The sequence below is a fragment of the Haliotis cracherodii genome, unplaced genomic scaffold (genome assembly GCF_022045235.1).
Source record: "Haliotis cracherodii isolate W230 unplaced genomic scaffold, xgHalCrac1.p SCAF_8, whole genome shotgun sequence".
Lineage (NCBI taxonomy): Eukaryota > Metazoa > Mollusca > Gastropoda > Lepetellida > Haliotidae > Haliotis > Haliotis cracherodii.
The window spans coordinates 40,198,400-40,257,064 of NW_027266341.1; the positions used below are offsets into that span (position 1 = coordinate 40,198,400).

The 58,665-nt window shown below is 41.9% G+C and overlaps 2 protein-coding genes across 2 annotated transcripts; one reads left to right on the forward strand and one right to left on the reverse strand.

The window, feature by feature from the left end:
- Window positions 1-12,722: 12,722 nt before the first annotated feature.
- LOC139450352 (uncharacterized) lies at window positions 12,723-55,132 on the reverse strand. The gene is made up of 2 exons (XM_071232033.1): window positions 54,916-55,132; window positions 12,723-16,103 (listed from the first exon to the last, which is right to left on the reverse strand). The coding sequence occupies exons 1-2, from the start codon at window positions 55,130-55,132 to the stop codon at window positions 14,377-14,379; spliced, it is 1,944 nt and encodes a 647-aa protein (XP_071088134.1). The 3' UTR covers window positions 12,723-14,376.
- Window positions 39,973-41,057, forward strand: LOC139450575 (uncharacterized). The gene has a single exon (XM_071232331.1). It carries the CDS (start codon window positions 39,973-39,975, stop codon window positions 40,993-40,995), a length of 1,023 nt encoding a protein of 340 aa, XP_071088432.1. The 3' UTR covers window positions 40,996-41,057.
- Window positions 55,133-58,665: the final 3,533 nt, after the last annotated feature.

The window sequence follows — 58,665 nt, forward strand, 5'->3', positions numbered from 1 at the left end:
CAATGGGAGAAAACAGGGCATAATCGGCGACATTTACTTCATCAAATTTGCTAAAATAAAGATGCCAATGGTATTTCCTTTGACGTGGTCGTTTAATTCCATGTATTATATATACGATTTCGTGATAACAGTGAGCTGACACGAAATATAAACGCACATAACACTGTTGAAAATGGAGTGTGTGTCATTGTTTACATTTCACTGATGTGACGACCACTTTCGAGTCTCGAAACAGCTTAAATAATGTTTTCCTTCACTAAAAATAACAACTGACGTTATTTTCGTGACATATACATTTCAAGAGCATTCATGAAAATGCTAAGAACAAATTTTAACCACCCGTTCTAGAGTTTGTCTATAGTAAATACATGGCGTGTCCGCCTAGTGGAGGCGGCCATTGTGCAGTCATTGCCTGGGTCACTGTAGCGCCAGCGCAGCATACCCAGGGAACCAGGCTGGGTTTTACATTTGTAATGAAATTTTCCGGTAGAAAACTTCTCAAAAAGTAGTTTATAAACAAGATATTTCATGTTTCGAGTGACAAGCCAAGTTGGCTTTATCATGCCGAGAAACCTACCCATTAAATGATAAAGCTTAATATTTTTTTGCAGTATTTTGACCTATTCTCTCAAAATGCACATTTGCCTGTGTCAAGTTCTCTACTTCTTTGAAAATGCAAGATTGAAAGTACTTTACTTTGTTAGTTTTCTCCTAATGATGACATCATATTTTCTTCAGTCTGTGTCAAAATAGTGAGAAATCATTTTGCTGACCTTTTTTTCTGATTAAGACAGCTTATACAGCATTTAATTGACTTACATAAGTTGAACTACATTATTTTGGACACATTGATTTTGGAGACCATTAACTGGATCCTATCATATGGAACATATTGCATTTTATCGAAGTAGATTTAACCAGCATGGTCTGCCAGTTTTGAAAAGAATTGTTCCTTCCAAACAAAACTTAATAAGTTAACAGGGCTGAATGGATACATATATTTCTCAGTGGATTGGTTATTAGAAGATAATCACTGCTTTCAAACAAAGGAGCCATGATTGAATAACCTTTATGAAACACTTAGTAACTTTAAAGCATTTCAAACTTGTAAAACCTTCCTCTGTACATCAATAACATCATGTTCAGAAAAAATGGCACCCTTTTCTTGCCTGTTTTGGGTCTTGTGCGTCGAGGGAATTGTGGCCTCACTGGTTTCCCAGCAGGAGGGGTTGGGGCCAGGAAGGCAGGGTCCCTTATAGGTGGCAGTACAGGGTGACTTGGAGGGGTGCTCCTGTAATCTGTTTCCCCATCACCAGGACTTGTGCCAGTCACTTTGTTTAGCTTCCTTGGTTGCAGCTTTGCTCTTCTCATTTTGACTGAAATACAATTGGAAAAATCATGGTGGATAGAACATTCATATTAGTTACTAGTTTTTATGATGATATATAAACCAAATATTACTTGACCTATGGATAGTAGTGTAATAGTTTCCAACACCCATGTACTGCAACCAATGCACTGCACTCCTTGACTCACTGTACACTTCACAATGAGGGACTGCTTGTATTGCCATGATCAACATTAGAAACAGAGAGTTCTTTAGCAGTTATTAACTACCTCTGTCAACCTTTCTGAAGATCATTACTTTTGCTACTTGTTAACTTCAACATGTTATCTCAACATAGAAGGACCTGCTTATAACCATCTTCTTTACTTTGTCTGACAGACTGACACCAAACTGTGCCACTGTGTTCAACTGGTCTGATGATGTGGATCATATGTATATTTGGTATTGTGGTGGGTATTGTAGCATGACTTTCTGTAGCACTCAATTCCAAGCAGTAGGCCTTAGCTCTTCAGTCAGACATAGGGCAGAGTACTGAACGGAGGGTCAGCTGCAGCTGCATGCAGCCATACCCTCAACAGAGCTGTGGAAGACTTGCAAAGTAACCGACACTAGAGCCTAAAGTTCCTACAGTTGAACATGCAACATTCCCACACCATGCCCTGTCTGCATCACCTACTGACTGGTTGAGTGGGGGACAAAATGTCAAGCTACACAACATAGGCCATACCTCTTCCCAAATGCATCAAATCTATTTTTAAAAAAAGCACAAATGTAATGGGCTTGTTTCAGAAGAAAAGTAACAATGTAATATATCACACTGGACAGAAACACTGGTCAACCTGCCATAAAATAACCGTGCACTTCAAGTAGGCTACCATAACCATTTTAACCTGAACAAAGATTATGGAGATAGAAACAAATAGAACTGAGCTGAATTCATGATTGTTTGATAGAATAGTACATACAACACCCCTGAACTAAAGAAAATCAATTTTGATAGTAACATTATTAGGGAATATACTTTATACACCAGACAATTTAATTAGATGTAGTTCTTAATTGAATCTGAAGGGACTCAGATAAACAACCAAAATCTTAGAATGTTGAAAATTCATGACTTCACTTGAAAATAGGGGTCATGAGGATATATATCTTCCTGTCAGTGACAGTGTGGGTAGCCTGGTCAAGACCCGGATTAGAAGTGGTCTTCAGCAACCCATGCTTGTCTTAGAGGCAACTAATGGGATTGGCTGGTCAGGCTTACAGACTTGGTTTATGCATGTCACTGTATCTCAATTGCATAGATTGATCCTCATGATGCCAATCACTGAATTTGTAGTCAGGACTTGATGCAGACCGCTGTCATATAGTTGGAATATTTCTGAGTTAAACAACAAACAAAACGAAAAACTATTCTATGAAAGTTTAGAAATGTTGCTGACATTTAGAATTTGATTTTGTTTTTAGGCTCGCCGCAGCTTTCAACACCAGTAAATCCCCGAAGCGACTGCAGGCAAACCACAAGATATTGTGAATGGACCGCACTGTCATGATCAGTCATGTACTGGTTTTGCACAATCAGGTGTCTGGCATGTCCAAGGGAAGAAACTCTACACAGCGATTTGGGACCACAGACGACTGTGCCACCATGCAGTGACCCCCTATTAATTTTGACCACAATATATAGATAGAACTGTATATCATAAATTGATAAAACACTTTCTTGGCCTAGTTCTCGGTAAATCCTTTTGTACCAAGGGTACATTTGTCTGGTGCCATACATACACGATACAGACATCAAAAGTCACTTGTTATACGTCATTTAATATATATTATAATATAGTATTATTATGTACAGATTGAAATAAAATAAATGCAGCAAAGGGGGTTTGGGTGATCATGGCACAGTCAGTCTGTTTAGGCTCAACATCTACGCAGTCTACGTCACGATATGGCTGAAATATTGCCGATGTGACGTAAAGCATAACCTCACTCACTCACTCTACGCAGTCTAGACAGCCAATGGGAAGCGCTGCCTACTCAAACCTACCCAGAACTGTGTCGTGAATGTGGAGACTCACCAACACCGCAGCCTTCTGCATTGCCTAGATTGTCAGAGGGGCTGTATTCCTGGTAGCAAATCCGGGTACTGTACCAATGTCAGTCAACAGATTGGGAAGTACCAAACCTAAGGCACCCAGAATGACACCGAGGATGCCATTTCGAAAGCAAGGTCGCATATTTGCCATGTTTTTCCTGAATCTTGTCAATCACATTACTGTCAAAGAGACAGAAAATACAATAATATAAATGATTTCATTGGATTTATCAAAAAGGACAAGATAAGGTTTGTTGGCCTGGATGCGTTTGAGGCTGTATACGGGCCTATTCCAAAGAATTTTGGGATTTATCATTTTCCATGACGTAGTAGTAGCAGCAGCAGATAGTAGTAGAAGTTGTAGTTTGTTTGTTTCTTGTTCAACGCCGCACTCAGCAATCTTCCAGTTATATATGACGACGGTCTGTATATAATCGAGTCTGGACCAGACAATCCAGCGATTGACATCATGAGCATCGATCTATGCAATTGGGATATGACATGCATCAACCAAGTCACCGATCCCGTTAGTCGCCTCTTACGACAGGCATAGTCGCCTTTTATGGCAAGCATGGGTTGCTGAAGACCTATTCTACCCCGGATCTTCACGGGTTGGCAGTAGTAGTTGTATGCATAATATATATGTATACGTTGCCGAAGACGCCTACCTTACAGACCTTAGTTAATGACAAAAACACGGGTACATCTTCCAGTTTGTAGGGCTCACGGTGCTTGTGGATGAAAATTGAAAATCCCTTTGTCTAAGATATGTCAGGACTTCCCTTGTACATGCACACGACGTCCGCAATGACATGGAGTGTCTATGACGTCATACGCAATTGTGACGAAGCAAGTTCGCAACAGCGATAGCGAGTTTGGTGCTGTGGTGGAGTTTTCAGTTGTTCATGTTTTCCCATGGGGTAAAAGAAATATACTATAAATTGATAATTATTGATTCAAACCACCGTGGTTCCTTTACTACACAGTGTAGTAAGCTGAGTGACTGCATGCAACAGGAAATAAATGAGGACTGGGACGACTCCAAATTTACTACCCGGGTACCCAACCCCCTATTATCTGACCCTATCCGGCTACCCGCTGTTAGTCTCAAGAGATGGGTACAAAATGTTCGACTGGGATTTGTTTGACCGGTGCCCTGGCAAAAAAGTATTTAGATACACTATAAAACGATACGGCCATACATGCACTGAAGTATACTGATGCTTTACCTTTATTGAAACATATTCAAAGTTGGAAGGAATGCGTGAATAGTCAGAAGGAAACATTTGTGACGTGTAGGGTAACCATGGATTTACACTAGATAGGTTTTGTCATTAAGCATTATGCCACGTGAGTAACCACGACCCACTCGATCCGACTCGCTCGTCCTCGCCCTATAATTAATGTATTAGGTGGTATTGTTTTTTTATTTGGAAATATGTAACTTCTTTTTTATCCGAACATCAAAGATGTACCGAGACGCGACAAGGACTGAGTAACTCAAGCGTGCATTCATAGAATTAAAAGAAGCGCCTGTAAAATCCATGACTCCTATGAATATATAACTAACTTCGTTTACATCATAGCCATAAATTCTGCATTTTGCTCTGCCAGCTATCTAACAGTCTTGGGGTAGATAGTATTATCCAGCCAACATCCTCTGAGCATGCACGAGACGGAAAGACATCAATTCTTAAACTTCGGAAAAACACTGTTGTTTAACTGTATAACGCTAACGTGGATACGCTGCAAACGGGAAAGGCGCAAACGAAGTTGCCGGTCATTGTTATGTTCACCGAACCACACACAATATTATCTCTTGGGGACGTTATCTAGAGCAGGGCAAAACACCTTTCCGGCCCCGACGTCCAGTGATACGCCCAGTTTTGCTTACATGCCCGTCAAGGACGCATAGCTTGAGTCCAGGTTTCATCTGGACAGCTCTGGTGGTCTTGCAATGGTCTACTGGCGTCAAGGAGAACGTTTCAGAGACTCTTGCGTTACCCAACGTCGTCAGTTTGTGGGTGGAACTATAATGGTATGGTTGGTTTGGTTTGCTTGGTTTGTTGTTTAACGCCGCACTCAGCAATATTCCAGCTATATGTCGGCGGTCTTTAAAAAATCGAGTGATTCAGACAATCCAGTGATTGATATCATGAGCATCGATCCACGCAATTGGGATCGATGACATGCATCAACCAAGTCAGCGAGCCTTACCACTCGATCCCGTTAGTCGCTTTTTACGACAAGCATATATAGTCACCTTTTACGGCAAGCATGGGTTGGTGAAGACATACATGTATTCTACCCCTGAATCTCATAATGGTATGGGTTGGCATCGCAACTCATGTGATAACACAACTCATCATTGGTCATGGCAATTTGAAAGGCGTACGCTACCGGGACGACATCGTTCGAGATCATGTTCAACCCTTTGTGCAAATGCAGGGACGTAACATCACCTTGCAGCAGGATAATGGCCGCCCACACATTGCAAGTGTTGTAACTTTTGTGACTTTTGAGGCAACATTACATAGATCTACTGCCATGGCCGGCGTTTTTTTCAGACCTCTCCCCCACAGAACACGTTTGTAGAACATGATTGTTGTAGAACATGTTAGTATATAAGTTTATAGTGTACATAGGTGACAAGGTAGACACACTTTTATGGATACAGAGTGTACACAGGTGCACATAGGTGTTGTGTACCTTGGAGTACCTTGGAGTCCAGATGTGTCGTTGTAATTAGCCCTCTTATATTGACATTCAAGGAATATTGTTTGCCTGGTATACAAACTCACCAGCTTCGTCCGTAAAAGGAATATCCTAGGAAGACAAGATCTAACAGATCTTCAAAGACGGACAAGTCGTCCAAGGATAAGGCGTCGCTTGGGAATGAGAGCGCTCAGTAGCAGTTTCTTATCGCATCCCACCAGTCAAGAAGGGGGTTAATCGTGGCTAAAACGTGAATTGTTCGCCCATCTCTGCATACACGCCCAAGGAGAAGAAAAATGTGGGTGACGCTAGCATTCCGTACGTAGGAAATCACCCGGATTGTAGGATAGGGGTCTTGCTGTCGAAGCCAGCTTCACGAACCTGATTCCACCAGTCCCGTTGAATATGGAGCACTTCATGTATTCTAAGACGCAATTAATGCATCGGCAATCACCGAGTCAGTAAATAACATCTTACGAATGTCTTCTAGTAAGAAGGATAGGAGGGCTGGTCAAAACGTTCTAAGCCTAACAAAGAAAACCAACAATTCTCCCTCCTTTCCAATACACTCCTCATATCGATAGTGAAGCTTTGTACTTCCAGTAAGGAAGAATTTTTCTGAAGCCACCCTCAAATACCCATTCACGTCAGCTTTGAGGTCATCGTTGTCATCATAGCGCTTTCCACGAAGGTGTTCTTTCAGTTTAGGAAACCGGTGGAAATCACTTGGTGCCAGGTCAATCACTTAGAGGGAGAGGAAGTTCTTCGAACCCACATTGTCACACAAAAGCCTTTGCAAGTCGAGAGGGGTTAGAAGATGCATTGTCATGAAGTAGTAGAACTCCAGCAGTCAGCTTTTCTCCCCGCTTTTCTTTGATAGAATCTTTCAAGCTGTGAAGCACATCAGCAAAGGCAACGGTAATCGTCTTTTGAACTAAGTAATGAACAAGGATCACACCCTTTGTATCCCAGAATACAGCGGCCATAACTTTCACAGCCTGGAATTTCTTTGGTGCCGGAGACGTCCAATGGTGCCATTCCATGGATTGACGTTTTGACTCGGGATCATAGTGGTAGACCCATGTTTCATCACACCTTGCCAATTTCTTGTTGAATTTGACGAAATCCTCAATTAGAATTACATTTTCTCTGGCAATGTCAGTTCTTTTATCCTAAAGATCAAAATTTAAAAACTTTGGCATACAACGAGCAGATATCTTATATCGTCTGTAAATGTTCATGAATAATAGTTTCAATAGTTCCATGGATTAGACCTGTGTCTTCCTCAAGTTTAGCAGTGGTAATACGTCTATCTGACAGTATAGGTTTTTCAATCTCCTTGATTGAATCTTCATCGATGGAAGTTGAGGGAAGAGGGAAGAGATAGTCTTCTGCTATTATTTCTCATGTAGACCTACCTATGGGCGGCCCTTCGGTAAAAAAATACAAAGTTGAAATAAAGGACAAAAAGTACGCAATAATAGTCAAATGTTACGAATAAAGAGTGAATGTTACAAATAAAGGTGATTGTTTACATACAAATAATGAATTCAAAATACAAAACCAAACCAATGAACAAATCGCAAACAAAAGACGTCGTATGTAAAGAAAGAACAATGATGTACTGAAGACCGTCGGTGCACATACAGGACACCAAACAGCTGGAGGACAACGTTGACAATAAAGAACGCCAGATAGCGCTGCAATTCGTGAAACTCTTTTTCTAGTTTAATCGGCTTGTGCCGCCGTTTATACGATAAATGCATGCCGCTCCTCGTTCACTCAGCTTGTTATGACATCGTCACCGGAAAAGAGGCTCATTTTGATAAATAGTATACTCTGTGTGATCCAACATCCGTCCAATTACTACATGTATTTAGAACACAACACTCAATGATCACTCATTTAACTCAAATAACCCTTAACAAGGAATGATCTATAGTAAACCAATTAATTGTTCATGCATGGTGCAACAGGAAGGTGTTATGATGCCGAGTTATATTTATCTGAAAAGTGAACATTGTGCAGTACCGCGCAGCACTGGGTTCACCTCAGACTATAATTCTACTCTAAGATGTAAAATTTTAAATTTCCTGTCTGATGGTGTGAATTTAATTGCAAATATTAAATCGATTTAAAAAAAATAATACACTGCTAAGTATTGTCCGAGATTTTGTCAGATATAGCAAATTTCGGTACACCGATAAAGGTACTGTGCGACAATTTGTCCATTTGTCGTTTCATATATCTAAACGACATGAATAATGACCGAGATGGTTGCTCTGAGAAGATGTTGTTGCAGTGGAACTAGTAGCCTACTATGTGACTGCCATGTATATATATCTATTATATCCTTCAGTGTGAAAGATTGAGCTTTCCGAAGCTGAGAAAAGTGATATTTTCATTGCAGTGAAGATAACATTGTCAAACAAGAGTGACCTCCCCTCAAATTGTCTCCCTTTGTCCCATGTGTTTAGCCCGTACACAGACAGTTGACTTCCTTTAAATGTTAGTTCCACATTTACAAGGCAAAACAATGACAGATGGTCTTTTATGGAGTAAATATCGCACCAAGATGTTTGTTGTTCTCTTGAAAATGTTTCGTTATACACTGTAAACTCGACAGTCGAGACTGTTTGTTTCGCAAAACGCTATTTTTGTTACTTGATCAGCGTGTCTTATTTCGTTTCCAACAGCGGTTTGGAAGTTTTTAAGTATATTTTTTGTTAAATTTACAGAATTTTCGTGTCCCGAAATAATTTTTGTTACTTTTGTTCATATATATGTTTTTAAGATTTTGCAAACACGAAACTACTTTTTTAGTCACAAATACAAGGGGTGGTGAAACGTCCCTGTGTGTTAGAGGGAGAATTTGCGTTTCAAGGTTTTACATGAAATAATAAAATTTCCGGTAAACAACGAAACAAACAGTATAATAAATAGGATATTCCATGTGTCGCCACTCATGAAAATATCTCCTTTTGCCCCGTCACTTGATGAGAGAAACGTGATATTTCACGAGACACATCGAATATCCATAGAAATATGACGTCATGGCGGGGCAAGCCGATTAAACAGATAAACTCGGCCACACCGCGGAGAGGTAGGGCCAGCATCCCCACCAGGCCAGCTTCCCCACCTCTTGTGTACAGATAAACTCGGCCAAACCGCGCAGTGGTAGGGCCAGCATCACCACCTCTTGTGTACAGATCAACTTGGCCCTACCGTTGAATCGTAGCGTCAACGTCCCATTTTGTGTACAGATCAACTCAGCCACACCGCGGAGTGGTAGGGCCAGCTTCCCACGTTGTGTACAGATAAACTCGGCTTCACTGTGGAGTGGTAGGGTCAGCGCCCCCACCTCTTGTGTACAGATCAACTTTACCACACCGCGGAGTGACAGGGCCAGTTACCAATGTTGTGTACAGATCAACTCGACCACACCACGGAGTGGTAGGGTCAGCGTCCGATGTTGTGTACAGATCAACTCGACCACACCACGGAGTGGTAGGGTCAGCGTCCCCACCTCTTGTGTACAGATAAACTCGGCCACACCACAGAGTGGTATAGTCAGCTTCCCATGTTGTGTACATGGCTAAACTCGGTCAGCGTCCACACCTTTTGTGTACAGATCAACTCGGCCACACCGTAGAGTGGTAGGGCCAGCATCACCACCTCTTGTGTACTGATCAACTCGACCACACCGCGGAGTGGCAGGGCCAGCATCCCATGTTGTGTACAGATCAACTCGACCACACCACGGAGTGGTAGGGTCAGCGTCCCCATCTCTTGTGTACAGATCAACTCTGCCACACCACAGAGTGGTATAGTCAGCTTCCCATCTCGTGTACCGATCAACTCGGCCACACAGCAGAGTGGCAGGACCAGCTTCCCATGTTGTGTACATGGCTAAACTCGGTCAGCGTCCACACCTTTTGTGTACAGATCAACTCGGCCACACCACGGAGTGGCAGGGCCAGTTCCCTATGTTGTGTACAAATCAAGTTGGCCACTCCGCAGAGTGGTAGGGCCATCATCCCCACCTCTTGTTTACAGATCAAATTGGCCACACAGCGGAGTGACAGGGCCAGTTTCCCATGTTGTGTACAGATCAACTTGGCCACACCGGAGTGGTAGGGTCAGCGTCCCCACCTCTTGTGTACCGATCAATTCGGCCACAACGCGGAGTGGCAGGACCAGCTTCCCATGTTTTGTACAGATCAACTCGGCCACACCACAGAGCGGTAGGGCCATCATCCCCACCTCTTCTTAACAGATCAACTTGGCCACACCGCGGAGTGCTAGGGTCAGCATCCCCAACTCTTGTGTACAGATCAACTTGGCCACACCGCTGAGTGGTAGGGTCATCTTCCCATGTTGTGTACAAGTCAACTCGGCCACACCGCGGAGTGGCAGGACCAGCATCCCCACCTCTTGTGTACCGATCAACTTGGCCCTACCGTGGAATGGTAGCGTCAACGTCCCATGTTGTGTATAGATGAATTCGGTCAGCGTTCGCACCTTTTGTGTACAGATCAACTTGGCCACACCGCTGAGTGGTAGGGTCATCTTCCCATGTTGTGTACAGATCAACTCGGCCACACCGCGGAGTGACAGGACCAGCATCCCCCACCTCTTGTGTACCGATCAACTTGGCCACACCGCTGAGTGGTAGGGTCATCTTCCCATGTTGTGTAGAGATCAACTCGGCTACACCACGGAGTGGTAGGGCCAGCTCTTGTATACCGATCAACTTTGCCACCCCGCAGTGTGGTAGGGTCAGCATCCCAACCTCTTGTGTACAGATCAATTCAGCCACACCACGAAGTGGTTTGGTCAGCATCCGATGTTAATTGTGTACAGATAAACTCGGCTACACCGCGGAGTAGTAGGGAAAGCTTCCTCGTTGTGTACAGATAAACTCGGCTACACCGTGGAGTGGTTGGGGTACCTGAACTACCGCCCCCATCTTTTCTGCAGCTCAACCCGGCAATAACCATCGTGCCGCTTGTGTCAATATTACCTCGGCCCACCGCCTTCATTATAAACCCTCTGGCTGTTTGTGAAACTCGATGGAGTTTTTGAAATTGTGGTAACACCTCGTCTGAGGTATTACAACGATTGTAACACCTCGCAAGAGTGCTTACAATCATTATAACTTCCGTTCAGATTGTAACATGTAATGAAATGTAAAATCAAATGACAAATATTTCTTCATATTCCCGAGGATCGAACTCGCAACCTTCATATCTGCAGTCCATTGAGTGTACCACAAGGCTACAGAGGTGTCGATAAGCTGACTGCTTTTGAGAATGTCCCTTTCAAGATCCGTACGCCAGCAACAGGCTGTACAATGAATGAGCGTCAGTCAAAGCAAAACGTGTAATAGTCTCAGCCTACGAGACGCACGTGCAGATTTCGCACCGTTGCGAAACCCACGTGCTGAGGTCACCAGTTTCATTGAACCGAGTTCACGACTGCAGGCGATATTTCATCTCCGATTCAGGTTATACATTTGAGAGTTTTTATTACAGTTATTTCATTAAAACGTTGTCTATGCGATGAGTCGGTTTATAAGTTGGACAAACCATGTCTCCTCGAGATTACTAGACATGGTTTCTCCTACACATAACAACCGTCCCAGCCCTTGTGAACAGATCGACTCGGCTTATAAAGGGTCGAGCGTTTTTTAACGGAGCATATAATATAAAAAATAATAATATAATAGTAAATTATATGTCAAATGTAAATATAAAAATCAATTACAAGCGAGGATCTACGATCCATAATAAACACAGAAACGTGACTTAGAGACGACGGGGTGGATATGCTGGGAACGCTCAATCTTTCTCGAGAAAAATGTTTATTGCTTTACATCTAAATCACCTATATATAATGCTGTTTAATTCAGGATCCAAGTGACGTCATGGTTAATGTTGTTTGTAATGATACACAGGGTTATAGTCTCCACGCCTACGTCTAACTGACAGCAGAGTGTCTTGAACACATTTATACTGTTTGTCGAAATGAATATAGAGCTACATTCTCAATGTTAAATTGTTTACTTTTCTATTGCGGGTAACCAGATGCGCGGTGGAAACAGGTCGAACCCCTTAAACGATATGAACAAACCTAACGGGGAAAAGCCATGTGCGCAGTTTCTACCGACACATGACTGACTGATTTACTTTTTACAATTTGAGAATTTACACAGATTTAAAGACTTAATATATAGACTTAATGTAATCTGGTTTGCACCCGGATGTGTAACGGCTGACATGTGCAGGCTTTCTGTGTGCGGTGAAAAGGCAAGCTGCATGGCTGCAGTGGTAGAAATCTCTGACAGTACGGGACAAGTTATATTTACGGAGTTTCGAAATGTGCCTGGATTCACGGTAAAACCTGTTGAATTTGTCCTTGTTTAAGTGGCATCATTGAACCGTTATCAGTGTTGCTGTCATTCTTAGCCAGTTGACTTTGCATTGAATTCTTTGAATATGACATTAGCAAGACGATAGATATTCTGCAGCATTTATCAGACATATAAACAGAAGCAATATGTAACCGACATTTCTTTTATTCAAATTGACAGAATCACATATAAAAAATACTGTTATAAAAACAATACACGCTCAATTATACAATTCACAACCATGAAATAGAAACTTGCATCACAATCATAAAACGCGTTTCACGGAGCATCTTCCCGAGGCAAGGGAATTATCTGACTATGAAAGTCTAGTTTACACCCACTTGGCTGGAATTTCCAGGGTCGATGGAAGCGCCACCAGTGGCTATTACGAGTTATGTCCCTTCTCTGTCTCTCCTACCGACCAATCAGATTCCACCTATTATATTACTTGCATTTGCTTCAATCAAAATGGCGGCGTCTAGTCAAGACGATCTAATCGATAATCAAGATCTATATTGTGCTAAAACGGGTCTCACATCGCGAAGTGCATCAAATTACTTCACCACATTGATTAAAAACATGAAACGATTTGGATTTGGTATCAAGTTGGTATCTGACCGATCTAAATATATTATTTAAGTGTAAATACATAACTTTCGTTCTTTGACAGAACAAACTGAAACCGGTTGCAAAATCTGGTTGCGCATGAATATTGATATATACCAAAATATTGGCATTGTTGACACGTTTATGCATACGCAATAACAACATGTGTCTGCAGTTTTGTTTGCAAACATAACACCGCCGATGTTCGAGATCCTCTTGGAAAAGATTCTTCAACTTATGGTAATTCAAGCGCCATGTTGTTAGTACGCACGATACATACAAGAAAATTTGAAAAATCACATTAGCGCCGCGCTTTGAATATTTGACCAACAGTCGGTCACTCGCACTGCCGACACACACACATCAAAATGGTTCGGTTTCCTTAATCTATCAGATGAATTGATGTCATGTCCGTACCATTTTGGAAAAGGGAAATCAGAGTGTTCACCAAAGACTTAAAAAGTTAAAAGCAACCTGGAATTCATTGTTTGTGGGGGGTGGGGTGGTATGGGGCAGACAATATTTTTTCAACAGCCTAAAAGATATTTTGTTCGATGCACTCGGCTATGGGTGAGTTTGTACTTGTCATGCAAAAATACTCATCCCCCATTTGTGTAGCGCTAAAACGTTACCAGGGTGTGGATACTGATGAATGTATGATGTGCTCTTCTTTAACACATAACAATTTGAATGTCTGGTTCTTCACACATGTACGACTATCATTATGTGTCACATAGTACAAACACTGCAAACGCCAACATGCAGCACATTGATATCCAACATAGAAATCTAGCTTTACGTAATAGGATTAGACATTACATTGGGTAAATATGTAGACACTTATCTATTTCATATTCAGGTCAGTTTCCCCTAACAAATCACGTGTCGCCAGAATGTACTGGGATCCAGTCTGACGTCACCAATCATGTCGTAGTCAAGTCTGGCACGAGGTGTTAAATATTGCCAGGCACAGTTCAGGCATGACGTGTGTCGAAGAAGGGAGACCTGCAGTATATGCAATCGTGTGTACGACCCATGCCTCTTCACAATAACACGTGATTTTTTCATGAATTGTGTTGGTGTTATAAAAAATCACGATAGAAGCACGATAGCTTTTATAAACGGCAATAAAACTGAATATATTTCTGCTACTTTCTAAAAGGACCCTCACATATCTGTCCATCTCACCAAGGTGTGTCACGCCTTCGAGAGGGCTATTCCTGCTGACTCGAATATATAGCGACTGACGTCTATGACGATTCCACTCGTGTATTTGACCATGTCAAGGTCCAGTTCAGGGAATGTATCAGTCCAGTGAAGAGTGAAAGTGTCATTCTTCCAACTGAAGGGGGCTCCCGGCTTATTCTGCATCAACCCCGACTGGTAGTTTGGCTGCCACGTAGGATGGCAGTTATGGTTCAAACACTTCACTTGCAAACGTCTATTCAACCAAACCAAAGCAGGGTTTTTCTCCACAATCTTATATGAGAGGTAATGATCGTTATACCAATAATTATTGCTCTTGTGTTTTTGCAAAATTGTTCTTAGATTTTGTAAATATTTTGAGTTTCTTTTAGCAATGAGAACCCCGTGGTTAATGGAATCTGGCCAATGCCCGTAAAGATGCCAGTCAGGGGAAGCCATTGCGTCATAACCAAAATACGTGTCTGGAATCTTCTGTGTCCAGAGAGCAGAAAAATCTACATATACACCACCATATTTGAGAAGAATGGCCACTTTCATAATCCCCACAGCTAGTTTTGGCGTCATGACAGCCTTGTCATATACTGATTCTGGGTATTCTCTGTACACGTATATGAAGCGAGGGTCTTCCTTGAGCTTGACCCACCACTTGCCCGTGGGCTTCTCCACGCCATGAATGTACACTTTGCTCAGTCCGGCCACGTAGATTGCACTCAACATGCTCAGATATCCAGTGAACTTGATGTTGCAATCAACACAGACGTAATGGCCGATTTTGGGAATTGGATTTTTCATACTGAAGAAGTGTTTGATGTTTACTACACCGTATGATACAACTCTTGACAACATGGCGAATTTGGATTTTTCTTCCCATATGTCTTTAGGGAATATATTCCTTTCTACCCGAACACATATCTTGTCCCCGACGACATCTGTGACATATCCTTCTTCTGAAACACAAGGTTTGATTCCGCCATGTTCGTGTATGCCTAGACTCAGCACTACAAGAAGCTCCTCGGGGGTAGTCGGGGGTTTGAACCCACCCTTCTTACCTATGATAATTCCATCAGCATATTCAGTTGGACTTGTAGCTACTACTCCTGCAACTAGTGGACTCGTCCGGAGATGTACAGGGAAGTCAATCCAAATGGAATCTTCTGGTATATAGATGCCCCCGAACTTATCTAGTATATCCAGTACGAGGATGTATCTCTCTGCAGTTCCAGTTCTGGGACACACTGAGTAGTTGAGAGGCCGTGGAAGTAGATGATCTATTTCCTGCAAGGTGTCATTAAACCACTGATAGTAACCTTCCTGGTCCACCACGGGAAGCTGTTCATAATGGAAAAACACTTTGTCTGGCCTCACTGCGCGATCAGCGCTCCTGATCGCCAGGTAGTGGCGGTACTCGAAATGACGTCTGCCACACCAAACATAATGCAAGATGGCGGGTACCAAGTCTGGCATAAGGTCATGGTCAAAGTCTAGCTCGTCATCTTTCTTTGGTGGTTCGGGGGGTTTAAAGGCCATGGGTTTTCGTGGATGGACGTCTTTGGCCAAAAACAATGGCTGATCTTGGTTGATTGTGTTCATGCCCATGACGTTGAAGTAGATGAGACAGAAGGCACCAAGGAATGTTCCTATCCACAATGCACATCGCCGTCTCTTACTACGTGACCTGGCTCTGTAGAACACTCGACACAGACGCATCTTCGTTGTACCTGCAAAATAAAACAAAATGGAGAATTTACCTCTCATGTAACATATTAATGATACATATACTTGTGAAGATCACTCAAGGGGCAGGCAGACATGCATACGTGTTCTTATTTTTAAAGAAACAAAGATCATACACACATACACAGGGGCAAATATATACAGATGATTAGAGGAATAAATATATACATATATGTAGAGACGGGCTAAGTGTATTAATATCTATATGAGGCAGAGCTACATGTATTCACATATATGTAGGGACGGGGTCAATGTATGCATATATATCTGAGGCAGACCTGCATTATTACCTAGAGACAGGGTTAAAAGCATACATATCTATCTGAGGCAGGAATACACCTATTCACATATATGTAGAGACAGGATTAAATACATATATCACATATCTATCTGAGTCAGAGCTACATGTATTCACATATATAACTTATGGAGACAGGGTTAAATGCATACATATATATCTGAGAAAGAGCTTCATGTATTCACATATGTTATCTATAAAGACGGGGTAAATGTATACATATCTATCTGAGGCAGAGCCACGTGTATTCACATATGTTATCTATAAAGACGGGGTAAATGTATACATATCTATCTGAGGCAGAGCCAAATATATTCACATAGTTTGTGCACAAAAATATGGGAACAGATATGAGCAAATGCATGTTGTTTGACGCTGCAACCGGCATCATAACAGTTATTTATATGACGGCATATACAGAACTGCTACAACTAAGGATGGGGGTAGGTGTAAATGGATATATCCAGAGGTTTGGGTACTTTCACGAGACAGGTTTTCATTTGCTTCAAACTTCAAGCTTCCTCCATGCATCTATACTACATATAGCAGCGGCAGTACAAATATGGTCCCTAGGGATGGTAAATGTTACAATGACCTCCTTAACAGAAACCACGTGCATTCACCCCACGCATCGGGAACACAATGCGGTCTGCCCAGGTGTGTTTATGGACAATCAGCGATTGAGGCAAGGTTCATCTTTAGACCGTCATCTATTGGCGTACTTGAGTCGCGTCCGTGTGACCGGGTCGGATTCTTCCAGTGTGGTAAACACTTTATATTATAACCTTTAGATGATTGTGTTTTGAAAGCTGTATGTAGAAAGTTATTATAAAGGATTAAATAGCATATTATTGTCAGATTAGGTCTACTCCGTCTGGCCATGGATGACTACCCGTCCCCGTGTGTGCAGAAGCAGTGCCTGTTCAGCATAGAGGTGAATGTTTTTGTCATTTGTCCCTTTAACTGTATTATGCATACAGATCAGGACCGCGTGGGTAGTGTCACCACGAGTTGAGAGCTGGGGATATAAAAACAAACATCAAAATAGACAAATGAGCAGATATCACTGGTCTAAATGGGGTACCGGTTCTTGTTCCCACGATACGCATGGAATAAACGTGTCAGAACATATACAGCACCGGCATTGTCAGTGATTTACAACTGGAATCAGCCTTGAATATGTGCCCCTCGGTGATCTATAGGAATTATGACATACCTACACCTGGGTTCAAGTGTCTGGCAACCTTGTAGAAAGCCATCTTACACTCAACACGTCCAATAGGGACGTCTCACCTGTACAGGCAATTTGAAATCTTTGTAACATAACATTACAGATAGTAGAATTAATTTATTTTGCCCTAATGCTCGTTATAAACAGAAAAGGGTGTTTCTCGGCCCTGATCTGCTCAGTGCATTGTCTGGTAGAAATACCATTTAACATAAAAAATGAAGGTAATAATTAAGACACCCCTCTCAACATGTGATAGCCGGGTGTATTCCGTGTGACATGTGAGTGCACAACCCTGCTATGTCAAGGCTGTCTGTCACACATGCCGTCTACGAACAATGCCATCATTCTACTGACACGACCAACAGAACAGAAATTCGTCTAAATCTGTACATAGATTGATATATTGTAAACAGAAATACCAACCTGGAAACAGCAAAGAAGCAAACTTAGCATTTGAAGAGTGAGTTGGGTTTAGTGAGTGAGTGAGTATGGTTTTACGCCGCTTTTAGCAATATTCCAGCAATACCACGGCGAAACCTAGAAACATAATCACGACGAGTCGATCCCACAATCACCGGTCTCTGGTGTTGGGGAACAATTTTCGTATGTTGACAGAAATAAAAGTACACCTAGTGTCTACACTCCATAGAGATACCCATGTAACTACCACCCTGTCTACACTCCATAGAGATACACATGTAACTACCTCCCTGTCCACATCCCCTAGAGATACCCATGTAACTACATCCCTGTCAACACTCCATAGAGATACCCATGTAACTACCACCCTGTCTACACTCCCTAGAGATACCCATGTAACTACTACCCTGTCCACATTCCATAGAGATACACATGTAACTACTACCCTGTCCACATTCCATAGAGATACACGTGTAACTATCATCATGTCCACACTCCCTAGAGATACACATGTAACTACCTCCCTGTATACACTCCCTAGAGATACACATGTAACTACATTCCTGTCCACGCTCCATAGAGATACACACGTAACTATCATCATGTCCACACTCCCTAGAGATACATATGTAACTACCTCCATGTCCACACTCCCTAGAGATACACATGTAACTACCTCCCTGTCCACACTCCCTAGAGATACACATGTAACTACCTCCCAGTCCACACTCCCTAGAGATACACATGTAACTACTACCCTGTTCACACTCCGAAGAGATACACATGTAACTACATTCCTGTCCACACTCCCCAGAGATACACATGTAACTATCATCATGTCCACACTCCCTAGAGATACACATGTAACTACCTCCCTGTATACACTCCCTAGAGATACACATGTAACTACCTACATGTCCACACTCCCTAGAGATACCCATGTAACTACCTCCATGTCCACACTCCCCAGAGATACACATGTAACTACCTCCCTGTCCACACTCCATAGAGATACACATGTAACTATCTTCATGTCCACACTCCCTAGAGATACACATGTAACTACCTCCCTGTCCACACGCTTCTGTCTGTTATGTTACATGATGGCCTATAACGTGGTATACAACATATATTTGTAGATAATAAGGGTGAATTTGGCAGTCAGCGTTATGCAAACTGCACTGTTGCGGCCTGGAGGATCCGTGGGATGCATGTCAACAAGTGTATGTTGTAAATTGTAGTTATGCTTGTAAATTCAATTAGTCCAACAGAGGAGCATGGTTGAGGATAATGTCAAACTGTCAAACTTTCAGTGAAGCTATTATAACGAGGTTCCTGTTGTTTCTATTTTGGTTTCACCGCCGCTTTGTGGTACAGTTATATCACTTGATGTGGGAGAATGCGGCGTGGTCTTTGACGTTTACCACTCTGGTGAAACCCACCAGCACTGGAGTGATGCTGATACTACAGGGAACACAATCACATACACAGGTTTAGGCACCCCTCAGGGAGCAACTGTACACATTGATTTTGTTTGTTTTTTAGTTTGTTGAATGCCGCATGCAGCAATATTCCACCTATATGACAGCGGTCTGCATATAATCGAGTCTGGATAATCCAGTGATTGGCATCATGAGCATCGATCTTTGCAATGTGGATACGATGACATGCATCAACCAAGTCAACATGTCTGACCACCCGATCCCGTTAGTCGCCTCTTACGACAAGCATAGTCGCCTTTAACGGCAATGGGTTGTCGAAGCCGTGACATATTCTAACCCGGATCTTCACGGACACCTAGTGCACATTGAATTGCGGCGCGTTTGACGAACGGAAACGACAAGTATCAAGTGAAAACAGTGTTTGAAATGGTCCGTGGGATATATTTTTAGCAAATATAAACTCAAAACATCCGAAGCATATATCAGGAAAAGAAATTATATTAATACAGAGATTAACAAACAGCTACAACTAGGATCGAAACGCTAATTTCGTGAAAGCAATCTCAATTCAGATAGTAACTAATCATAGTAAGAATGTTGTTTGTATGCTATCATACTGTAGCAACAATGTTACTTGTATGCGATCATAGCAGTCTTGTTTGTATGCGATCATATCACAGTAACAATGTTACTTGTATGCGATAATAGCAACAATGTTGTGTGTATACAATCATATCATAGTAACAATGTTACTTGTATGCCATCATATTATGGTAACAATGTTGTTTGTATGCGATCATAGTAACAATGTTACTTGTATGCGATCATATTACGGTAACAATGTTGTTTGTATGCGATCATAATATAGTAAGTGTTACTTATATGCGATCATTTATGGTAACAATGTTGTTTGTACGCTATCATATCATAGTAACAATGTTACTTGTATGCGATCATATTATGGTAACAATGTTGTTTGTATGCGATCATAGTAACAATGTTACTTGTATGCGATCATAGAAACAAGGCTGTTTGTATGTGATCATAGTATAGTAACAATGTTACTTGTATGTGATCATAGTGACGATGCTACTTGTATGCGATCAAAGTGACGATTTACTTGAATGCGATCATAGTAACATTTACTTGTATGCGATTATTTCCTTAGAAACGTAATACATGTACTATCATTCTAAACATCATGCCAGCACCTCTCCTTCACAAGCTGTGTATAACTACTGATTCCCTGGCTTTCTGACCTCTTTGCGTGCTTACGAATGTCTATGAAACCTCGTCCATATGAGATGTGATATTGCTTGTCGCTACCCCAGTGTCAGTACTTACAGATAGTTTCTCCCTCCTCCATTGCGCAGCTGACCCAAGTGTCGAGTTGAGGCCACCCGAGTCTATCCCAGTGTCTCCGGCATTCCCAATAACAAAGCTACGTCCGTCAATGTCAATGATCCACACAAAGCATCACTCACGACGCTTGACTTTGTTAAGACTAGTGACAAACAGCTTGGCCAGCAAGCCACTATCTCATTACTGTGTAATGTTAAATGACAAATCTATTCAAAGTGATATAACTAGGATCATTGCTTCATTATCCCCTTCTTTGATCAAAGTGACACCCCACGCCAGCCAATCACACCTTGCCCTGGCCGCCGGGAAGGTAACGAAGACAACGGGGCACAGTGTAGGGTCAGACAACAGGCGTGTCTTTCTGACGGGTTAAATCACAGCTCACGCTACATCATTAGGAAGCTTTTTTGCACAAATTTGTTGATCTTAAAAAACCTTTCATATCGTGAAAATTGTGATTTCCAAGAAACACAAATCCCACTTGAATATGCCAGCACGCCTGGACCAACATGGGTGTCCAGTGTGAGAAGGCGTACCTGACGATGCATACACTCGTGGGAATAGTGGAACAAAACTTTATACCGTCGACATAAGAGCAGCGAAAATAAGTTAACCGCGCCTTCACCATATTATTGATAGGTGAAAAACTGTTCATACGTAATATGATGTCATCTCTATAACGACTGGCTTGTTTTAGTATTTTGATTCAAATATATTTTATTGACTATCAACAAGATTGGAAAATAGCCCAATACGCTAGCTGGATTCTTCCCTTTTCAACAGTACAGAATGACCAAAACTGGTATATCAATGCATGCAACCAACAGTACAGAATGATCAAAACTGGTATATCAATACATGCAACCAACAGTGCAGAATGCTCAATACTGGTATATCAATGCATGCAACCAACAGTACAGAATGATCAAAACTGGTATATCAATGCATGCAACCAACAGTGCAGAATGCTCAATACTGGTATATCAATGCATGCAACCAACAGTACAGCATGCTCAATACTGGTATATCAATGCAGGCAACCAACAGTACAGCATGCTCAATACTGGTATAGCAATGCATGCAACCAACAGTACAGCATGCTCAATACTGGTATAGCAATGCATGCAACCAACAGTGCAGAATGCTCAATACTGGTATATCAATGCATGCAACCAACAGTGCAGAATGCTCAATACTGGTATATCAATGCATGCAACCAACAGTACAGCATGCACAATACTGGTATATCAATGCAGGCAACCAACAGTACAGCATGCTCAATACTGGTATAGCAATGCATGCAACCAACAGTACAGCATGCTCAATACTGGTATAGCAATGCATGCAACCAACAGTACAGCATGCTCAATACTGGTATATCAATGCATGCAATAACAGTAAAGCATGCTCAATACTGGTATATCAATACATGCAACAACTGTACAGAATGATCAATAATGGTTTATCAATATAATACATGCAAACAGTAATATGTACAACAAACATAGAGACAAAGGCATGAATTACTTAAATCTTTTAGTCGACACAATACAATTATGTACAACTTTAAAATTCATTAGACACTGTCACCTGAGTTTGGATCAATGTGTATGCCACATGTTATAGTAATCTACGGGATATAATGTAATTATGACATTCGAGGAAGTAATGTTAAAGACTTTTCTCAATGATAGATATGATTTTCAATAGGATTGCCTTGAATAAGGAAGCTTTAAGATAACTACATGCGTGCGCGAGTCTTGTCTGTAAAATATTTGTTTTCCGAACCCAGTCAGAGGTTTATTACTGGTCTCATTTCAGTTTGAATACATTTATAAGCAAATGTTGCTTTAAAACTAAGTTGGGAACACCTGTAGCATCCCGTGCTGCTTCTAACTGTACCATTTCTAGTTTATTATTGTATTCTATAGAGAAACCATTCCAGACTTCAGATGTGTGTTTTCAAATAGGACCTAAACACAAAGGCTAATGTTATTGGGACGTACAAAATCCTTGAAAATTGGTCAGATACGTTTACTGCCGTGGACTGAATTATATCTCACGGAGAAAAAAATGTTCGATGGTACCGTTATAGTAAGGAGCACGAGTCCTATCAAAAGCGCCCCTGCGATATATATATGAGTCTTGTCTCACGAGGGAGCTCAGAGGCAATCGCACAGTCAGTGAAGCGAGTGTGTCCATCTTGTGCATAGATGCAGGCAGGACAATCCCGCCTCATTGAAGAAAAGACTGGGCAATGGATTCCATATACTGGTTGTAGCAATTAAGCCTAGTGGTTAAAAGCCTTGACCTGTTGCGCTGAAAACCGGGGTTTGATTTCCCCCACACCTGTACTATTTGAAGTATATTTTTGGCGTGCCATGCCCTTATATAGCTAAACTATTGTCAAATCTGACGTAGAACAATATTCATTCACAGTATAAAGTAAATTTTCGCCGTATGCAACACCTCATTGAATATATTTAAAGCAGTGTCTGCTATCTTACTATGTCAGTCAATATGACGTCAGACGAGTCATTATAAAAAAATGACAGAAATTGAAGATTGACAAAAAGATATAATCCAGTCTCTTAAAATGACAACTTTATGTTCTTATATGCTTTTTAAAAAAACAGCTATAAAGTGTGCAACCTTACAAACCTTTGGCACAATAATAAAATTATCCTATGGCAGAGACGGCAAATGTCTTTCCCGTTACAGTGTTAAAATTGTTTCAGATTCAGTAAAAGAAGATTGTTTGATTGGAAAATAAACTTTCAGAATCAAAACAAGTAACGATGTTCAGTTTTAGACGAAAAAGGAAATAATATAGTTGCACAATGTGAAAATTAGACTTCCAATATCAATTCACATAATTTTTGTTAGGATCTGTAACGCATATATCTGAATGGTGACCAGTTTAAATCTAACACATGTTGTCTTGCATTGTATAACCGCGAACCTTGCCCTTACTTTAACCCCCATGACGTTATGCCAAACTTGAACACAGGGGTCAGTTTTAATGCTAGTAAAGTGCCAAATTCCAGGACCGTCATGAATGCCATACTTACGAGTCGAGTAACTATTTTGCCCTGAAAACTAATCATTTTGAAAAAGGAGACCATAATTCCCCCCGCCGACAAAGAGAGGTGTCGTGCTCGGCGCTACCCAGCTATGGACGTGATCCGTATGCTTCACAGCATCTGTTACAAGTGTCAGTAGTTCTAACGGTGGCGATGGGTTGATACGATGGATGTCTTTCAGGTAGGTGGGTCGAAACGCACTCAAATAATGCTGAGAGTAGTTAACGTGTATAGCTCGGATGTTGCACAGTTGACTGAGTGAGAACGAAGCCGTCCCAGGGCAGATAACGGCCGTGTAGCTCTGCCACCAGATGCGGGTCACTTATACTCAGTTTGCACCTACATTCTCATGGGTGTGTCTCATGGCTGTGTAGGCCGAATACACAGGTGGCTTAACAGGTTAATGAATATATAAACTCACACACCGTCAGCTGTAGTATGTCTCGAACTGTTACAATAAAACAATAAAACAACTGTCACAAATATCTTATTTGTTTGAAAGTTTTATATTCGTCGATTTTCTCGGTCATAACCTGTTTAAAGTAACTTATGATGACCATTATAGTGTTCAACCGACCATATCGTCTTGTGTCAGTGAGGGACACGCCTGGGTGGTCGCCGAGACGACTGCACACACAGTGAGACTAGGTAGAGAGAGGACTGTAGATAATCACTGTCCCATGTACCTGTATCAAGCGTCGTATTGTCGTATGGGGCTGCCTTACACAAACAATACACCCGGGGAGTGCACACTTAGTAAATGAGGATATTGATCGATGTTGACTTCAATATCTCTGACACGATTTTCTGTTTTGAACATCAAACATCACAGCAATTTAGACGAAGCAACATAACCATATCACTGAAAGGATTTTAATACGAAATTCGTTTAAACGTTACTATTAGTTGGTAATGGTTTGAATCGACAGTCTCATTATCACACCGAAATAAGCGTCCATATTTTGGAATAAAGACACTAAGAAATCCATGTTTATCTCTAGGTCTAACTCGTTTACTTGCAGTCGTTCGTGACATTACATGGAGATGAGAACAGTGATGAGACTCGCGGACCAGTGACGCGGACCACAACGACGCCTTATCTCTAATGTAGTGAACACATGGGAAACATTCCTGCAGCTAATTTGTTAGTCGATATTGTAAGAATGTTTGTACAGTTCTCTCCATTGTCTGTACATCTACACACACTGTGCGTCCACGAGCAAGCAGAAACATTTAGCACACTCGCATGGGGTCGACACCTGACGCTCGAGATTGTCCGTTATCATTGCATATTACAGTTACTTCTTGCTTGGAACCTATTGCCGTACGGTGATATCATATCGTGAAGACAGATCCGAGGTCTAAATGACGTTTTATAAGATGAGAATAGTCACGCGAAGTACTCACCGCTATAGAGATTTTCCCCGCAGCCACAGCAAACACTGCAGGAGATAATACATCTCCCGAGCCAACTACAACCCTGCCTACCAACGGCAGCCGCTGTGATTGTTAAGAGCGACACAGTCATCAAACCGAGCCGTCGTGCCCCTCCCTTTTTTCAATCACAAATGTGTGTAACTGTGCTAAAGTTTGTTGAATGACTAGAGCTGCGAATGACAATCTTGGCAGAAGAACATAAACTATCATTACCACTAACAGTAAACGAAATGGCCCTTAGATGTCTAAGGATGGAAAAAAAAAATCCGCGAATGAACCCAACGTCATGCCACACAAGCACACTGACTCTACTTACCCTGTCTGTATAACACACCAACTCTATTTACCCTGCACTGTTTGTATAACACACCGACTCTATTTACCCTGCACTGTTTGTATAACACACCGACTCTATTTACCCTGCACTGTTTGTATAACACACCGACTCTATTTACCCTGTACTGTGTGTATAACACACCGACTCTATTTACCCTGCACTGTGTGTATAACACACCGACTCTATTTACCCTGCACTGTGTGTATAAACAACGACTCTATTACCCCAGCACTGTGTGTATAACACACCGACTCTATTTACCCTGCACTGTGTGTAGAACACACCGACTCTATTTACCCTGCACTGTGTGTATAACACACCGACTCTATTTACCCTGCACTGTGTGTAGAACACACCGACACTATTTACCCTGCACTGTGTGTATAACACACCGACTCTATTTACCCTGCACTGTGTGTATAAACAACGACTCTATTACCAGCACTGTGTGTATAACACACCGACTCTATGTACCCTGCACTGTGTGTAGAACACACCGACTCTATTCACCCTGCACTGTGTGTAGAACACACCGACTCTATGTACCCTGCACTGTGTGTATAACACACCGACTCTATTTACCTTGCACTGTGTGTATAACACACCGACTCTATTTACCTTGCACTGTGTGTATAACACATCGACTCTATTTACCCTGCATTGTGTGTATAACACACCCACTCTATGTACCCTGCACTGTGTGTAGAACACACTGACTCTATTCACCCTGCACCGTGTGTATAACACACCGACTCTATTTACCCTGCACTGTGTGTATAACACACCGACTCTATTTACCCTGCACTGTGTATAACACACCGACTCTATGTACCCTGCACTGTCTGTATAACACATCGACTCTAGGAGGGTACATACAGTCGGTGTGATACACACAGGGGAGGGTACACACAGTCGGTGTGATACATAGGAGAAGGTACATACAGTCGGTGTGATACACACAGGGGAGAGTACATACAGTCGGTGTGATACACACAGGGGAGGGTACACACAGTCGGTGTGATACATAGGAGAAGGTACATACAGTCGGTGTGATACACACAGGGGAGAGTACATACAGTCGGTGTGATACACACAGGGGAGGGTACATACAGTCGGTGTGATACACACAGGGGAGGGTACATACAGTCGGTGTGATACACACAGGGGAAGGTACATACAGTCGGTGTGATACACACAGGGGAGGGTACTTACAGTCGGTGTGATACACACAGGGGAAGGTACATACAGTCGGTGTGATACACACAGGGGAAGGTACATACAGTCGGTGTGATACACACAGGGGAAGGTACATACAGTCGGTGTGATACACACGGGAAAGTACATACAGTCGGTGTGATACACACAGGGGAGGGTACGTACAGTCGGTGTGATACATACATGGGGATGGTACATACAGTGGGTGTGATATACACAGGGGAAGGTACATACAGTCGGTTGGATATACACAGGGGAAGGTACATACAGTTGGTGTGATACACGTAGGGGAAGGTACATACAGTGGGTGTGATACACGTAGGGTAAGGTACATACAGTCGGTGTGATACACACAGGGGATGGTACATACAGTCGGCGTGATACATAGGAGAAGGTACATACAGTCGGTGTGATACACACAGGGGAGGGTACATACAGTCGGTGTGATACACACAGGGGAGGGTACAAACAGTCGGTGTGGTACACACAGGTGAAGGTACTTGCAGTCGGTGTGATACACACAGGGGAGGGTACAAACAGTCGGTGTGATACACACAGGTGAGGGTACAAACAGTCGGTGTGATACACACAGGTGAAGGTACTTGCAGTCGGTGTGATACACACAGGGGAGGGTACACACAGTCGGTGTGATACACACAGGTGAAGGTACATACAGTCGGTGTGATACACACAGGGGAGGGTACTACAGTCGGTGTGATACACACAGAGGAGGGTACATACAGTCGGTTCTGGATGCTACATGGAACGGAGTTTTTGCTAGTTATCAATCAGGAATGATTATCCAGCTGAACACAAGGTTTATAAACACTTTGATATACTTTATGTACCTTGACCTACCGTCTTACGGAACTGACATGCGTGATTGGCGTCACCAGAAACAAGATAGTTCTGTCGCCCTCAGCTTTCATTTGTTGTGAAAGTAATCTATATTGGTGCTAATGGTTGTACTGAAATATACTTTAGGGCACTTGCACATCCAATACAAAAGGTCTCGGAAGCCCGTTGTCATTGTCGGCGTGGCACAATGACCGGTATCGTGTGACAAAAGGCTCTCTGACAGTGGCGTCACTTGGAAGGGGACCACATATTCGAATAAAGAACTTTTACATTTTCCATACACTGACGTGAAATCATAAACTGTCTGACAAATTGATTTGTTCGTGATGTCCTCAAATGACGCACTTAAGGTATGTACCCGCCCTTTCTATGTTGAAACTTATGTAGACCATTCAGAGAGAGAGGAAGACAACTTGTACTTTTTCACATGCACAGCTTTTACGCAATGGGAGCTAGCCTCAAAAGTAAGAGGCTCAGAATATAATCTTTGGTGTGTGGATGCATTCTTAGATGTCCGACCATCATGAAACAAATTGGCGCGATTCCATAAAAAAATCTTCAGGCCAAGAATCAGCAGCACTGAAAGTACATTAACGACTCAAACTTTTTCACATGCATGACTTTTACGACATTGGAGCTGGCCTCAAAAGTATCAGTCTCAGAATAACAATTTTGAACTCCACTGCATAATTTGCATATTACAGAAAAGTTGTAATGTTATTAACCTAAAACCATGTGAATAACATAAATATAATTTTGCTTCGTGTCAATAGTGTCAGGTACCGGGTCATGCCCCCGCCCCATCAATAACGATTTTATTGCTAACCTAATTACTGCATCAGGATCTTTTACTTCAGAAACATAAAGTAAAGTACCACATTGCTAACAACGTCACATATGGAGACACGCCTAACATATAGGAATGTAAACCGTTGTAATAGACGTTGGAACAACACAATAGTTACTGTTTAGCTGATGTCAATATAATTGTTTTGTTCGCCAGGAAAACGTTTGCGTCTGTGTTGGAGGCGGCACAGTATACTCCATTGTGCGCGTGTGCACGAGACAGCTAAGACGAAATGACACTAGTCTAGTCATTACAGCACGGACTGCATTGTTGCTTCAGCGGCGTCCTCTTGTGGAAACTGTGCAAAAGTCTTTTCTTTCAGTCATGTTTTAGTTGATAAGGTTTCGACAGGACTCAATGTGGCCCTGTGTGTGAGGACATGTTGGGTACTACATTGTTGACTGATACAAGTGGGCGTGAAGATTAGAACCACAAGGCATCCTGATCTGACTCCCTCTGTACCATGGTGCTAAGAATGTGCTGCTGACATTCACCAACTAACACTGTCTCCCTCGGCTGATACTTCAAACCAACGATGTCTCACAAACCGACACTACCAACCAACACTGTCTCACTCAACCGACACTTCAAACCAACACTGTCTCACTCAACCGAAACTTCAAACCAACACTGTCTCACACAGCCGACACTTCAAACCAACACTGTCTCACACAACCGACACTACCAACCAACACTGTCTCACTCAACCGACACTTCAAACCAACACTGTCTCACAAAACCGACATTCACCAACCAAAACCGCTCACTCATCCGACATGCACCAACTAACACTGTCTCATTCTACAAACACTTCAAACCAACACTGTCTCACTCAACCAACACTACCAACCAACACTGTCTCACTCAACCTTTACTTCAAACCAACACTGTCTCACACAGCCAACACTTCAAACCAACACTGTCTCACACAACCGACACTACCAACCAACACTGTCTCACTCAACCGACACTTCAAACCAACACATTCTCACTCAACCGACACTTCAAACCAACACTGGCTCACACAACAAACACTTCAAACCAACACTCTCTCACACAGCCGACACTTCAAAACAACACTGTCTCACTCAACCGACACTACCAACCAACACTGTCTCACCCAACCTTCACTTCAAACCAACACTGTCTCACACAACCGACACTTCGAACCAACATTGTCTCACTCAACCGACACTTCGAACCAACACTGTCTCACTCAACCGACACTTCGAACCAACACTGTCTCACTCAACCGGCACTTCAAACCAACACTGTCTCACACAGCCGACACTTCAAACCAACACTCTCTCACATAGCCGACACTACCAACCAACACTGTCTCACTCAACCAACACTACCAACCAACACTGTCTCACTCAACCGACACTTCAAACCAACACTGTCTCACACAACTGACACTTCAAACCAACACTGTCTCACACAACCGATATTCACCAACCAACACTGTCTCACACAACCGACATTCACTAACCAACGCTATCTCACACAACCGACACTTCAAACCAACACTGTCTCACAAAACCGACATTCACCAACCAAAACTGTCTCACTCATCCGACATGCACCAACTAAAACTGTCTCACTCAAGAAACACTTCGAACCAACACTGTCTCACACAACCGACATTCACTAACCAACACTGTCTCACACAACCGACACTTCAAACCAAAACTGTCTCACTCATCCGACATTCACCAACCAACACAGTCTCACTCAAGAAACACTTCGACCCAACACTGTCTCACTCAACCGACACTACCAACCAACACTGTCTCACACAGCCGACACTACCAACCAACACTGTCTCACTCAACCGACATTCACCAACCAGCACGGTTTCACTCAGCCGACACCTAACCACACAGATCATTCTATATGTAGTGTTAGAGTTCACAATACATGCCACGCTGTTTTATATGCAAAGAGCGGCTTCCTATACTCCCAAGTCTCGAATGGTCCTTGGCTTAAAATCGATAAATAATGCAAAACATGTACTTGATCCTCACAGTTCACCTATAATCCGACTCATAGAGTATGTGAATGCTGTATTGAAGTACATAAGGATCACACTGTCACTGAAAGATTGTGCGGTGGGTTGGAACCTCGGCCGTTGAATATTGTTGCAATAAAGAGATGGGTTTGCAATATGAACCACATGCTTTACAGTTATCTTTTCTCTGCTGGCTGATAATTTCCATACCAACAACTATTATATACCCACTTTTGGACAAGCCTGTCAACGGCTGTCAAGTTATCGACGACTTTAGAGCGCGCGCACACACACTCACGCGCGAGTATACCCATATCTTGTTTACTGTCAGATAACTGTTATTGGTATACTTTCCTTATATATAAGAATTTTCATTATCAGTGATAAGTACATTGAAGCTATAATGTTGGATGAACAGAAATACATTGTCACTACAAAGGCAAAAATATGCACAATATTATCTCTAATGAAAAATATATGCGTGTGACCCGCTTCTGTCGCTAAACAGAATACACTACAGAGATGTTTACCTGGATAGGTAACAGAAGAGATGCATTTGCTTAAAACAGGTAACATGCGTGGACATGTATCATTGCAGGGACATTTACCTGGATAGATAATGTTACAAGGACATTTACCTGGACAGATAACGTTACAGGGACATTTACCTGGACAGATAACGTTAAAGGGACATTTACCTGGACAGATAACGTTAAAGGGACATTTACCTGGACAGATAATGTTACAGGGACATTTACCTGGACAGATAACGTTACAGGGACATTTACCTGGACAGATAACGTTAAAGGGACATTTACCTGAACAGATAACGTTACAGGGACATTTACCTGAACAGATAACGTTACAGGGACGTTTACCTGTACAGAAATCGTTACAGGGACATTTAGCTGGACAGATAACGTTACAGGGACATTTACCTGGACAGATAACGTTGCAGGACCATTGACCTGTACAAAAATCGTTACAGGGACATTTACCTGGATAGATAACGTTACAGGGACATTTACCTGTACTGATAGCGTTACAGGGACATTTACCTGTACTGATAACGTTAAAGGGACATTTACCTGGACATATAACGATAAAGGGACATTAACCTGTACTGATAGCGTTACAGGGACAATTACCTGGACAGATAACGTTGCAGGGACGTTAACCTGGACAGATAACGTTACAGGGACATTTACCTGGACAGATAACGTTACAAGGACATTTACCTGGATAGATAACGTTACAGGGCCATTTACCTGGACAGAAAACAGTACATGGATATTTACCTGGACAGATAACGTTACAGGGACATTTACCTGGACAGATAACGTTACAGGGACATTTACCTGGACAGATAACAGTACATGGACATTGACCTGGACAGATAACGTTAAAGGGACATTTACCTGGCCAGATAACGTTAAAGGGACATTTACCTGGCCAGATAACGTTACAGGGACATTTACCTGGACAGATAACGTTACAGGGACATTTACCTGGACAGATAACGTAAAAGGGACATTTACCTGGACTGATAACGTTACTAGGGCATTTACCTGAACAGATAACAGTACATGTACATTGACCTGTACAGAAATCGTTACAGGGACATTTAGCTGGACAGATAACGTTACATGGACATTTAGCTGGACAGATAACGTTACAGGGACATTTACCTGGACAGATAACATTACAGGGACATTTACTTGGACAGATAATGTTAAATGGACATTTACCTGGACAGATAACGTTACATGGACATTTAGCTGGACAGATAACGTTACAGGGACATTTACCTGGACAGATAACATTACAAGGACATTTTCATGGACAGATAATGTTAAAGGGACATTTACCTGGACAGATAACGTTAAATGGACATTTACCTGGACAGATAACGTTAAAGGGACATTTACCTGGACAGATAACGTTACAGGGACATTGACCTGGACAGATAACGTTGCAAGGACATTTACCTGAACAGATAACGTTTCTGGGACATTTACCTGCCGAATAGCGCTACGTGAATTTTTACTTGTACAGATATCGTAACAGGGACTTCTGTATAACGTAGCATACATATTTACGAACAAGAGGTCTTTGTTATGCTCTTGATTTATAACTGCAACGTGTATATAGTAGTTTCACAATTCGTAATTTCCTAAAAAAATTACTAGCGTGTGGCCCAGTCTAAATCATTTAACAGACACCGTCGCGATTGACATGACCTGCCAGACATCTCACAAGTTTTACGTGCTTAATTCCAGTTTTATGAGTTTCCTATTGTTGTGTTGAAATGTGTGGTTCAATTCATTTTCGAACCAAAACAATGTGAAAACTATATCCGTTATAAAAATGTTACTAAAATATGAATAAAGTGAAAACTGTTTGTGTATGCACCCTGACTGCACAACAAATGACGCCCGGCGGACACACACCGGGAGTTGGGATTGAAAGACATCGGGACTCATCTCGCAACAATAAGGAAATCCGATTAATGATCGAGCTTATATGAATAAATGCATACCAAAATGAAAAAGATAATACAAAATATAATAAGCCAATTTTCTGTTTTGAATTTAGGTAATGAAAAACGAGTCAACATAAAAGAATACAGGGTAGATTTCAGTAAGTACCAGGCCATATCTTAATGTACTCAAGAAATAAGCCAGGACACTTTCATAGCATAACGTTACACATATGACATGATGCGTTCATTAACACACATTCTGTTTCACATTACTTGGTAGGTTTATTGACAGACATACTGTTTCACGTGACATGATGCTTTCATTAAAACATAGACTGTTTTACGTAACCTGGTGGTTCATTAACACGTAGGTTATTTCTCATTATCTGGTGTGTTTTTTTAGCGCAAGTAATGTTTCACATTAACTGGTAGGTTCATTTATACATAAACTGTTCCACATTATCAGATGGGTTTATTGATGCACATACTGATTGGGGGTTGCGGTGGGTTGGGAGCATTAACACATAGCTTGTTTTCACATTTGGGTACATCAACAAACATGCTGTCACGTACATCAACACACATACTGTTTACCGTGAAATGATGGTACATCAACACACATACTGTTTACCGTGACATGATGGTACATCAACACACATACTGTTTCACGTGACATGATGGTACATCAACACAATTACTGTTTACCGTGACATGATGGTACTTCAACACACATACTGTTTACCGTGACATGATAGTAACATCAACACACATACTGTTTCACGTGACATGATGGTACTTCAACACACATACTGTTTCACGTGACATGATGGTACATCAACACACATACTGTTTCACGTGACATGATGGTACATCAACACAATTACTGTTTACCGTGACATGATGGTACATCAACACACATACTGTTTCACGTGACATGATGGTACATCAACACACATACTGTTTCACGTGACATGATAGTAACATCAACACACATACTGTTTCACGTGACATGATGGTACATCAACACACACACTGTTTACCGTGACATGATAGTAACATCAACACACATACTGTTTCACGTGACATGATGGTACATCAACACACATACTGTTTCACGTGACATGATGGTACATCAACACACACACTGTTTACCGTGACATGATGGTACATCAACACACATACTGTTTCACGTGACATGATGGTACATCAACACACATACTGTTTACCATGACATGATGGTACATCAACACACATACTGTTTACCGTGACATGATGGTACATCAACACACATACTGTTTCACGTGACATGATGGTACATCAACACACACACTGTTTACCGTGACATGATAGTAACATCAACACACATACTGTTTCACGTGACATGATGGTACATCAACACACATACTGTTTCACGTGACATGATAGTAACATCAACACACATACTGTTTCACGTGACATGATGGTACATCAACACACATACTGTTTCACGTGACATGATAGTAACATCAACACACATACTGTTTCACGTGACATGATGGTACATCAACACACATACTGTTTACCGTGACATGATGGTACATCAACACACATACTGTTTACCGTGACATGATGGTACATCAACACACATACTGTTTACCGTGACATGATGGTACATCAACACACATACTGTTTACCGTGACATGATGGTACATCAACACACATACTGTTTCACGTGACATGATGGTACATCAACACAATTACTGTTTACCGTGACATGATGGTACTTCAATACACATACTGTTTACCGTGACATGATGGTACATCAACACACATACTGTTTACCGTGACATGATGGTACATCAACACACATACTGTTTACCGTGACATGATGGTACATCAACACACATACTGTTTCACGTGACATGATGGTACATCAACACACATACTGTTTCACGTGACATGATGGTACATCAACACAATTACTGTTTACCGTGACATGATGGTACTTCAACACACATACTGTTTACCGTGACATGATGGTACATCAACACACATACTGTTTACCATGACATGATGGTACATCAACACACATACTGTTTACCGTGACATGATGGTACATCAACACACATACTGTTTCACGTGACATGATGCATTCACGAGCAATTAGATTCTCTTTTCGCACATGTTACATGTATTTCAATGGAAGAGAGAGGCTGATTATATACCATATGTAGATATATGCAGGAGGGTATGCGTCATGTTATCGTGCACAGTTAGTTGGCTGTATGTTCCGATATATAAAACATTTTGGAAGATATTTTAGTAAAATAGTACATTCTTAATAGAATCACGTGATCCTCAAAATTCCGTAAAGAAAATGTTACATTAACTGAGCATTACTGTAATAAGCGCAACACGAAACCAGAATAACAATGGTATTTAAAATGTTCGTTTCCGCTAATGATTTGCAAAGATATAGTTGTGTTGAGTGACAACGCCACACATATATAATATAATCGTCATGAAGGCACTTTACAAGTAAATCTGACCAAATGAAGCAGAAGAGAAAACTCGCATTTAGTCACTTGAGGCTTGAAAGGTTGTACCAACTGAACTATATATAACAGTTTACCGGCAAATGCAGGATGAATTGAATAACATAACATAACAACCCTTAACCAACAACACGATACGTTGGGAATTGTACGATTTCACGTTTTAAATATTCAATACAAGAGCACCACCTCGCATCACTGTTGTACTTCGCATATGGAAAAAGGAACTATTGTATCTTTCATACAAGACTGAGATACATCTGCAGGCAAATGAATTATGATTTATATAGAAATGGTACAACAGAACACCCAAACTGAGCGTGTTCAAATCATTATCTCATGGAATGTACATAATTTAGCCATCAACGTGAAATTATGTTTAACACCTTAATGAGATATTGTTCGTGACATACCTGTTGATATAAACGTAGTGTCGTACAGCAATGCAGATCACGTTGTTACAGATACTGTAGCTGTGTTTAATGCAGTCCAACACTACATTGCATCCAGTGCATTTATGTCCTCCTTCAAACAACCCTTGTCACCCTCTCTCTTCCTATCAAACATTATATATTGCTTCTACAGCGTTATATATATATATATAATTTACAAATGTGTAAATACCAGGGAGAGGGCAATCTAAGTGTGAAGAACTTGTATCCAAGTCCCGTTCAATTTGGTGCTCAATGTATATTGAGTGAGTTTATAATGACAACTTAAAAAACTGCTATGTCGTTATTTTCTCATATTTTCCAAGTTCAATGTAACCTACAATAAATAGTTACGTATTAATTCCATCAGCTTTGGCATTGGCACGTCATGAATTATATTCTATGGTTTCGTTATTAGGTAACATAAGACAACCTTAAAAGCCAGAAGACATCTTCTGCAGTTATAACCAGATAAGTGTAACACTAACTACCCGGTCACGTATTAATATTATTATAAGAATCTAGAATAAACAAACGTCCGTAATACATACATGTCTCATGCGTGATGCTATTTATAGTAACAGGATACGGCGATTTCCCAGCATGCCAAGTACGAGCATGCGCAATTACGATTCAGGTCAGCCATCTTGTGCAGGGGTCATAATAATGACAAGCAATTTTTGATTCCGTACGTACGAGCGAATAGTTAAAATCAAGTGTGCCCTTTCTCTCAGGCGCACAGCAGTATGGCTCCTAAAACTCGCAAGAAGCGAACGTCAAGCAGGATATCCAGGCAGGATACCGTGCGCGGTGAAGCCACAAGTATTGGCGATGTTCCAGACGGTTCGCCTTCAACAAACATGGCCGCGCCCGATGTCGGGGTGCCTCGGCGACGATATAGTACGACGATCCCTCTCAGTGCAGTGGACAGCCGCCCATATGAGATGTTTCCACGGAATTGGACTACGGGACGTATCTGTGCATACATCGAGGAAATATTGGATATTAAGCCTCCCGGGGGGTTGACACGTGCGCAATATCAAACCTTTTACACAGAAAACCTCTCAGACCGTAACAAAAGGATGGACAGACAAAGGTCAGCATTGTCGGACGGGTCGTCAGCCAGAGCCAGCACAGTGGCAGTTCATGAGGAAACGGTGCCCCCTCATTCGATTGTTAACGAGGCACACACTGACACAACAATCGCCCAGCTTGTGGACACCGTGAACAAGTTACAGCAGACTGTGGCCACGCTGAGTTCTCAAATGGATGCCAGGAATCAGCCTGCTACGGTGCCACGCACTTCACATTGGCAGACCACCTTTGCAGGACCGGGTCAACCACATGACAATCCGGCCGCTATCCATGCGACGTCACAGCCGTTTAGTTTATTTACTGCCATACGGGAATCGACCAACACAGGATCAACTACTCCACGTCTGTTCACCAGTGAGCCTCAAGCGCAGCACTTACCAGACGTAGCTCTTGTTTCTCCCTCTCTCCGGAAGAGCATTCAGGAAGGTAAGGATGTGAACCTTGCTTTACTACTCATTCCGGATGAAATAACGTCAAATGCTAGAACCATTCAGGTAGACAATGTAAACATGCAACTCAAAAGTCCTCATGACTCCAGATTGCAGTTGCCCTTGACATTTGACATGTTCATCACAGCCTTTGGAAAGTACAAAGCCATCATGTGTTTACGCTGGCCACAGAGACGAGCCGAACTTGACGCGTATCAGCGCCTGATCGTTGATATGCACAACCAATATCAAAATCAACTCTTTTATCAATATCACAAACGTTTCTCGGCTAAAGCGGCAGCTTATCTTGAGCAACATAATTGCAAAATACCATGGGGAGAGATTGACGATGCCATCTATAGAGCTGTCTTTACAGGACGCAGAATCACCGCTTGCCAGTTGTGTGATGACATTGGTCATTCGACGCAGTTCTGTTCTATGGTTGATGCCAAGTCCATACATCACCAACCAGGAGAGACTTTTAACCATACTCCCACGACTAGGGACAGAGAACTCAACACAGAACGCAGAGGCATGGATCGCCGGGGAAGGGAAGTGCTCATACACAAAGGTATCCCATTGTGCAACAACTTTAATGCTGAGAAATGTGTTCACGGGAATTGTAGATTTAGACATTTGTGTTCTGTATGTCGAAAGCCACACCCTGCTTTCGAATGTTGGCATAACACAGGAGAGACTCAATTCCCAGCAGGCAAGTCGATACCTGTCCAGAATTCTTCCTCGGCCAAAAAGCACCGACAGTGACTACAGGCAACCCCATCCCCTGTTGACTTGGATAGACTGTCTCAACGGTTGTCTGATCACCCAGACCGTGCCTTCGTTCAGACGTTGCTGCATGGTTTTAAATTTGGTTTTGACACGGGCATTACATGTCCACCTACTCACACTACTGTCTGCAAGAATCTGTTATCAGCTCGAAACAATCCTGAAGCAGTAGCCACCATTATTCAAGATGAACTATTCAAAGGCTATTTGATAGGTCCATTTACGCAGTCTCCTTTCCCTCACCACAGGGTTAATCCAATAGGCATTGTGGAAGGAAAATATTCCAAAAAGAAGCGATTAATTGTCGACCTCTCGGCTCCACATGATGATGTGGAAAACCCAAGTTTGAACTCATTAATTGATAAAGAACAATTCTCCCTCAACTATGTGAAAGTGGACGACGCTATCCAACTTATCAAAGGCATGGGACAACATGCTTACCTATGTAAGGTGGACATAACAGATGCATTCAAAATGCTTCCAATTCACCCTTCTTTATATCACTTACATGGCATATCATGGGATCATCAGCTTTATTATTACACTCGCTTGGTCTTCGGATGTCGGTCCAGTCCAAAACTGTTTGATGGCCTGTCTGCAGCAGTGTGTTGGATTGCCACTCATGTGTATGACATTGTCAATATATTGCATCTTTTGGATGATTTTTTGACTGTGGATAAGGATTTGGAACAAGGCATCAGCACCATGAACAAACTAGAATGCCTATTCTCGGAACTGAATATCCCCCTGTCCCCCCATAAAACGGTCGGACCGGTCACATGTTTGGAATACTTGGGGATTATTTTGGACACTGATAGAATGGAAGCGCGTCTACCTACTGAGAAAGTGTCAAGAATCGTCTCTATCATGGCAACTATTCAAGGTGCCAAGAAAGTCACAAAGCAGTTACTGCTCAGCATTATTGGTCATCTAAATTTTGCTATGCGGATTATTCCAGCGGGTAGGGCATTCATCAGTTACCTCCTTCAACTGGCCCACTCTGTGAAACACCTACGACATCGGGTCACTTTGAACAAACAATGTCGTCTAGATTTTGATATGTGGAGAACATTCTTACGCGATTGGAATTGCCGGTCGTTTTTCTTGGAAGACCTAATCGCAGCCCCCCAATTTGACCTGTACACAGATGCTGCTGCATCAGTTGGTTTCGGAGCTTACTTCCAGGGTAAATGGTTCGCTGCTCCATGGCCGGTTGACTTACTGCAAGCTACCACAGAGGACATGTCCATTGCCTTACTCGAACTTTACCCTATCGTTATGGCGGCTGCAATCTGGGGGAAGCTATGGACTAACAAGAGTATCAGATTTCATTGTGACAATATGGCTACTGTTGACATCCTTTGCAAATGTCGGTCTAAATCTCCATTCATCATGTGTTTGATAAGGAAATTTGTATTGACAGCTGCCAAATATAATTTTGTATTCAGCGCCCAACATATACCTGGAAGAGTTAACCATATTGGTGATGCTTTATCTCGCTTCCAGATGACCAAGTTCCGTCAACTAGCTCCCACTGCCGAACCTGCTCCAGAACCATGTCTACATCTATGTCAGCTCACCTTACCGCCAGTCCAGACTTAGATGTTTTGTGGTCGCAAGCTGTGTCAAAAGCCACCAGGGCGGTATACAGAGCAGGGGTTCAAGCCTTTTTAACCTTCATGGCTATGTGCGGGTTTGTGTGGCAGCCCCGTGTGTTACCTCCATTATCGGAAGATTCATTGTTATTGTTTGTAGCCCACTGCCATCAGCGACTACATTTACGTTATACGACCATCAAGAGTTATCTGTGTGGAGTGAGATTCACTTATCTGAGGCATAATGTGCCAAATCCATGGTGTTCTAGGAATCTGCTACGAGTAGAAACAATCATGAAAGCTATCAAGAAAGAACAAGGTGTGAACCCAAGTGTGCGATTACCAATTACTGTTGACATTTTACAGCAGATTTGGATCACCCTAGAGAAAGGACTATTTTCACCGTTCACAGACTTATTGATGAAGACTGTGTGTTCAGTCGCCTTTTTTGGCTTTCTACGTTGTGGAGAATTTACATGTGACCATTTTGATGCAAAATTTCATTTGTCTCTAAGCTCTGTCGTGTTTAGACCAGATTGTACATCGTTTGATTTGACACTTAAATCGTCTAAGACAGATCCTTTTCGCAGGGGTATAACATTGTCCATCCATGCAGTGCCAACATCTTATTGTCCGGTGCGTTGTCTACAGGAATTTATTCATCATAGGAGGGCCATGGGAGCTGCTCAGCATGATCCTTTATTTGTTAATGAGCAGAATATACCTCTTACCAGGTCTTTCTTTATTCAAAAATTAAAACACACATTGTCCATGACAGGATATGACCAAGAGAAATACAACGGTCACTCATTTCGTATTGGTGCGGCTACCTCAGCTTCCACGGCTAATATTCCAGACCACCTGATCAAGACTCTAGGCCGGTGGTCATCAGACTGTTATGTTCGATATATTAGGGTGCCCAAATCATCCATAGCACAGGCTCAGCGTGCAATGGCACAAAATAGGGGTAACTGCTTGTCCTAGATGTATATTTAATGCCTTTGGGGATTCTCAGTCAATTCTTTACTTCGATTTTGGGTATATTTACCCCTGCAGTCATTAGGATGGGATGCATTGGATGCATGTTGTCAAAACACAGGTCAGGCTTGACCTCCATCATGTCCATGGTATTTAGCATCTAATACGTTTCTATCTGTAGTGTAGAATGATAGATGTGTAGTTAATTGTCGAAACCTTAGTATTCTATGTATCACTCTCGACAATTGATCCCAACAGCTTGGGCCTGACCGATGCTCAGTCAGGTACACATAAGTCAGGTACATGTAGTCGATTCTCCTGTGTTTATACCCAATGCTTGGGAAGTTGTGAAAGGCGAATCGATCCCTAGCTGGGCATGACTGATGCTCAGTCATGTACATGTACCAATAGCTTTCTAGTCACATGTTTACAGTGAGAATCCCCTTACGCCAAACTTGTTAGATATGTGTTATATTGAACGTGTTTCAGGTATTAAATCATTGTTGCAACTTTCGTGTTGAATTGTCATTATAAATTGGTGCTCAATGTATATTGAGTGAGTTTATAATGACAACTTAAAAAACTGCTATGTCGTTATTTTCTCATATTTTCCAAGTTCAATGTAACCTACAATAAATAGTTACGTATTAATTCCATCAGCTTTGGCATTGGCACGTCATGAATTATATTCTATGGTTTCGTTATTAGGTAACATAAGACAACCTTAAAAGCCAGAAGACATCTTCTGCAGTTATAACCAGATAAGTGTAACACTAACTACCCGGTCACGTATTAATATTATTATAAGAATCTAGAATAAACAAACGTCCGTAATACATACATGTCTCATGCGTGATGCTATTTATAGTAACAGGATACGGCGATTTCCCAGCATGCCAAGTACGAGCATGCGCAATTACGATTCAGGTCAGCCATCTTGTGCAGGGGTCATAATAATGACAAGCAATCCCACCTCCATCCCCAACTACCGTCCATGTTTTTCCTTGTTGCACTCTTATTTTTTTGTTTGTTTCTGGATTCTCACTGTTATATTAAAATTTTTTGTATTAGCAATCGGGGTATATCTACCCCTGCAGTCATTGGGTATATTTACCCCTGCAGTCATTAGGATGGGATGCATTGGATGCATGTTGTCAAAACACAGGTCAGGCTTGACCTCCATCATGTCCATGGTATTTAGCATCTAATACGTTTCTATCTGTAGTGTAGAATGATAGATGTGTAGTTAATTGTCGAAACCTTAGTATTCTATGTATCACTCTCGACAATTGATCCCAACAGCTTGGGCCTGACCGATGCTCAGTCAGGTACACATAAGTCAGGTACATGTAGTCGATTCTCCTGTGTTTATACCCAATGCTTGGGAAGTTGTGAAAGGCGAATCGATCCCTAGCTGGGCATGACTGATGCTCAGTCATGTACATGTACCAATAGCTTTCTAGTCACATGTTTACAGTGAGAATCCCCTTACGCCAAACTTGTTAGATATGTGTTATATTGAACGTGTTTCAGGTATTAAATCATTGTTGCAACTTTCGTGTTGAATTGTCATTATAAATCTTGTGAATAAATAAGATTCACATTTTGATCTTTCAACAAAGTCGACGAGTTGTTCACTGTCTGGCATGTAATTAGTAAGAAGGCCGTCATTATGCACTGCCACTTCTGTTACCTGTGGGTGGAAGGCGGAACAACGCTAAACATTCTGAGAGACGGCGCTTTATGTCCACGCGGAGTACAGGCACATTGTATCATGATATCTATCAAGACGTTTTCACTTACGAAAACGCGTCATGGAAACGCCCGTAACTGTTAATGAAGCAATGAGCTGTGATAACCAGATTTATTAGAATACAACTTCTGGAATCTAAATTGGGTGTTTATAAATAAGATTTATTATGAACAGATGCAACCTATGGTACCCACTAGGCACCCAGGCCGACAAGTGCAGCTGCCTGGCACAGATGTACAGATGTACAGATGTACAGTAGGACGAAGTATGTGAACTTCAGTTATCCGAAACCACGTGCACCTAGTTTTCCCTACAGTTTCCAAAGAGACAATGTGAAATCCCAAGACCAGACCATGTCACAATAACAACATTATAACTATGAGGAAAATAATATGAAATATCATCTTGAAATTTGTAAAAATCGTAGGATTCAGGATGAAAAGAAAATAGTTTTTCTATAATAGGAAATACTCTCTCCCACAGATAATGATAAAGGTGAATGATAAGTGTAACTATTGATGAAATTAATTGGGCGTTGATCGCGGGGGATAATATTTAAATAAATATTTATGAACTGAATATACACATTGTTATTAACAACGGACGTTTCCCTGACGAACTTCAGTTTGGTTTTAGAACCATTAGTAGAGCTGAACGTGTAATATTCTTGGATAATGAACACGTAGACAAAGCTTCTCAGACAACAAAACAGATTCCCCCAGTACAAGGTAATGCAGTCTTATGACAATACTATTCCACTAAGCTAGCAACTCGAAATACTTCGCGCTTATTCTATAACACGTGCCTCTTCATTTCCTCAATCATAAGAAATCTCTGCTAAAAGCATAGTCCTTAGTACGATTTCCACTACATATCATAAGCATGTGAATCATTATCAATAGTGATGATACCGGGTGTTCGCTAAAGGTATCCTGTCCCACCGGTGGCACCTGCCACAAACACAGCAAAAGGGAGGTCAATTGTACACGCGCAATTTGGTACAATTCAAAATAGGGAATTAAATCAGACATAATTTAGGTCACTGACGCATCAAATTTGGAAAATGTCGTCCACCCGTGTACCATGAACATTTTGAAAGTCTTATCAAGGCCTTGTAACTCTGAGATGATGAAGAGATCTTCAGCTATGTATTTTGTGTTGATGAATCTGTTGTTGAGTTTGGTCGGTTATATCTCATTAGTTAAACACCCATTAGTAAGACACCCAGGTCTCAGACAGTGAGGTGGGGGATTAATGACAAGACCAACGGCTGTAATGGAACAGTCCTAATAAGAGCGCTCTATTCAGAGCGGTGGACTGTGATCACAGTTTATGTGCAGATATGTGCACTTGTAAGTGATAGTTTGTTACCTATGATCCCAGATTATGTTATTCCCTTTCTCAAGAAACAACCTGCTTCAGGCGACAACTTAATCTTAGTCTTTCTTCATGTGTGAATATGCTTGGATTATGTGTTCAGATATGTACACTTTTAAATAATAGCTTGTTACATGTGACTGTCTTGATCACAAACTTTGTGCTTCTTGTACGTTGTATTTATGGATTAATGTCTTGTTATAAATATGCATCAAGCAACATGGTAAAAATACCAATAGAATCTTTCAAAACACATAACCTTTTTTCTTTTTCTTCAGCCCCGGCTTTAATTTTCATTAATTGGGGTAGTCCATTATTACCATGAGGTAACAGTAAGTTGAGCTGCTGTTCACACTACCAAACATTGTGTTATTTCAAGCTATCTAAGGGGCGGAAAATTTGAAGTCTACAATTTCATAGTGTTTGAAATAAGGTGTACATTAATAACTCCGATGGAGGATACGTGTGCAGCTTTCTAAAGGCACATTTCAAATTAAACACGTGGAAAGAATGTTAAAACTTTCGCACTGTTCACTAAAATATAATAACTGTACAGATGTAGGTGATTTAGAACAGAACAATGAAATTAGCAGTATAACAAAGCATTTTTATATAATAAAAGACCATACGTAAGATCCGCCGACGTCAGGGGGAGTTAAGTATCCTGCCCGGATGGGTCTAATGCTCAGAGGGGATACGCTTAATGTTTGCTGTATACATAAAACACAAAAAGGAGATTTCTGTGCACTTTGGAAACATATTATCAAAATATAGATATTTTGGATAAATGAAGTTCTAAAGAAACCTATTGAAGTGGTTTGCACTACAACAAAGGCCCTGCACGTCGTGGAGCTTTTGTCCTCAAAGGCTTTTTAGAAATGGTGACAATGCATTTCTCCAATCACACAGATCAGTTTTTGACTCAGATTTGGCAGGATTAGGACACAATCACTTACATCATCACAAAATAGAAACAGGTAACTACTGACCCATTAGACTCCCTTTTTTATTTTTTTTATTAACAAAACGCAGCCATTAGGAAAGAATGTTCCAGAAAGGTTACCAAGCCTGCATTTTCCCCTCTGCCAAGTGTTGAAGATGTCGTTGATGCCATATAGGCGACAGTCATGTCAATTTTTTGTGTGTCCTTTATTCTGCTAGTGGCGTTTGGCAAATGCCACTCTATCCAGATACAAAACACAGGTCGGCCTTCACTACACCAAATGATGTTTTTGAATAGATTCACATTTTAATTACCTCATTTCGTCATTCCTCAGGTTTGGCCTCCTATACCGCAAATTTGTAGCAAACTTTTCTGGCATCGCCTCCCATCTATACAGCCTTCTGAAAAAGGATGCGTCTTTCGAATGGCCCAACAATTGCCAACAGGCAATCGAAAATCTAAAGCAAGCCTTTAAAGAAGACCCCATCCTTGCATATCCTGCCCAAACAAACCCTTCAACCTCACAATTGATGCATCATAAACTACAATATGGTACACAATAGGCCAATTTGATTGCAAGGGCATAACTTGTAATGATGTTGATAAGTCATGTCCTTGGATAATACAAGAATCTTGCTTGACATTGGTCCTGTTCTGTTTTTAGGAACAAACAAAGTTGGTTGATAACGGATTTTTTTGCTCGTCGGGTTAGGTTACTGCAATAAACTATTTTTATTTAAGTATACATTTATGTTGTATTTTTTGTCCAAGAAAGGGTAAACGGTGCAATCAGTGACTTGCTAGATATGGCCTGTTGGAATGGAAGATTTGAATGATTATTCATAAACACATTGTCTCGCATGGGGATGTCTCTGTCAAAGATTTTGGCTTTGCTCATGTCAAGTTGTCCAAGGTACTGTCAATTTGAAGAAAACTGCACACTGGGTCGAACAACTCATCAGTCAACTCCTCACGATTATACCAGTATAGTTCCCCTCATCAGTTTCAGATCTCAACATCTGACATATTTCCTATAACTGCTACATGCCACAGTGTAAAGAGCTTCTGGCCATATATGCTCGTTTTCACAAAAGTGGCTGGGAAGATAGTAAGTTAAAAATTCGAATCAATAACAACACAAAGAGCGACGAACATACTCACAAGGATACCCATTGTTGATAGAGGCCGGACATACCTCGCGATATGGAGGAAGATACGTCAGGGGAATATGTCACGTGGTATGTGAAGATAATAAATTGTTATTCACATGTTTATCTCTTTATTCCTGACACGAACAATGCATGTCACCCATAACACAGTTGAATAAAGGTTAAAGTCGAAATGAATGCATCCATGGAATACTTCAAAAACCTGTGTACTGAGTCCCCTGCATCTGCAATGGCACACTGCATCAGCCGTCACGTGCTGGCCTGAGTAGCTTGCTTACTTTGCCTCTGTGCCACGGGTAGAAGGGCGATGAAACCAGTGCTTATAGCATGGAGCAGGCTACATACTGAATGTGCCTCACGCAGGACATCTAGCAGTATTCAAGTACCAAACACACATACAGCAATGTACTGAAGCTACTAACTGCAGTGTCCTCCTAATGCCTGTATATTGGTCAACTACACAATGTAACTATAACATACATGCATACATGTATCAGCTATGTTTCGTTTCTAAATGAGCAGGGAAAAGTTCCTGTGCGTCATTGACTATCATGGGAAATAATAAATAAACACAAACAAAGGACGATTTGGCAACATAGCGATACATTGATGTCCATAAAGCATGAATTCAACACATATCCTGTGTACATTCATCTCAGCCTGAAAGTAGCGTAGGGTCGATTGTCAGTTCACAAATCAGTATCGGGTATGTCTACCATTTGCAGTGACACAGAGCTAACAGCTGTGCCACATTGAAGACACAAGATCGGCGTAAACGACGTTTCATTTCATACTACACATGTTCGATGAGCGATAGTTCTGGTGAAACGGCGGGCCTAGTGAATTGGCCTTTAATACATCTTACAGCGCCAATAGAATATTGTAGATGTGTATCATTATATTAGCGCCGTGAGATGTAAATTTACTCGCTGTTGATCCTCGTGACATGACGGTCAACTTCCCCTCTTGTTCTGCGCATGCCTACGGTAGACAGTTGCGGTCTGAGTGTTTTAGTAGTGCCGTTTCCATGTTTTCGACAGCGTGCTCTCAGATTTATGATGCTGTTTCTTAGTTTTTTGTTACGCTTTCATTGTTTTCTGCTGCCGAATCGCGGTGTATTGTGGACATGTGACAATTTTTTGTTGCAGTCAGTCAGGTTTCATAGGCAGGCCTGAGTCTGAAACCGATTCCGCAGGTGAACCCGGATATGATTATGTTGACGTTATCCGTGAACGTCCAGAACGTGGTCGGTCCGTGATGTTGCTAGTGTGTTGGTACCGACCACCTCCCCCCCCCGTGACTGTATGGAGTTACAACTAGCAACACGGGCCCACGCACTCCAACTGCACGCAGCCGCTTATTTGTAAGCACGCAATGACGGGGATGCACAATATGAGGGTCATCATGGGTAATCAGGACAAAGTCTTTGTACCTGTGATGAATCATGCATTGAAAACACACTACTCGACTTCGAAGTAAACCCATGGCAATTCTATTTTAAAGTTTTACTACTACTACTACTACTACTACTACTACTACTTATGCTTAATTTTGCAAAGTTTTGTTCAGTGAAGTACATGAAGTGCCTGTCTGAGTTGTATCAGCCAGGAAACGCTCACTAGCATAGGACGTTGTGTGCCGAATGTTATTTGCAAATGGATCGCAGCAGGAATATAGAGAGTCAAGTGTCCACTTAAGATTTCCAACATACACTGCCTACGCAAGAGCATGATGACTGGTCTCTGAATGGAACACGTTCCCAAACACATTAATAATTTATTATTGTACTATAATATGGCCAGTTTAATTTGTAAACGATTCGTTCCTGGAATTTATTTGATAACAGACAATATTTCACAGCTCATGAAGTGAACATTAAACACATCTTATATCATCTAAAACTTGATACCAATAGAGAGGAAAGAGTTTTACCAACTCTTCTCGAGATATGTATTGATCTAAAATGCACATGTTGGGTCCGGGACTTTGACACAAAGCTTGCATGCCGAGGTTTGTTTATCTGGCGACTGCATGCCCAAGTAGGAGTACCTCAACTAACCCAAACTCTTACTACCCATATATAACGTATACTCTCAACCACATCTGTATTTGAATAAGGTGGTTACCTTCAGTCAAGAAATGGAAGTAGACATGCCCCCTAAATACTGTCGCCAGTTTTATGCTTAAACTAACATATCAAAATCGCAATATAACATTGAATGAAGCTAACACACAGGTCATCAATAAGATAGTTTTGTAATAATCAGATTATTACCCACGTCAATGTGTTCGTGGTGTGTCAAATGAATTACTATGGACATCGAGCTGTTTGCTTAGTGCAAAAACACATGCAGGAAGTCTGAGTGAGTGAGTTGAGTTTAACGCCGCTTTGAACAGTATTCCAGTTACACACGGCGTGTCAGCTTAATGTGGAGGAAAGCCTGAAGTGATGGAGGTCTGAGGCGTTTACCTCGGGTATGGGTCTGACAAACCTCAAACATAATCACAGCGAACCAGGACTCGAACCCACAATCATAGGTTTCTGGCGTGCCCGAGGAACGCAACTCTGCACAGCGAAAAGCGGCGACTTTGACGACTTTGTCTGTCAATCAGTAATCAAAACACCTGGTCCAGGGACATGTTAATAACGTTATGGAAACCGCACGACTAGGTCCTCTCTTGTGGATACTGTTGTGCTTGCCCATTCGGATATTCAGGGTATGGCGAAAACGTTCATGCACAAAAGAAACATGGCAGGTGAAGCAGGACATGAAATCACTCGAAACACGCCATTTGATAAAATTGACTTGTCAGCTAACAGGGTGTGGGTACATTCCACCAGTAGGTTTAAAATAGAATGGACACGGGCCACTGGACATGCTTCTGAAAGCTAGCAACACTTATAGTGCACGTATAGGAAGGTAAATATAGGTATCGACGCACCTTCCGTTGAAAAACACAGGGGGTGATGAAATAGACAAGTCACAATTAATACTGTACAAGTATTAATACTTTATCGCTTGCTGTGAATATTATCATCACGTGTTGCAAAGAGTACCAATGATTTTAATTCCACTCAATCATATACACTTCGGTCAACACAGTTCCCACGTTACCAAGTGTAAATCTCTCAGCAGTAGATTACCTATGTAAAACGACACAAAGGGCTTTTAGACACGAAAATAGTAGTTGACGAGGTACAAGGAAGTCAAAAGTATCGTATTTCCGCACAGCACATTCAGTCTTGCACGTATTTGAATTTGGGTATATTCACATTTCGACATGCACATGACTCCAACTTCATGTATTTTTAAAGATGGCGGGTAACGGGCAGTGGTTGGTAACTGAGAGTGGCGGGTAACGGGCAGTGGTTGGTAACTGAGAGTGGCGGGTAGCGGGCAGTGGTTAGTAACTGAGAGTGGCGGGTAGCGGGCAGTGGTTGGTAACTGAGAGTGGCGGGTAACGGGCAGTGGTTGGTAACTGAGAGTGGCGGGTAACGGGCAGTGGTTGGTAACTGAGAGTGGCAGGTAACGGGCAGTGGTTGGTAACTGAGAGTGGCGGGTAACGGGCAGTGGCTGGTAACTGAGAGTGGCGGGTAACGGGCAGTGGTTGGTAACTGAGAGTGGCGGGTAATGGGAAGTGGTTGGTAACTGAGAGTGGCGGGTAATGGGAAGTGGTTGGTAACTGAGAGTGGCGGGTAATGGGAAGTGGTTGGTAACTGAGAGTGGCGGGTAACCGGCAGTGGTTGGTAACTGAGAGTAGCGGGTTATGGGCAGTGGTCGGTGGATGAGATAATAGACTTTGGTTCTAGAATTGTCGATGACTATCAAGTGTTGTCACAGATATATATATTTTTGTGCAAAGTAGACACACCAGCCCTTGTTACCTCACCGTGGGTGAGGACAAACAAACAAACAAACAAACAGTGTATCTCTGTCATCACAAATTCTGCGTTCAAGTCGTCATAAGAAGCGGATTAATCTTTGTAATACGCTTTACAATAACTAAAAACTAATAACTATTTGAATATCTTAAAAAATTCAAAATCACCCCTAAAACGAAAAGTAACAGGCATGTTAGAGACGTCTACATATGGATTTAGTGAATAGCCGTACAGTGCGGCGATCATTGAATGGACGCACTCACGTCTCCCCGTAACACCTGTGCTTGACGCTACCGACAACAGTACACATAGATGCAGTGACATTTACATGTAGACAGGTATATGGATATACACACTGACAAATAGAAATAATCTGTTGTACAAATGTTGATGGGCACACCTATAGACACAAAAAGACGGCTGCAGCGATAGACACATATAGACGGTTGCAGCGATAGACACATATAGACGGTTGCAATGATATACACAGGTAGACAAGTACAGTGTTAGACACAGGTAGACGAATACAGTGTTCGACACATGTAGACGAGTACAGTGTTAGACACAGGTAGACGAATACAGTGTTAGAGACAGGTAGACGAGTACAGTGTTCGACACAGGTAGACGAATACAGAGTAAGACACAGGTAGACGAATACAGTGTAAGACACAGGTAGACGAATACAGTGTTCGACACATGTAGACGAGTACAGTGTAAGACACATGTAGACGAGTAGAGTGTTAGACACAGGTAGACGAATACAGTGTTCGACACAGGTAGACGACTACAGTGTTCGACACATGTAGACGACTACAGTGTTCAACACATGTAGACGAGTACAGTGTTAGACATATATAGACGGTTGCAATAATAGACACAGGTAGACAAGTACAGTGTTAGACACAGGTAGACGATTACAGTGTTAGACACAGGTAGACGAATACAGTGTTAGAGACAGGTAGACGAGTACAGTGTTCGACACAGGTAGACGAATACAGAGTAAGACACAGGTAGACGAATACAGTGTTAGACACAGGTAGACGAATACATTGCTCGACACATGTAGACGAGTACAGTGTTCGACACATGTAGACGAGTACAGTGTTCGACACAGGTAGACAACTACAGAGTAAGACACAGGTAGACGAATACAGTGTTAGACACAGGTAGACGAATACATTGTTCGACACATGTAGACGAGTACAGTGTTAGACACATGTAGACGAGTAGAGTGTTAGACACAGGTAGACGAATACAGTGTTCGACACAGGTAGACGAATACAGTGTTCGACACATGTAGACGACTACAGTGTTCGACACATGTAGACGAGTACAGTGTTAGACACTGGTAGACGAGTACAGTGTTAGACACAGGTAGACGAGTACAGTGTTCGACACATGTAGACGACTACAGTGTTCGACACAGGTAGACATGTACAGTGTTAGACACAGGTAGACGAGTACAGTGTTCGACTAATGTAGACGAGTACAGTGTTCGACACAGGTAGACATGTACAGTGTTCGACACAGGTAGACGAGTACAGTGTTCGACACATGTAGACGAGTTCAGTGTTCGACACAGGTAGACGAGTACAGTGTTAGACACTGGTAGACGAGTACAGTGTTAGACACAGGTAGACGAGTACAGTGTTCGACACAGGTAGACGAGTACAGTGTTCGACACATGTAGACGACTACAGTGTTCGACACAGGTAGACATGTTCAGTGTTAGACACAGGTAGACGAGTACAGTGTTCGACACAGGTAGACGAGTACAGTGTTAGACACAGGTAGACGAGTTCAGTGTTAGACACAGGTAGACGAGTACAGTGTTAGACACATGTAGACGAGTACAGTGTTCGACACATGTAGACGTGAACAGTGTTAGACACAGGTAGACGAACACAGTGATAGACACAGGTAGATGAGTACAGCGTTAGACACAGGTAGACGTGTACAGTGTTCGACACATGTAGACGACTACAGTGTTCGACACAGGTAGACATGTACAGTGTTAGACACAGGTAGACGAGTACAGTGTTAGACACAGGTAGACGAGTACAGTGTTCGACACAGGTAGACATGTACAGTGTTAGACACAGGTAGACGAGTACAGTGTTAGACACAGGTAGACGAGAACAGTGTTAGACACATGTAGACGAGTACAGTGTTCGACACATGTAGACGTGTACAGTGTTAGACACAGGTAGACGAGCACAGTGATAGACACAGGTAGATGAGTACAGTGTTCGACACAGGTAGACGTGTACAGTGTTAGACACAGGTGAGTACACTGACATAGAGATTACTACATAAGCAGATCTGTGAGATAGCTGTAAGATAGATGGTATCTGACGGACATGAGGGCAGTAATCTGGTTCTTACACCCCACGAGCATCACATTCCATTTCTCATGATCGCAGTGGCGCATCTGGCTTACTGTTTACTGCAGTAAGTAGTGTACTACTAAGTTCACTGACATACACTTTAGATGGGCACACTGTCACACACTATAGATGTGTACACTGACATACACTTTAGATGTGTACACTGACATACACTATAGATGTGTACACTGACATACACTATAGATGTGTACACTGACATACACTATAGATGTGTACACTGACATACACTATAGATGTGTACACTGACATACACTATAGATGCGTACACTGACATACACTATAGATGTGTACACTGACATACACTATAGATGCGTACACTGTCACACACTATAGATGTGTACACTGACATACACTATAGATGCGTACACTGACATACACTATAGATGTGTACACTGACATACACTATAGATGTGTACACTGACATACACTATAGATGCGTACACTGACATACACTATAGATGAGCACACTGACATACACTTTAGATGAGCACACTGACATACACTATAGATGCGTACACTGTCACACACTATAGATGCGTACACTGACATACACTATAGATGTGTACACTGACATACACTATAGATGTGTACACTGTCACACACTATAGATGTGTACACTGACATACACTATAGATGTGTACACTGACATACACTATAGATGTGTACACTGACATACACTATAGATGTGTACACTGACATACACTATAGATGTGTACACTGACATAAACTATAGATGTGTACACTGACATACACTATAGATGGGTACATACACTATAGATGTGTACACTGACATACACTATAGATGGGTACACTGACACACACTATAGATGTGTACACTGACATACACTATAGATGTGTACACTGACATACACTATAGATAGGTACACTGACACACACGTATAGATGGGTACAGTGACACACACGTATAGATAGGTACAGTGACACACACGTATAGATAGGTACACTGACACACACGTATAGATGGGTACAGTGACACACACGTATAGATAGGTACAGTGACACACACGTGTAGATGGGTACAGTGACACACACGTATAGATAGGTACAGTGACACACACGTATAGATGGGTACAGTGACACACACGTGTAGATGGGTACAGTGACACACACGTATAGATAGGTACAGTGACACACACGTATAGATAGGTACAGTGACACACACGTATAGATGGGTACAGTGACACACACGTATAGATAGGTATAGTGACACACACGTATAGATAGGTACAGTGACACACACGTATAGATGGGTACAGTGACACACACGTATAGATAGGTATAGTGACACACACGTATAGATAGGTACAGTGACACACACGTATAGATGGGTACAGTGACACACACGTATAGATGGGTACAGTGACACACACGTATAGATGGGTACAGTGACAAACACGTATAGATGGGTACAGTGACACACACGTATAGATGAGTACACTGACACAAACGTATAGATGGTACAGTGACACACACGTGTAGATGGGTACAGTGACACACACGTATAGATAGGTACAGTGACACACACGTATAGATGGGTACAGTGACACACACGTATAGATGGGTACAGTGACACACACGTATAGATAGGTACAGTGACACACACGTATAGATAGGTACAGTGACACACACGTATAGATGGGTACAGTGACACACACGTATAGATAGGTACAGTGACACACACGTATAGATAGGTACAGTGACACACACGTATAGATGGTACAGTGACACACACGTGTAGATGGGTACAGTGACACACACGTATAGATAGGTACAGTGACACACACGTATAGATGGGTACAGTGACACACACGTATAGATGGGTACAGTGACACACACGTATAGATGGGTACAGTGACACACACGTATAGATGGGTACAGTGACATACACTATAGATGGGTACACTGACACACGTATAGATGGTACACTGACACACACGTATAGATGGTACACTGACACATACGTATAGATGGGTACACTGACACACACATATAGATGGGTACGCTGACACACATATAGATAGTTACGCTGATATACACTATAGATGGGTACACAATGGATTTACAATAGATGGGTACACTGACATATACGTACCGACAGGTAGCTGTCGCGACTGATTCATTTAGACGGGTACACGGATGAAGACGTGTACACGGGTGGGTAAACTGAAAGACACGTATTGATAGATTCACAGACTGAAAGACACGTATTGATAGATTCACAGATAGACCTACGTAGATGGGTACATTTGCAGAAGGGCTAACAGACAAATACATGACATACCAAGACGAGTGCCCCAATCATAGATGAGCCTTTTCCCCCGCCTTACAGAATGTCACATTGTACTGTAAGCCAGTGTAAAAGTACAACTTACCCTTTGTATGTGGCTTCAAGTCTGTCTCAACACTGTCTTCGTCCACAGTTGAAAGCCTTCTGTCGTCTTCACTAAGAGATGACAGGCGTCTGCCAGCTCGAACAGACCTGTCCACAGGTCCAGTAACGACACTCATCTTCACCCAGACACTCAGTGTCAGAGAGACCTCAACTACACTACCCAGGAGGATAAGGAAATTAACCGTTAAATAACGCATTGAGGGCGCTCTTCGAATAGACCAAGGGAGGACAGTTATGCGGGAGTCGCCTACAGACGTGGGCCTATTCTCCAAATGTTTTGTCTGTTTTCTAACACTCTCCTCACGAAAGCCATATTTCCAGTAATGAATCAAATCCATACCTTGACCCTGCTCATAAATGTGTAAATTTTCTCGAGCATACTTAGCAATCTGTCATATTTCTGTGGCATAGCCTGGGGTAACGTTCTTATAATCTGACCCGTAAAAAACTATCGAATACATTGTATATACGCACTCAACTTTTAAGATACATGTACAATAAATAAATTGCCAGATGAAAATAGAGCTCTTCACATGTTAAGGATGCCCAATATATTTTCTGTACCTACACTGGTCGTAAAATGTTACTGTACAATTTCTTTACTGTGACCACAGTGTATATAATATATAATTGTATACGGTATAAAGTCATACCTTAGTTCATCTAAATGCTGAACGTCTAAAATTGTGCCACAACCAACCCACCCTCCCCCAAGTTAGGCCGTTACGCCGTGACAAACTGAAGTTCTTTACAAAGCTGAGTTAAACCAAACTCACTAAACTCTTGAATGTAGATTACATCTAAAAGTATAGCTTTCCGTCTACCGTCTTGTCTTCCACCAAAAGGTTACCAACCAGTAACCAATTATATTGAATTGAAAGATTATATATTATCGAAGTTAGAACGATTTGGACATTTACTGTTGGCACATGTCTCCAACAAATGGAAAATCAAGTGAATTGTTGTGTTCTTGTGGGTATGATGTGTCCAGACCAGTCCTTTCAAAATACCAGGGGGATATGATCTCATGAATGGTAACTCTAAAACGTACCCATATAATTCCCAATTCTCAAATTATTTTCGCATTACTGTGCAATTTCTCCATGCTTCGTCACAACAGAGCACTTTTAGTGTATCGAAACTTCTTTTCCATCATTTTCCTATTCTTGATTACCATTTATGAGGACATTTGCGATATGATGCTGCAAACTTTCCAGAAATATTCAGGTGAGCTACATATGTATACAATTTTGTACCTAAAGTCGCCTTAGACAAACAATATTGCTGCATCCAAATAACACAATGACAAAAGACAGTTGAAACATTCGTTCATGTGAAATGATTGTGTCGCATGCCTGTACACTGATACATCTGTAAATATGATTGTACTTAAACCATGAAGTTATATGATTCCATTCACCGGTACCCGGTTGGAATGGTTGAAGTGGATCTGTCCATCTTCTCAGAACGAAGTTCATGGGGGAAACAGAACAGAATATCTCTCTGGAAATAATGTGCAAAATAATAATATCTACATGTGTACAATACACCCCTGGTGTGCATGTCCTGTTAAAAGGCTAGTCGTGTTATGAACTGGCACTACCTACACGCGTGGAATAAAAGAGCGTACATGTGCAAATAGCACCTGATTAATGACATATTCGCAATCAAACCACTTCTCACTTCTCTCTAAACAGAGATCGTCATTTGGCCACGCGTTGGGTACCGTTATAGTATTCTCATATGCGAAGGGGAAATTTAACGTTCGATTGTGGAGATAAATAATCAATAATGCAAAATCAATAACTTTGATGATGATGATCATCACCGCTCGATGCTCGTTTTCTGTTAACTGAATAGGCAAAGAACAATGACACCTTTGTCAATCACAGAAACACAAAGTTGCGTCATAGCAATACACATGCCTGTTGTGTGTCTCCTTCTCCTGTCAGCCATTTTGTGATATATCTAAGGTTGTATTATAAGGTTTTTAGTTGTCCTTGATTAGCACTCATAGTCTGGTGAACTAATGAACCCTGGTTTTCAGAACATGTGGTATCCCCTGTTGACAAAATCGTAATAATCGAACGCACATATAGATAGGAGTGTGACCTACACGTAGGTTAGGGGCACGGGTAGCACAGTCGTCTAGTGGGCTGCAATTCGCTGTGCGGTGTTACAGCCCTTGAGAACGCCAGAAATTTATGATCGTGGGCTCGAGTCCTGGTTCAGCCCGATTCTGTGTCTAGGTTTGTCAGCACGACACACCTGCTCGTGGGTTACACCAAAGATAAAACGTCTAAGACCTGCATTAATTCGCGCTTTCCTCCCACATTATGCCGACGTCACTGATATTACTTGGATACTGTTAAAAGCGTCATTAAACTCAACTCACTCGCTCACTACATGTGGCGTCCGTGGCGTCCACCCTGACACCTGGCGGCATTTGCTTCAAAAACGAGAACTCAAGTGAGAGAATACATGCCCTGCATCGCCTCGTGCTGTCAGGGTTTTGTCAACTTTTATCACGACAGTCTAAAATAGTCTATCGGTAGGCTCCGGTTGAGAAACAATATATTGTTTATTGATAACAGCAACACATCTACAAGTCAACAGAAGAAACCCTGGCAACGCTATCAGACCATGGGTGTTGTACGTACACTTCCACCAGTTACCCGTGTGCCGGGGAGATACCCGGTTTCTGTATGAATTCGTCATCTGTTCACGCTTCGCTGTGTTTAGGGAGTGGCGTTTGGATTCTAACACGTTGTCACGATCGAATATGTTTGGTTAAAACACGGCAGTGTTGACACTCAAGTAGCTTAGGTTTGGACCCAAGAGGGTATATTAAGTGTGTGTGTGTGTGTGTGTGTGTGTCTATGTGTGTCATGTATGTGTATGTGAATGTTTGTATGTGTGGTGGGTATGTATATGAATGTGTCTGTACGTGTGTATGTCTCTGTGCATGTGTATATTAATATGTGTGTTTGTGTGTGTTGGTGTCCGTGTGTGTTTGAATATTAATTGATGTGTTTGTGCACACGCGCGCGCGTGCTTGCGTGCGTGTGTGTGTGTGTGTGTGACTACATACTAGAGGTGTGTTTTCGGGTATTGGCCAGGAAGTCTACATACTGTAGGTGTGTTTTCGGATATTGGCCAGGAAGTATACATACTTGAGGTGTGTTTTCGGGTATTGGTAAGGAAGTCTACATACTGTAGGTGTGTTTTCGGGTATTGGCCAGGAAGTCTACATACTGTAGGTGTGTTTTCGGGAATGGGCCAGGAAGTCTACATACTGTACGTGTGTTTTCGGGTATTGACCAGGAAGTATACATACTGGAGGTGTGTTTTCGGGTATTGGTAAGGAAGTCTACATACTGTAGGTGTGTTTTCGGGTATTGGCCAGGAAGTCTACATACTTTACGTGTGTTTTCGGGAATGGTCCAGGAAGTCTACATACTGTACGTGTGTTTTCGGGAATGGGCCAGGAAGTCTACATACTGGAGGTGTGTTTTCGGGAATTGGCCAGGAAGTCAACATACTGGAGGTGTGTTTTCGGGAATGGGCCAGGAAGTCTACATACTGGAGGTGTGTTTTCGGGAATTGGCCAGGAAGTCAACATACTGGAGGTGTGTTTTCGGGAATGGGCCAGGAAGTCTACATACTGGAGGTGTGTTTCGGGAATGGGCCAGGAAGTCTACATACTGGAGGTGTGTTTTCGGGTATTGAC

Bases quoted from the DNA above. Each gene is read 5' to 3' on its own strand.
- LOC139450575 (XM_071232331.1), top strand. From the start codon at position 39,973: ATGTCTACATCTATGTCAGCTCACCTTACCGCCAGTCCAGACTTAGAT.
- LOC139450352 (XM_071232033.1), bottom strand. From the start codon at position 55,132: ATGCGTTATTTAACGGTTAATTTCCTTATCCTCCTGGGTAGTGTAGTT. The intron at 16,104-54,915 runs GTAAGTTGTACT...TTTATTTTGCAG, and splicing joins CTTGAAGCCACATACAAAGG to GTACAACGAAGATGCGTCTG.